The following is a 72,089-nucleotide window of genomic DNA, read 5'->3' on the forward strand; positions in this document are numbered from 1 at the left end:
CATTCTCATTCTTTTTGTTGTTGTTGTTTACTTGTATTTTGTTTTCTTTCTCATTTTTTTCCTTTTTGACCTGATTTTTCTTGTGCAACATGATATTTGTGGAAATATTATAAAGGAATTGCACATGTTTAACATATATTCACTTGCCAACTGGAGAAGGGGGTGGGAGGAAGGGAGGGGGAAAATTAGAACACAGGGTTTTTTAGGGGTGAATGTTGAAAATTATCCATGTACATATTTTGAAAATAAAAATTTATAATTTAAAATTTAATTAATTAATTTTTTTACAAAGAAAAAAAAAAGGCTTTACTATCTATAGAGGGAATTACCAGACTGTTAAGGAACTCATGGAACAAAAAATGTTTTTAAAAACTTCTTATATAATGGAAACTTACTATGTAGGTTAAATTTGTGAATCCTTTGTAAAAACAAATAATCAGCTCTAATTTATTATTTTTGTAGATGTGTATACATTGTGGTTTTCTTAAAATTGAGTGTACCCTGACATCTCTATCCGTATAAATACACACACACACACACACACACACACACAAGTGCATATATGAGCTTCTCCCCATGTGGCAGATTGCTCTCATTATCCACAGTAGTTAAATTGAAGAAAACATTAAGAATGTGCTGGGCAAAAAAGAAACCTTCGGATGGAAGTCAGCATTCTTAGCAAAAGGGGCACCTGGACCTGACTGCCTGGTTCTGAGAGGCAATGACCAAGACATTTGAAATGTTATTTCCTCAACTGACACTTCACCCCCTCTGAACTACAATGTTTGCATCAATAAAGACACTTCCTTGCTATTCTGAAGCACTTTGGTCCTGAATTAATTTATAAATATAAGCTGATGTGCAAGATTCTTCCTCATGTATGGTTTAAAAAAAAAAAAAGAGGTGGGATGCTGCTTATTAAGAGAGCTGTTCAGGTGGATCAGTAGAATAGGTTATATACACATGACACAATAATTAATGACTACAGTAATCGAGTATTTGATAAGCCCCAAAACTCCAGCTTCTGGGATAAGAATTCATTATTTCACAAAAATTGTTGGGAAAACTGGAAAATAATATGTCAGAAGAAGAGCCACTCAAAAGGGAAAATATAGTATTATTATCGCTGAGTTAGAAAAGCACACAAGGAATGAATAATGGCAAATTAATCTCAAGAGTTTAAAATCCCCACTGCTTCAAAACAATGAGTGTAGTCTCAGTAAGGACATAGAAAAAAACTGGAACACTATTTCAATTCAGTAATCATCATTATTAAGGCTACCTTGTGTAATTCAATGTCCTTCAGACTCATATTTAGGTACAGAATTTCTACCCAGAAAGTTACTACCAAGATTTACTGCAATGTGTGAATTGCATGATGATGACCTAGCACATAAAGTTTCAATAGGAATTTTTTCCCTCAATGAGAATTTTATTTTTCCAATTACAATATTGTTTTCAATATTTATTTTCGTAAGACTCTGTTGCAAATTTTTTCTCCTCTTTCCCTTCCCTCCCTCTTCCCCAAGACAGCAAGCAGTCTGATGTAGGTTAAAGATGTACAATCATTCCATAGGAATATAACAATTAAGCGATTATTTATGAGGTGACTATTATGTGCTGAGCATCATGATCAGTGTTGAGCAGAAAAAATTTTAGTTTATGCTACGTAATTAACCACTTACTGGTAGAAATAGAGAAAACTACCAGCAGGTGATAAATTATTTTAGAGATGACCTCTAAAAGATTCTCATAACTAGTCTCCCTGACTACACTGGCTCATTTCCACAATTTGTCCTCCAAACAGCTGACAGATTGATATTCCTAAAGAAAAGATCCAACCATGTCATATTACCATACTCGAGGTGTCATTATCTCCTTATTACCTCTGGAATGTATACAACCTCCTCCATTTGCTTATTCTTTGTTCTTTATAATTTGGCTTCAGCTTTTCTTTCCAGATTTATTTTATCCTACTCCCATTCATTTTTTTTTGTTCCTGTCAAATTGGAATACTTTCTGTTCACAGCAATCCACTTTCTGACTTTAACCTTTTGTAGAAACAACCAACTAATTCCATACTCGGAATGCTTTTCCTCCCCATCTTTACCTCTGGCAATACTTGGCTCCTTTCAAAGTCCAGCTCAAGTGCCACCATGATGATGCATGTACCAATCACTCCTAGTTGTGAGTACTCTTCACTTACCCAACTCCTTTTTTCCTTAGTTCTGTAAATATCATATTGGTCCAGTGGAATATAAGCTCTCAGAAAACTTTCATTTTTGTCTTTGTTTATCCACAGGTTAGCACAGTGTCTAACACTTAGTAAGTTTTTAATGAATAAATCCGTATTAAAATGAATTCAGTTGAAGAAATAAGCATGGATCCTAATAGCTAGCTAGAACTTGATAGATGAATAAGAGAGATACAAACAAACTAATAGCAAAGTTCTGTGAAAAGAAAGATTATTTTTGATTGGGAGAATCAATGAACACTTAATGGATTCAGTCAAATTTGGGTTGAAACTTGCAGGCCAAAAAAAAGATATATATATATATATATATATATATATATATGTGTGTGTGTGTGTGTGTATATATATATATACATATATATGTGTGTGTGTGTATATGTATATATATATATATGGAGAACATTCAATTTAATTTAATGCATAACAGGTTCTAGGAATATAAAGTCAAATTTGTCCCTCGCCACCAAGGAGTTCTTGGTCTATAAGCATACAGATAAATATCATACAGTCTGTAATTATAGAAGCAAGAGACAGATAAAAACTTCCCTGGAGAGATTTGTAGACAAAATTAACACTATCAACTGGCCAGAGCAGGGAAGGTTCTACTAAGAAAGCAGCACCTGATCTGAACCTAAAAGGAAGATAAGGATTCTAGGCATGGGGAATGATTCAGTATAAATATAAAGAGATTAGATAGAAAATGTCAAGTTTGTGGACAGCTAAGTGACACAATGGATAGAGCACCAGCCCCAAATTCAGGAGGACCTGAGTTCAAATCTGGTCTCAGACACTTAACACTTCCTTACTGTGTGACCCTGGGCAAGTCACTTAACCCAATTGCCTCAGCAATTAAATGAATGAATGAATGAATAGATAGATAAAAAAATGAATGAATAAGTAAATAAAAAAGAAAATGTCAAGTTTTGCCAATCAAAAAGCACATTTTTGCTATCAAAAAAAGGCAGAGTACAGAGTACAGGAAAGAAGAAGGTAACAAGCATTTATTAAATACCTACTATCTTCCAGGCACAATGCTAAGCATTTTACAAATAGTATCTCATTTGATTCTCACAACCTTAGGAAGTAGGTGCTATTATCACCCCCTTCTTATAGATGAGGAAACTGAGGCAGATAGAGGTACCCAAAGTGATGAAGCTAATACATGTCTAAGCCATTTGATTCTCATAAAACCCCTGCAAGTACTGTTATTATCCCCATTTAACAGATGCAGAAACTGAAGCAGATAGAGGTACCCAAGGTAATGCAGCCAGTATATGTCTGAAGTCAGATGTGAGCTCAGATCCAGCACTCTATCTACTGCTGTATCTAACTGCCTGTACAATAACATGACACAGGACTGGAGGGTTGAGTTGGAGGTAGATCATGAAGAGCTTTAACTTTGAATCTAAGGAGTTTTTTTATTTTATCCTAATAACAAAAAGGAGTCACTGAAGGCTTTTGAGCAGGGGATTTGACTTAGTGAGACTTGTTCCTTAACTTTTGGGAGCTATAGGTAGAATGGATAAACATCAGTGATTGAGGACAGGAAACACTGATGAGGTGGCTATTGCAATACTCCAAGCAAATGGCAACAAGGGGCTGACCTGAGGTGGTACTCATGGGAGGGAAGGGAAGATATGAATGTAAAAAATAGCCAGGAGGTAGAATTGACTGGACTTTGCAAGTGATTAGGTTGAGAAAGGAAAAGGAGAGTAAGGGACTAGTTAGGGAAGAATCAAACTGGACTTCCAACCTCCGGAAGAGAGACTGGGAGTAGTATGATGCCATCAACAGAAAAAGGAAAGTTTAAAGGAATGGTAGAGTGAGTAAAGATGATGGGTTTGGTTCTGATGGTAATGACTTGGAGGTGCCTTTCAGTACCTAGCAGGCAGGTGATGATAGATGTCTGCCATATAGGAGAAAGATTAGGGCTATATATAGTTCTGAGAATCACCTGCATAGAAATAATTGAATATCTATATTTTGAGTAAGGTTTAGGATTCCAAAGTACAGCACAAGAAAGGGTGGGACATCACAAGATAGAGTGTGGATTCAGCAGAAAGTAAACCAAGTCAACTTTACTAAGGGAAGATACAAAGAAAGGACATTCAGAGAGCACAGGTCAAGTTTGGCTAGTTTCCAATAAAAGGGAGGAGTCACTAATACCAGTAAAATCCTCCAGGTTTCTAGAAGAATTCGATCAAGTTCTATAAGGAATATTGTAGCCTCCCTAGCTCATAAACAAGCCTCAGAAAAGTTCAAAACCCTTCAGTTATCCTCTTAGAATAAGATCAACAGTAATGGTTGAAAGCCCCTTTCCAATTCAGGTGAGGAGGTTGAGTATCATCTAGCTGCCAATTCCCCTGTTCCAGTCCCAAACCTTGACCCAGATCTCCACTGTCTGTCTTCATTGCCTGGTCCTGATTGAAGCAGATAAGAACACTATCAAAAACTTAGCCCATTTTTGGTACCCAACTACTTCCAGGATCTTAGTAGACTGCCCTGTGTATCCCAGACATCCTATTGTATTATGCGTATCAACTACTCTCTCCACCACCAAAAAGAAGAAACTTTTCTTACTTCATTTTCTTTCTGACCATTTCAATTTGTGCTACATTTTTTCTGCTTTCTATATCTCCTAGACATGGCACCTTTCTCCTTGGAAGTATCAGCCATCACCCAGATGTATGACATATCTCAGCAGCCATCCCTAGTTCCCAAGTCTCAGCTTAGAATTATGTGGGATGCAAGAAGTGGATCAGGAGACACGTGCCACATCAGCAGGGCCATCCCCCCATCTTTTTCACAAACAAGGATTGTGCCTTGCCTCAAACTTTGTGCCCCTTAAACTTTTCCTTTGGTAACATAAAGGTAGATAAAAGAGATTTGCTGTCTTGTACTGTCATTTGGAATACCCCAAATCTTTCTAAATTTATATCGAGACAGTTTTTTATCTAAGTCAAATAGGAGCAGGCATTGCAGGGAAAATACAAACTTGCTGTGGATCTATTGTGCAGATCAAGGTTCTGGAATTGAACTCTGTGAAATAAGAGAGTAAATTGAAAATTACTAGACAGAGTGATCAAAGAAGATGGAATGAACTTTCAAAGGTCTAGAAGTGATAGTAAGCAGCAAGAAATATGCTAAATCCACTTTCTGGCATAGGATACAACAGAATCAGGAGTTAGTATGAGCAGAAAGTACAAGAAGATGGAAAGAATATGAAAAGATGGGAGAGAGAATGAGAGTTCCCAAGGGCACATGCAGTACAAGAGAAGGACAGAAGAAAACAAGAGCCAGGAAAAAGCAGTAATGAGGTAGATAAGGGGGAGAGAGGTCATTAATGGTTCAATGTCCACTTGGAAGGAGTTATATAGTGGAGTGCCCTTAGGAATATACCCTTTACTTTATATTGTTTGGCATTTTTAATCAATAACTTAAATAGAGGCACAGATGGCATGGTAAGCAAATTTTCAGATAACCCAAAGCTAGGAGGATTAGCTAACAGATTGGATGATAAAATCAAAATTAATATGCTAAGATCCAAAAAATGTATCAGCAGGTTAGACTATTGTACTGCATTTGATAAAAATTATTTTAATCTAACCTAATAAAATGAAAATGAAGTTCCTTATCACTACTATTTTATATTTCTGTTCCAATTTTCTTATCTATTTCCTGAATGCCTTAGATATGTCCTCCATCTGCCCAGGTGTCCTATCTTATACTTTGATAACAAAATTGGTTCTGTCTTTGCCTCAGTTGATCCTGCTTAAAATGCTCTCCATAATGCTTCTTCCCTTTGCTTTCTGGATTTATATGTCATAAGATGATGGATTTTCTGCTGAAAGGGAGTTTATTTTCCCTTTTCTTCTTCAAAACCCCTCCCTGGAACTCTTCTGTCTTTATTCGTGAACGTCTCAGATAGTCTGCTATTTTATGTCAAGCCTACTCAGCCATGCCTTTCTTTACTCCCTGGGAATTTCCTCACCAGACAATGCCCTTCCTGATGCATTTTTACCCCTACCCTACTTTCCATTTATGAAATCAATACTGCTTCTGGAAAGAGTGTGTCAATCTGCCCCTATAGCTTAATTCACTTTCTAGGAAACTCCCCCAACTATCATACCCTACCCTGACCACCAATCCCCTTTACATGTTGTCCCCTCCTATTAGAATATAATCTGATGCAAATTAAAGCAACTCTCAGATACCACCTTACACCTCTCAGATTGGCTAAAATGACAGGAAAAGATAATAAATGTTGGAGGGGATGTGGGAAAATTGGGACACTAATGCATTGTTGGTAGAATTGGGAAATGATCCAACAATTCAAAGCACTTCATAAATGTTTTTCATTCATTCATTCATCAGTTCCGATTTTTTCATTTTATGGATAAGGACAATAAAGTCCAGGGAAATTAATTATTTTATCCAAGGTCACACAGAAAGTGGATTATAGAAACAAGTTTTAAGCCCAAATCTTCTTCTTTTTTTATTATTAAAGCTTTTAATTTTCAAGACATATACATGGATAATTTTTCAACATTGACCCTTGCAAAACCTTGTGTTTCAAATTTTCTCCCCTTCTCTCCACCCCTTCCCCTGGATGGCAAATAATCCAATATATGTTAAATGTTAAAATATATATATATGCATATATATATATGTTAAATCCAATATATGTATACATATTTACACAATTACCATGCTACACAAGAACAATCAGATCAAAAAAAGAAAAAAAATGAGAAAGAAAACAAAATGCAAGCAAGCAACAACAAAAAGAGTGAAAATGCTATCTTGTGATCCACATTCAGTTCCCATAGTCCTCTCTCTGGGTGTAGATGGCTCTCTTCATCATAAGATCATTGGGACTGGCCTCAATCTCATTGTTGAAAGGAGCCATTTCTATTAGAATTGATCATCATTATTGCGATGCTTGATTCTGCTCACTTCCCTTAGCATCAATTCATGTAAGTCTCTCCAGGCCTTTCTGAAATCATCCTGCTGGTCGTTTCTTACAGAACAATAATATTCCATAAATCCATATACTAGGAGGTGCAGGGACACTAGCCAGGGTCACTTCTGGGTGGGAGACAAGGAGATGAGGTTGCAGAGATCTTACCCGTCTACTCTCTTCACTTCTATTGCTAAAGACCAAGAATAAAGACTTTTGCTTATCCCAACTCCGGGTGATTCTAAGGCATCCAGGGTCCTAACACAGTCACCACATTTGGCGGTTGGTGCCCAACAAGGAACCAACGACCCTAATTTCACTGAAGAAGCCTTTGGGGACCAGGAAATAGTGTGAGTATTTTAATAGACAATCAGGGAACTTATTTTATTAAGGGCTAAACTAGTAACCTTTTCTAGCTGAAATGGGGCAGATATTAGGAAAACATTTTCCCTCAGGCCCACCCCCCCACCTTGAGGGGGTGCTATAGAAAACATGCTTAAGATGATCAAGGGACAGGGCTTAATTATAACTTGGTTGTAGATCGCTAGACTCTTGAGTACATTAGAACACACCTCCCCTTGGTTCTTAAAGGAAGAAGAAATAGGGCTAGATAATTGGAAGCTGGTAGGAGAACAACTATGTGAATACTACAATGATAAAGGTCCTCATTCAATTTCCAAGGAAACATTCTATATATACAACATAATATAATTGGCCTTAAAGAATCCTGCAAGTTATCGGGAAAAAAATTTTTTTTTCAGAACAGCCAGATGAGGAAATGTGAGGAAAAAGAGGAAGACAATGAACTGATTTGATTAATAGCAATATCCCTAGAAAGCATGTGGAGCTAAGTAAGGATGAAGGGCGTGGTGATTCTTGCTCTGACCAGGCAGCTTCATCCCCACCTAAACTGGAACTAGTTCTTGACTCTCCCCCATCAACTCCACCTTCCTGGATGGAGGGAGGAGGAGTAGTGGCAGGGGCAGTGATACCACTAGCACCTCCCCCCCAGCAATCACCCCCTTCTATGACTAGATTGCAAAAGGCACTACTGAAAGCCACAGAAGAAGGGCAGGATTTAGCTGATTTGAAAATCAATATGTATCCCGTGATTCAATAGTTTAACTCTTCAGGTGAAGAAAGTAGAAGATACACTCCTTTTGATATAGAAATCCTCAAAGACCTGAAAAAGGTTTGCACTCTTTATGGGGCTACATCAGCTCATGTTAAGATGTTATTACAGAATTTGGCTTATGAAGTCTTAACCCCTAGGGACTAGAAATCTATAGCAAGGACATGCTTAGAACCTGGACAAAACTTGTTGTGGTTTTCTGAATATAGTGAGCTCTGTAGGATACACGCCCAACAAAATAGTCAAAGTGGAGTTAATCCTCTAACACCAGCTACCTACACCAACTAACAGGTGTAGGTTCTTATGCAGACATTTCAGTACAGATTAATTATCCCCTAGCAGTATATGAGCAAATTGCTGTTGCTGCTATCAAAGCATGGGCTTCTCTCCCTGGTTAAAATGACAAGGGAGAGGCCTTCACAAAAATTGCACAAGGGCCAAATGAACCCTTTGCTGATTTTATGGGATGTTTGCAGACAGCTGTCATTTGGACTAATGGTGAAAATACAGTAACAGACATGATGATAAGGCAACTTGCTAAAGAAAATGCTAATGAGGTTTGTAGAAACACAAGGATGTTTCTTTAGAGGAGACCATAAGACCCTGTGCCACAGTGGGCACAAATACTTTTTTATATCCTGGCTATGATGCAGACTTCCCAAGATCCCAACGTGGGAAGACAGGGTCCCTTTTGGCAAGGGACTTCCTGAGAGACTCGTCAATGCTTTCAATGTGGTAAAGTAGGGCATCTGAAAGCTCAATGTTGGCATAAAGACAGAGTGAGAAAACAGGGTGGAAGAACAAGACCCAATACCCCACGTCCAAAATGGAACAGAAACTTCCATTGGGCATCAGAATGTAGACTGATTCAGGGAAATGGGATGAGGGGCCCAGCCCCAGGGCCCAAGGCAAAAAACATGATGGGGCATGATGGCAGCCGATGCCACACCCAGAGAGTGCCTATAAGTCCAATACCCTGACATGACCAATCAGCCAGGAAGCCATCTGATGGGAGAAAGGGATTACACAATCAGTCAGCCAGGAAGCAACATGATGGGAGAAAGTGACTACAATTAGGGAGGATAGAGTTGTATGCAGCTGGGACAACTGAGATACCCCCTGGAGAGGTGAAATCTGTTCCTCTCCAGCCTATGGATCCCTTGCCTCCAGGCACAGTAGGCTTGATTATTTCACCTCCTGAGAACACTTACAAAACAATGTCCATCCATACACTGATGTGGGAAACTGGGGAATGTGTAGATAATATCCCAGTCACTAATACAGGTAGACAATATGTCACTTATGAACCAGGAGAAGTAGTAGCATCAGACTCCTACTAAGCAATCTGGTGATAGTTGCCCAGATTCTGACTCCAAGAAACAAAATCCAGGAATATTCTGCACTGCAGCAGTTACAGCTGACCATCCTATGCTCACTATCTATATAAATGGCATACCATTAGAAGGATTGGTAGATACTGGTGCAGATCATACAGTCATTAGAGGTGCCAGTTGGCCCAGTCACTGGTCAAAGATTAAGGCAGACACCAAATGTTTGCCGTATGAGAATCAATAGCAACTGAAGTTAGTGCTACCCCTTTGAGATAGATATTTGAAGGTGAAACAGGAGTTTTTACTGCTTTTATACTTGAAAAAATCCCCATCAATCTGTGGGGAAGAGACATTTTACAACAATTAGGGTTAAAAATGAGTACTTCGGTTTTTTAGGCAGGGCTGCTGTTGAAGGCCTGCCAACACTTTCACCTGTTCCTATCCAATGGAAAACTGATACACCAGTGTGGATAGAACAGTGGCCCTTAGATAACAATAAAATTCAGGCCTTACTAGACATAGTACAGGAACAACTTGGCCAAGGACACTTACAACCTTCTCTAAGTCCTTGGCATTCCCCAGTATTTGTTGTAAGAAAGAAATCTGGAAAATGGAGGATGTTGACTGATTTAAGAAAGGCAAATGAACAGATGGAAACTATGGGAACTCTTCAACCTGGACTTCCATCTCCTACTCAGATGCCTAGAGAATGGCTTCTTTAGGTTATAGACATTAAGGATTGTTTCTATTATACCCCTCTAGATAAGGAGGATATGAAAAGATTTGCCTTTTCAGTGCCCAGAGTTAACTTAGCTGAGCCTTATAAAAGACGTGAATGCACAGTTTTGCCACAGGGAATGAAAAACAGCCCTACTATGTGTCAAATGTATGTTGCTGGTGCTCTTACTCCAGTAAGAAAAACATTTCCTGACCAGCAGAATGATTTCAGAAAGGCCTGGAAAGACTTACATGAATTGATGCTGAATGAAATGAGCAGGACCAAGAAATCATTATATACTTCAACAACAATGCTATATGATGATCAATTCTGATGGACGAGGCCCTCTTCAACTATGAGATGAACCAAATCAGTTCAAATAGAGTAGTAATGGATTGAACCAGTTATACCCAGCAAAAGAACTCTGGGAGATGACTATGAACCACTACATAGAATTCCCAATTCCTCTATTTTTGTCCACCTGCATTTTTTATTTCCTTCACAGGCATTGTGCACTATTTCAAGTCCGATTCTTTTTGTACAGCAAAACAACTGTTTGGACATGTATACATATATTGTATTTAATTTATACTTTAACATATTTAACATGTATTGGTCAACCTGCCATCTGGGGGAGGGGGGGAAGGAGGGGAAAAATTGGAACAAAGGTTTCGGCAATTGTCAATGCTATAAAATTACCCATGCATATATCTGGTAAATAAAAACTATAATTTACAAAAAAAAAAAAAAAAAGAAAGAAAAAAAGAAAAGAAAAGAAAAGAAAGGAAAGGAAAGAAAAAAGAAAAATATTTCCAAAAGTAATGTTATTACATTACATGGATGATATATTGGGATGTGTACCTGAGGACCTACAAAAGACCATAGAAACACTAAGGAACTACAAAAAATTCAAAGACATGCTCCTTTTCAATATTTAGAATATGAAGTATACCCTAAAGTGCTTACAGTACAAAAACTTTCTTTAAGAACAGAGAAGCTAAATATCTTAAATGACTTTCAGAAATTGATAGGAGATATCCAATGGATGCATCCAGTGTTAGGCTTGACTACTTATCAATTGCAACCATTATATGACATTTTAAGGGCAGACAGTGCTTTAAACTTTAAACCCACCACTCCAGCTTACAAAAGAAGCTCAAGAGACTTTGAGAGAAGTTGAACTGGCTTTATCCAATGTGGTTGAAAGAGTCACTCAAAAACCCTTGGAAATATTAGTTTTTGCTACACAAGAGGCACCCACAGCAGTCCTTCATCAAGGAGACAGTGTGTTAGAATGGGTGAACCTCCCAGCACAACCAGAACAAAGCCTTACTTCTTATCCAGTACTTGTGGGTAGAATTTTATTAAAGTCCATTAAGCAAGCAGTACAATTACCTGGGATAAGACCTGACAATATATACACCTTTTATACTAATGCACAAATTAATGTATGCTGTGAAACTATCCCAGAGTGGCAAATTTTATTAGCCATGGCTCCAAATTTTTCACGGGTCTCCATTAAAGATAACCAGACTATTACATAATTGGCGATGGATTCTTGAAGAAAAGGTTTCTAAAATTCCTCTTAAAGGAATCTTTACAGATGCATCCAAACATAATATTTGCACTGTATACTCTTATGTCTTAACTATAAAGAGAGTAGTCAGAACTCCTTTTTCAGTCCACTCAGCAGAAAGAATTGTATGCAATCATTCTAACTTTTTTTAAAATTTTTATTAATTTTATTATTAAAGCTTTTTTCAAAACATACATGGTTAATTTTTCCAACATCAACCCTTGCAAAATCTTTTTTTTTAATTTCATATAAAAATTTTATTAAAATAGGTTTTATATATATATATAAAGTAGGTTATCATTTACAATTTTTAAATATAATTTAATTTTTATTTTATTTTATAATTATAACTTTTTTTTTGACAGTACATATGCATGGGTAATTTTTTACAACATTATCCCTTGCACTTACTTCTATTCAGATTTTTTCCCTTCCTCCCCCAACCCCCTCCCCCAGATGGCAGGCAGTCTTATACATGTTAAATATATTACAGTATATTCTAGATACAATATATGTGTGTAGAACCGAATTTTTTGTTGCACAGGAAGAATTGGATTCAGAAGGTAAAAATAACAGTTTACACTCATTTCCCAGTGTTCCTTTTCTGGATGTAGCTGATTCTGTCCATCATTAATCAATTGGAATTGGATTAGCTCTTCTCTATGTTGAAGATATCCACTTCCATCAGCATACATCCTCGTACAGTATCATTGTTGAAGTGTATAATGATCTTCTGGTTCTGCTCGTTTCACTTAGCATCAGTTGATGTAAGTTTCTCCAAGCCTCTCTGTATTTCTCCTGTTGGTCATTTCTTACAGAACAATAATATTCCATAACATTCATATACCATAATTTACCCAACCATTCTCCAATTGATGGACATCCATTCATCTTCCAGCTTCTAGCCACTATGAAAAGGGCTGCCACAAACATTTTGGCACATACAGGTCCCTTTCCCTTCTTTAGTATTTAATTTGCATTTCTCTGATCAATAGTGATTTGGAACACTTTAGTGATTTGGAATAGTTTTAATTTCATCATCTGAAAATTGTCTGTTCATATCCTTTGACCATTTATCAATTGGAGAATGGCTTGATTTCTTATAAATTAAAGTCAATTCTCTGTATATTTTGGAGATGAGGCCTTTATCAGAACCTTTAACTGTAAAAATGTTTTCCCAATTTGTTACTTCCTTTCTAATATTGTTTGCATTAGTTTTGTTTGTGCAGAAACTTTATAATTTGGTGTAATCAAAATTTTCTATTTTGTGATCAATAATGGTCTCCAGTTCTCCCTTGGACACAAACTCCTTCCTCCTCCACAAGTCTGAGAGGTAAACCATCCCATGTTCCTCCAATTTATTTATGATTTCGTTCTTTATGCCTAAATCTTGGACCCATTTTGATCTAATCTTAGTATGTGGTGTTAAATGTGGGTCCATGCCTAGTTTCTGCCATACTAATTTCCAGTTTTCCCAGCAGTTTTTGTCAAATAATGAATTCTTATCCCAAAATTTGGGATCTTTGGGTTTGTCAAAGATTAGATTGCTATTTTTATTCACTATCTTGCCCTGTGAACCTAACCTATGCCACTGATCAACTAGTCTATTTCTTAGCCAATACCAAATAGTTTTGGTGACTGTTGCTTTATAATATAGCTTTAAATCAGGTACACTTAGACCACCTTCCTCTGACTTTTTTTTCATTAGTTCCCTTGCAATTCTCGACCTTTTATTCTTCCATATGAATTTTGTTGTTATTTTTTCTAGGTCATTAAAATAGTTTCTTGGGAGTCTGATTGGTATAGCACTAAATAAATAGATTAGTTTGGGGAGTATTGTCATCTTTATTATATTTGCTCGGCCTATCCAAGAGCACTGAATGTCTTTCCAATTATTTAAATCTGACTTTATTTTTGTGGCAAGTGTTTTGTAATTTTGCTCATATAATTCCTGACTCTCCTTTGGTAGATATATTCCCAAATATTTTATACTATTGACTGTTATTTTGAATGGAATTTCTCTTTGTATCTCTTGCTGTTGGATTGTATTGGTAATGTACAAAAATGCTGAGGATTTATGTGGATTTATTTTGTATCCTGCGACTTTGCTAAAATTCTGAATTATTTCTAATAGCTTTTTAGCAGAGTCTTTGGGGTTCTCTAAGTATACCATCATGTCATCTGCGAAAAGTGATAATTTGATTTCCTCATTTCCTACTCTAATTCCTTGAATCTCTTTCTCGGCTCTTATTGCCGAGGCTAGAGTTTCTAGTACTATATTGAATAGTAATGGTGATAGTGGGCAACCTTGTTTCACTCCTGATCTTACAGGGAAAGGTTCTAGTTTATCACCATTACATATGATGTTTACTGAAGGTTTTAAATATATGCTCCTTATTATTTTAAGGAATAGTCCATTTATTCCTATACTCTCAAGCGTTTTTAGTAGGAATGGATGTTGGATTTTATCAAATGCTTTTTCTGCACAATCATTCTAACTCTTACTTATTATCCAGAAGATATAAATAAATATCTGATTTGGCCTATTCGGTAGGTATGGTACAAAGAATTGCCACAGTCCCAAATAAAATTTGTAGCCTCTAATATCTATCAGCTCTTTAAGGAACTTCAAAAGCAAATGAGAAAGCATCCAGGTAAGATTTCTATCTTGCATGTCCACTCTCATAGTGGATTTCCAGGTCCTATTTTTCACAGAAATTCAAAGGTAGATTGCCTTCTAACCACGTTAGCCAATATTCCTTTATTTCAGGCAGCCCAAGAATCTCAATCTAAATATCATCAGGCTGCTCGAGTTTTACATTTCCTAGGAAGCTAGGAGCATAGTAACAGCCTGTCCAACTTTCCTTCCTTTCCACACTCCTACACTCTCTCCAGGGAAAAACTCTTATGGTTTGAGACCTAATGAAATTTAGCAAATGGATGTGACCCATTATAAATCTTTTCCTGTCTTTTATCCATGTTGTGGTAGACACTTTTTCAGGATTCACTTTTGCAATACCAACAGCAAAAGAGACAGCCTGAGTGGTCACTGAATTCCTTATACAAGCATTTGCAATTATGGGTATGTCACAAGCAATAAAAATAGACAATGGACCTGCATCTACTTCTAAACACTTTGCACACTTTTGTACACAATATAAGATTTTACACACCACTGTCAAACCTTTTAATCCTCAAGGACAGGTAATAGTAAAGAGGAGAAACAGAGACATTAAGATGGTCCTCCAAAAACAAAAGAAAGGGGGAGCCACAGGTAACCCTAGAAAATTTCAAAATCTAGCTCTTTATACTATTAATTTCTTGATTTTTGACAAAGATAAACTGGCTCCAGCAGACAGGTTTTATAACCCACTGGAAGGGCAGTGTCCAGTACAAGCAGCTCCACTATCTTTAGATACTCACCAGGTGATGTGGAGAGACCCAGAAAGTGGTGAATGGAAGGAACCAGATAGGTTAACTGCTTGGGGGAGAGAGTTTGCTTGTATCTCTACAGATGGAGAAGGAATCAGATGGGTGCCTACGAGCCATATTCTCCTTGTCCATCAAAAGAGATGGAGCAGACCCTTGAAATGAAGGAGAAGACCCAAGAAACATCAGGTGATTCTGTCGCTGACTGTGCCCACCACTGAAAGAGCATGGCAGTTATGGCATTTGATTCATGGACATCAAGAATTGTTGGGACTTAAAAATCCTCAGGAATCATTGGAATCCTTGAGACATGAAAAGATTGTTGTAGGACTTCAAAGCCCTTAAGAATCATTGGATTCTTTGAAACATGATAAGACTATAGTAGGACTTCTAAACCCTCAGGAATCATTGGATTCTCTGAAACATGATAAGACTATAGTAGGACTTCTAAACCCTCAGGAATCATTGGATCCTCTGAGAAATGATAAGACTGTTGTAGGACTTGAAAACCCTCAGGAATCATTGGATTTTCTGAGAAATGATAAAACTGTTGCAGGACTTCAAAATCTGCAGGAATCATTGGATTCCCTAATACATAAAAGACTGTTGCAGAACTTTAAAAACTTGTGGGGATCATTGGATTCCCTGACACATGAAGCAATGGACAACAGATTGGTTTTGGATTATCTCTTAGCTGCTGAAGGAGGTGTATGTATGACTGATGTTTACATACCCTCCTTCTAGGACTTCTAGAAAAATTTTACAAGACCATATTGATGTATATTGTTTTATATCACTACTTGCATGTACAATTCACGTTTGTTACACCACATTGAGCCTGCACCGGCTGTGGGGAGAGTCATCACTAATAGCCTGTGCATTATTGCTATGTGCTTGTGTAATACTTCCCATGCTGATGGGTTTGTGCATACCTGTCTCTAGGAAGACCCTTCAGCCCAGAAACCCGCCAGCAATCCCTACTTCCCTTTGGTGCTTTTCATCTCCCTTCCTGAGATGTCAGGGAAGGCGTGATCATCTCCTTTTTTAGTGCTTTCATCTCCCTTTCTGACCGGGAGAAGGAGGGGAAGGGGGAGAGGAGAGAGGGGTGATCACCTCCTATTCAATGTTTTCACCTCCTTTCCTGAGAAGTCAGGGGGGGGTGGTGATCACCTCCTTTTTGAGGTTCTCACCTCCCTGAGAAGTCAGGGATGGAGTGATTACCTGTGTTCTAAAACAAAAGAAAGCGAGAAATGTAAAGGGCTAAAACTCTTGAGTCAATGCACTGAGGTGGGACAATCGAGCACTTGAGGCTAATTACCTATTGGATAATACTCTACAAGAATATGCTTGGAAAATGGCCTTTCCCCAATCCTGTGCTGGCCCAATTGTTTGGTGTATACAGAGAATTGTGGGAGAGACTAGGAGGTACAGGGAGACTAGCCAGGGTTGTGTCTGTGAGAGAGAGGAGACAATGAGGTTGAGGAGATCCTATGTGTCCACTCTCTTCACTTCTACTGCTAAAGACCAAGAATAAAGGTTTTTGCTTATCCTGACTTCAGCTGATTCTAAGGTATCCAGGGTGCTAACACGGTCACCACAGGGAAGCAGAAATACTCTTCCTAAATTCAAATCTGGCCTCAGATATTAGTATAAAACCTTATTCTGTTTGCCTCAGTTTCCTCATCTGTCAAATGATCTGAAGAAGGAAACAGCAAATCCCTCCGGTATCTCTGCCAGGAAAACTTCAAATGGGATAGAATATGGGGAACATGGGATAGAAAGGGTAGAACATGACTGAAAAACAACTGAACAATAACAAATTAAGTTTTTTAATTCACCTTGCTTGGTAACTAAATTTTATGAATTTGTTTATATTTAAGATCATGGATTGTAATGTGTATATGTGTGCATATATATGCATATATATCCATATAATTATTATCATTATTATTATCAACAGGAACTGGGCAGGTTTTAATGGAAAGAGATTAAGATTAACTGTGAATATGTTGAATTTGAGAAACAAGCAACATATTACCTAAACACAGGATCTAAAGATAAGTTATTTCAGCCAGAACAATACATATGCTCATTACTTAATAAAGGAAACTCAGGATCATTCCTAATCCATTTTATTTATAATTTGCCAACAGGCTAAAGTAGAAATGTGGTGGTATCGGACTGTGCTTAGAATATAGCCCTAAAAAAATATACTTATTCAAAAGGAATAGTCCATATAAGGAGAGGACCACAGGGCACCATTATTACAGAGTAAGGAAGAAAAGCATTTATTGAATGGAAGACATGGACTGTAGGCAGGAGCATGGTAGAATGAAGAATGATGGGTTTAGAATAAGAGGACTTGAATCTTGACTCTGTAATTGACTTCTGTGTGACTTTGGATAAGATATTTAACCTCTCTGTATCAGCATCTTTATCTATAAAATGAAAGAATTTGAACAGATGAATGAAAGAAAAATGTCATAAAAGCTTATGATGCTGGTGCACTGGTTAGCAATTAAGCAATCAACAATTCTATTTTCTAGATTATAGTTGCTTTGAACAGATCTAAAGGTCTAATTCAGATTTCCCCTCGTTTGGCTCATTTCAAGCCTGATCTTCATTTATCCAAAGTCTATTGTGTTATTTCAACAATTAAACTTCAAATTTTATAGTACGTACCAAGCCTAGATGAATGAATACAATGCAGCATACAGGTATTGTTATTGTTTAAATATATATATATATAAAAGTTATAAGCTGAAAAGCATTGTCCTTAGCTTGACTTTCTGAATTTAAATGGCCATTTTGTTTAATTACAATTGAAAAGGGAGAGGTGGGGGGTGGCTAGGTGGTGCAGTGGATAGAGCACCAGCCTTGAATTCAGGAGGACCCAAGTTCAAATCTGGTCTCAGACACTTAACACTTCCTAGCTGTGTGACCCTGGGCAAGTCACTTAACCCCAGCCTCAAAAAAAAAAAAAAAAAAAAGAAAGAAAAGAAAAGGGAGAGGTGGCCATGTCATAAATAATTAAAATAGGAATGGACTTAGACATTTTTTAAAAAATTAAACAATAACAAAAATAAATCAACCTTAGGGAAGGGCCAAATCCTTAATGTAGGAGTTAGATATGTCCTTGCTCATTAAAATTGCTTCTTTCCAGGAAGGAATAATACAAAGATGACATTTATCTGTTCATTCATCCACTCACACATTCAATAGTTACTGAATGCATACCACTATGCTAATAGGAGATTTAATAATAATAATAATAATTTTATATAGCACCTACTATGTACCAGACTGCTAAGTGCTTTTTAGCAAATATTATTCATTTGATCTTTATAGCAACCCTGCAAGGTAGTACTATGATTATCCCCATTTTTATAATGAAGAAACTGAGACAAATAGGTTAAGTGATTTACCCAGGGTAACAAAGCTAATTGGGGGCAACTGTGGATAGAGCAGGTTTGGAGTCAAGAAGACTCATCTTTATGAGTTCAAATTTATCCTCAGATACTTATCAGCTGGGTGACCCCGCTAAACTCACTTAATCCTATTTGTTCACCTCTAAAATAAGTTGAAAAAGGAGATGGCAAACCACTTCAGTATCTTTGCCAAGAAAACCCCAAATGGGATCAGGAAGAGTCAGATATGCCTGAAAAAAATGTCTAAACAACAACAGCAACCACAAAACTAGTTAGTGTCTAAGGCTGAAATTGAATATGGAATATGAGCTTTTCTGACTCCCAGGCCTAGCACTCTATCTACTGTACCACCTGCTTTAAAGTTTTATAAATATTTTATAAATGTAAATACTATTAACTGACATTTATATAATACTTAAATCATGAAAGGGCTTTATATACATCATCTCATTGATTCTCACAGCAACCCAGTAAACAAGTGCTACAGATATTATGACAGTCATTTGACAGATGAGGTAACAGAGAAACAGTAAGGTTTCTAAACCATGGTAATATGGCTAATAAATATATATAATGTAATAATGTAATAAATAAAAAAGTATGTAATAAACATACTTGACAGTTTACTTTCCAGGGATGTCCACACTGATGATGAGACTGACACACACATTGCCAGAGCTAGCTCAATGTTTGAGAGGCTCTGAAGGAAAGTGTGGGAGAAGAGACATATTAGACTAACTACTAAACTAAAGGTCTACAGAGCCATTGCTGACCTCATTGTTGTATGCCTGTGAAACCTGCCATTCTCTTCTCCAGCTCATTTTACAAAGACAGCATTGTGCCAGGAAATAGAATCATTTCCATTTGAATTGTCTTAGGAAGATTCTGAAGATTACCTGGGATAAAATACCAGACACTGATGTCCCTTTCTTAAAGTAAACTGCCAAGCATTCCACCTCTCCTGCAGAGAACACAATTCTGTTGGACTGATCATACTGCTCAAATGCCAAATGGACACTTGACAAAAAAATTTATTTTATGGAGGATTCACACAAAGCAAGCACGGACAAGGTGGTCAGAAAAAGTGATACAAGGACATTCCCAGGATATTCTTAAGAACTTCAGAATTGATTGTCTGACATGGGAGACATGACAAGGACCACCCAGCATAATACGCTCTTATCAGAGAAGATGCTACACTTTATGAGCAAAGCAGAATTGAATCATCTCAGAAGAAATGTGAGATGTGCAAAACTAGAGTCCATCCCAAACGTTCATAGGGACAATTTTGTCTGACCTGTGGCAGAGCATTTTGAGCTCATATTGGTCTGATCAGCTCCATTCGGATACAACTCAATTCTTACATAGTATTGTCATTTTTGGTCCTCTTTGAGAACAATTAACCAACTATTAGAAGTCAGGATTTGAGTGGAGAGGGAAAAGAACAATTCTAGCTGGGATTATCAGTGAAAGTGTCACAGAATGAGTAGAGTTTGAGCTGCTTCTGAAGGGTGGTGGGTAGGAATTTAGCAAGCAGAAAAGGTTGGGGGGGAGGGGGAGTGCATTCCACATAGATGAAATGCCATGATTAAAGATAAAAGAGTACAAGAAATTGGAATGATTAGTCCAATAGGAGATAAAGTATTATGAAAGTGAGTAGTGAAAAAGTTTAAAGAATACCTTGGAGGGCCTTGAATACCAGATTAAATTTTATTCAATAGACACTAAGGAATCACTGAAGGTTCTGATGGGTCATTTGTTGAGCAAATATTGTGCAAAATACTGTATTAGGCACCAAGGCATAGAAATTAATAAAATATTCAGAGAATTTACAGTTACATTCCATACAGATCAAACTCCACCCAAGTGCAATTTTTTTTTCCCCCAAGGCTGGGGTTAAGTGACTTGCCCAGGGTCACACAGCTAAGAAATGTTAAGTGTCTGAAACCAGATTTGAACTCGGGTCCTCCTGAATTCAGGGCTGGTGCTCTATCCACTGCGCCACCTAGCTGCTCCCTGAAGTGCAATTTAAATAGGAAATTGTAGTTGTTGGGTTGTTTCAGTCATGTCCAAATTTTTGTGACCTTATTTGAAGTTTCCTTGGCAAAGATACTGAAGTGGTTTGCCATTTTCTTCTCCAGCTCATTTTATAGATGGAGAAACAAAGGTAAACAAGGTTAAATGAATGCCCAAAGGATAATAAAACTAATTTGATCCAACAGTTTCTCTACTGGGTCTGTCCCAAAATGATCACAAAAAAGGGAAAAGGACCCACATATACAAAAATGTTTGTAGTAGCCCTTTTAGTAGTGATAAGGAACTGGAAATTGAGTGGCTATTCATCACTTGGAGAAAGGCTGAATAATCTTTAATATATGAATGTTATGGAATATTATTGTTCTGTAAGAAACAATCAGCAGGATGATTTCAGAGAGTGCTGGAGAGACTTACATGAACTGATGCTGAGTGAAGTGAATAGAACCAGGAGATCATTGTACATAGCAACAATAAGATTATGTGATGATTAGCTGTTATGGATATGGCTCTTTTCAACAATGAGATGATTCAGAACAATTCCAACAGAGTTAAGTGATTTGGTTAGAGTAACACAGCTACTACATAAATGAGGCCAGAATTGTATTCTCGTCTTCCTAACTCCAAGCCTGATGTTCTCTCCAATGTGCCACCCAGCTGCCCCTCCTCTGTAGTAAAATAAGAGTGTGGATGAGAAGATCTCTAAGATCCATTCCTAAGAGCATAGATTTAGAACTAGAAGAGACTTTAGAAGTCTTCTAGTCCAGCATTCTCATTGTAAAAACAGAAAACTAAGGCTCCAGAGATGAGAATAATTTGCTCAAGTTCATATAAACAACAAATAAAAGAGTTAGGGTCTGATCCAGAATCCCCGATTACAAATCTAGCAGTGTTCTCCAGCAGCCCACTATCTCCTAAAATCTTAATCTATTAAAAAAATTTTAATTAAAAAAGGAGCTAGGCTTGAAATGTAAACTGAACCAGCAGAATGTAAACATATAAGCAGGCTTCACAGAATATAAGCTTCTTGCGGGAGGATGTTGCATTTTTATATTTACATACATACACTTTAGCTTGCACATAGAAAATGGCTTACTAAAAATGCACTGAACTAAATAAAATATCATTAATCCATCTATGTAGAAATTAAAATTTTAAATCATTTTAATTAATCATTTTAATTATCCTATGTGTGATGCATACAGTTATTATGTTTTATTAAAATTTTACAACCAAAATTTATTTTTAAACAGTTGAGCTTAGAGAGTTTGAAAAGGATAAACTATGGTAAGAGTTACACTTATGTTGAGGTGAAGAAAACTTATATTTAGAAAGAATAAAAAATAAATTATTAAAATGGAAATATACCAAAACAGTACAAAGAAATAAGGATAGAATTTATAAGTGCTTAAAATTTTTAAATATTTATTTGCATGTCACTCTAAAAATAACATTTGCAATAAAAATGTATAAAGACAAAATGATTTCTTATATAAATTAAATGAGTTAGTCTAGATAATTTCTAAAGTCTCTTTCAACTCCAGCATTATAAAGGTCTTTTTGAAAGTCTTCAGAAATACCAAGTTTGATTTAATTATTCAATTTTTACATACTGTAATTTTTAAAATAATTGCCACCAATTGCTATCACAGCAAGAGTTGAGTTTGTTTTTTCACCTCACTATGTAGTGGTAAATGGGATATGAATTCAGATTAATAAAATGATGAGAATCCAGGACATCTGATCATTAAAACCCTTCTTTATGATGCTCTGTGTTTATAGGATTTTGTTTGCATAGAAGAACTGCAGGAGCTCTGGATGGTAGTAGCTCTGAAAAGAAGCAGTGATAGATATGAGTAAGGAGATGCAATAAAGCTAGTGCTCCCTTTGCAGAAACTATTAACACAAAAATTACTGTACATCTGTCAAATGTTGAATATGTCACCAAGTCAGGTAGGCAGCAAACCTGCATCAAATTTTCATTAAAAACTTAAACTTGGAAAATGTATGGGATTGCCTGTCATCAAGGGGAGGGAGTAGAGGGAGGGAAGGGATAATTTGGAAAAATGAATACAAGGGATAATGTTATTTTTTTTAAAAATTACTCATGCATATATAATGTCAAAAAATTATAAATAAAACTTTAAAAAATTGTTTTAAATAAATAAATAAATAAATGAACTTAAACTTGGGGCAGAGTTATTAGATACGACAGATCTCTAGAGAATTGTGCTGAGGAGGTAGAGGTGAAATTTACATAAGAATATGTTCCTGGACAATTTGAAACCATTACCTGCTTTTCCAAAATAATAATGCAAGCTGGTACTACAGGGGGGAAAATGTTTTTAAAAATTCCTATTTTGGAAGTCATTTTAATCCATATTAAAAAAATACAATAAAATAAAATAACTTGGGGACTCTCCTACTTCCTTTTGAAGTAAGACATACTTGCATGAAATCTCCTGTCCTTATGCCATTTGCACAGTATTTTGGGACAAATGCAGATTGTCCAGGATAGTCTGCATCCTCCTTAAGTTTTCTTCTTACTCTTTCCCTCTCATTTTTGCCTCTCTCACATTCTACCTTAAATTTTCATCACTTGTACCATTGGATAATAAATTTCACAAGACCTAGCTGCTTCTACTCTAAAAGATCACAGGTCTTAGAACATTATATTTCAAAGAGCAAAAAAGCTGGGATTGTATCTAAGAATAACTTACCCAGCAAAGTTGAATATAATCCTAAATGAAAAAAAAAAGGATATTTGACAAAATGAAAGACTTTCAGGCATTTGAAATAAAAAAGACCACAACTCATTGGAAAATTCTATATAAAAGTTCCAGAAGAAATATAAGGAAAATATTAAAGACTAAGTATAAGTTATTCATTAAGGTCATACTATTTACTTGTGAAAATGTTATCAATATTCTTAAAACTACCTATATTACTAAGGTAGTTTGAAAGAAAGTTTGGGTATGGATATGTATACATATATTGTATTTAACATATATTTTAACATGTATGGGACTACCTGTCATCTAGAGGAGAGGGTAGAGGGAAGGAGGGGAAAATTTGGAACAGAAGGTTTTGCAAGAGTCAATGTTGAAAAATTACCTATGCATATGTTTTGTAAATAAAAAGCTATAATTTTAAAAAAATAAAGTTAAAAAAAAAAGAAATTCCAACAGCTACAAAAAAAGAAAGAAAGTTTGTGGCTGAATTTTATATGATGGGGTGATTCTAAAAAACAAAATTGGGTAGGAGAAGGTAAAATGAAACAATATGGAATGTAAAAATGAAAAGAATCTCAATCAGTGTTCAGTTTGCAATTCTATATAATTGAATAGACAACATTTACATTGTGATTTTCCAGTGGAGTGAATAGGCCTTTTGTCTAAACAGGACATAGAAGAAGGGTCTCCACCATTAGAATGTATTAACCTTTTGTGTCCCTCCTCTTAACATAGCAGTATCTGAAACATTATAAATGTTTAATGCTTAATTGTAGATTGATTAAGATAATAGAAAAGTCTTCTCACCAGCTGTCGGTAGAGTTTCGGATTCCTTTGCTCCTCCTGGGCAAGGATAGTATATTCCAGGGATTCCTTCTTTAATCTTAGGAAAGGGGAACAAGCATGAACAGCTGTTCTGCAAGCCTAGGAAAAAGAAAGTGGTCATCTTGTTATGATCAGGGAGTCCGTGGATTTGGTGAGTCCTTCATCAGGGGCTATTTTAGTACAAGTCTGAGGAGCCCCAGTGGGCCTGCAAAAGGGTTGCCGCAAAGTGCAAATTGAGGGGAACTAAAGATTGCCTCTGCTTATCAAATGACCATATCAAAACTATAGCTTCATATGCGAATTTATTGCAAACGAATTTTCTCCCTTTGTGATATCTCAGCAAAAACAGGACTATACTTCTGGTGAGGAAGGGGTATGAGTTTTATCTGTGCTTTTTGCAAGACTAAGGGAGAGGGGAACAAACTACAGAAAGAATGGCCCTTGAGTCTTTTGTCTTAGGGGTTAGGGATAGGGCCTACATCTGTGATTTCACTGTTAAAGGGAACTTCCCCATAGGGCTTTCTCAAACAATGCAAGTCAGTACCTTTCCTACAAGCCACAATCTTAGATATCAAGCACCTTGCCCAGGGTCACATAGTTGGTATATATCAGAGGCAGAGCCAGGACCCAAGGATTCCTAACTCGGGGGAGGGGGGCGGGGAGAGCTCTCTAACCACCCATTCTGATTGATAGATTAAAAAAAAAAAGAAAAGAATTCTATACTCCTATACCTAGTTTAGTACTCCATTAATACACAGAACACCTTGCCTCTGGAACAGACATATTCACCCCCTGAGGGTGACATGACCAAAGAGAGAGGTTGAAATCAGGTTCAGGACAAGGTACATTTCCAGTACTCTCCCAGGTAGAATTTTGCTATATTTGCTGTATGAGATTGAATCATAAGTCAGAGGCACTCGGCCACTGATAAATTTTTATCATTTAACCATACTGCACAGCCCTCCCTCACTTAAATCCAATTCATTTGCATGTCATGACATTACCTCCCTAATATCGTGGTCCTCTTCAAGAACGAAGGACAAACAACTGGAACTGTTAATATTTAATATTCTCTGTTCAGAAGTTGTCCTGATATAGCATTCTAATGACTAATATATAAAAATCTGTAAATCTTTTAGTGGTATAGTACATATTACCTAATAATGCAAATAATTTAAACCTCATATAGGAACTCCTTTTTCCATGACTTTTAAAAACTGTGTATCATGGAAATGGAGCAGGTAGAAGGATGGAAGAGCAGAAATGTATAATAGTAACAGTGGTTCAAGTTAAGGAAAGCATTCAAGTCTCTTCATTACACAGATATTAAATAAACTCCATTAACACTGGCTTGTGTAGGATTATCTGGTGTTAGTCTTAGACTGGCATGGGTCAAGAGAAAATGGGAATTCACAAGAACTTAGAGATTAAAGGCTAAAGAATCAGAGGGATTTTGCTGCTATGGAAATGGAGTCCTCATAACTGAGCCACCAGGAGAGCAGTAACTTAAGTGCAAGTGAGGATTACACTATAATGTTCTTTCTGGAGAAAGCAGAAGTTTCATTTTGTAGATTATTTCTTTAGAGTCTTACCGTGGCAACATGAGGATTTCCATCCTTTAAGTGGACCAGGAGAGAGTCCCTTGTCCTCTTAACCTGGCTGGTGAAAAATTTCTTCCATTTCCACCCAGCAAAGGCAGCCAGTTGCCCAAATAAGATAAATGCTGAATATCTCAGGCTGTCATTTTCCTGTACAGAACCAGGAGCCACCCCCCCCCAACAAAAACAAAAATGTATATTAATTCATCCATTCATTTATTCATGATTAAATAAGAAACCAGTGATCTTCTTATAATCCACCATTGTAATATATGAATGCAAAATAAATGCTCAGATCCAGCCAGCAAAAACTCATTTTCAAAAAAAAAACAAAAAACTGAGAAGTCACTAAAACCACTCCCAGCTCTTTAACATTGCTGTTCACCCGTGATGTCAGGTCTGCTTTTCCATACTTAAAATAGGGATAATTATGATGCAACTCTGTTCCCTCTCCTTCCCAATCCAACCTTATTAATTTGGTTGTCTAATTTATCCTTTCCTCCGAAGACAAGGGATATAAAGAACTAAGGAGGTTCTTGGTTCTTTCCTTCCTCTCAAAGATTAAAAAAAAATACTCATGGCAGAAAGTGAACTCAGCCCAGAGCTATCATCTCCTAAAGGCACAACAGCAACTTTCATTGAGAAAGCTAAGGCTCAGGGAAATAAAGTATCTTGCCTACCCATAGTCTGGGTCAAAGAGAGAGCATGAATTCAGGTTCAGGGCATTTTTCTCATTTGTAAAGTGGGAATCATATAAAATTCATTGTATCCAAAGTGAAATCAGGCACATGTACCCCAAAAACCTGCTCTTTTTGATATCTCTATTCCTACTAATGATACTCACTCTTCTGGTCCACCTAATCAGAAACTTATGCATTATTTTTGACCCTTACATCTTCCTCTCACAGAAAAATCCTGAAAGTCTGTGAAAATTTGATCCCCCCCTCAAGCCTCAGTTCAAATGCCACATAATTCTTTGAACTTGCATCCCTGGCACCAAGGACAGTGTCTAGCACATAGCAGGCACTTAAAAATGTGTTGTTTAATCCTTCACATCTGATTCTTCATGACCCTCTGATAATATATCATACTATCCATGGAATTTTCTTGGCAAAGATACTGGAGTGGTTTGCAATTTCCTTTTCTAGTGGATTAAGAAAAGCAGAGGTCAAATGATTTGACCAGGGTCATATAGCTAGGATCTGAGACTGTATTTGAACCTGTTTTTCCACTAAGCCACCACCTGTCTCAATAAATACTTGATTGATTGATCAATCACTCTTTAGTGAAGACTTCCCTGGCTTCCTCAGTCAGAAGTGATCTCCCCTCCATCTGAATTCTCACATTGTAGTTGTACCTTTCTTAAAATATTTATCATATTCGACCTTGGATTATAGTCATTTGTGCTTAAATCTTGCTCCCCTTAATAGATTGAAAACTTCCTGGCAAAATGAAATACGCCCTATTCATCTTCATGTCTTCAGAGTACCTACCATGATCACAAGCCCTCAATCAATAGTTAGTGAGTCATTCCTTATATTCTGATCAACACACTCAGAAACCATGAGTCTTTGCCCTCTCCCACCACTAAGAATTTAATCATTTTAACTTCTTGAGCCACTTACATCATCCAATAAAGTCCTGGTCTGAAGGGTAATATCAATGAAGAAGGAGCCCAAACCTTTCCCCTTGATCTTGCCCAGGATAATGGTAAGTGCCTTCACACTTTCATATATGATCTCAGAACTCACAGGGTCATACAATCCATGCACCAGTGAGTCTAGCAAAATCTTCTTATACTTTTTCACCTGTAAGCAAGCAAGTTATTTAGAACATTAATAGGGCAGGAACTTTTGTTTCCAAGTTAACGAGAAATAGGCTGCCCCACCTTCCAGGTGCCTGTAAAGAAAATCACTATAACATACTACTCATCCTCTACTGGGCTTCTTTGATCACATCAGGAACACTGGGAAGATTAAAGCATCCTCAATAGCTCAGGGTATCTTTGATCTGATTTTTCTTGTGCAGCATGATAAATGTGGAAATATGTATAGAAGAGTTGGATGTGTTTAACATAATATTGGATTACTTGCTGACTAGGGGAGGGAGGTGAGGAGAAAGGAGAGAGAAAATTTTGGAATACAAGGTTGTGAATGTTGAGAACTATCTTTGCATGTATTTTGAAAATAAAAAGCTATTTTTAATAAATTTCAGTTTTAAAAAATAGCTCAGCAATTTGGAACTTTAATCAAGAAGTTATAGAATCATGCATACTCTCTGACCAAGCAATAGCCTTATTAAGAATGTATCCAAAAGAGACAAAAACAAAAACAAAAAGGACCTATGTGTAAAAAAAAATTATAGCAGCTTTTAGTGGTGGCAACAAATTAGAAATTGAGGGAATGTCTATCAACTGGGGAATGACTGAATAAAGTTGTATATGATTATGATGAAATACTATTATGCTTAAGAAATGATGAGCAGTATGCTCTCAAAAATATTAAAAAAAACTTACATCAACAGATCTAAAATGAAATGAGCAGAACTGGAGCACTTTATACTTGAGCAGCAATATTGTATGATGCTCTACCATGAATGACTTTAGGTATTCTCAGCATACAATGATCCAGTTATAATGACTTATAATACAAGGTGCTGTCCCTCTCAAAGGGTAAGAGAAAGAACTGATAGTGTCTAAATTTATATTAAATATACTTTTTTTTTTCACTTTCAAAAAAATAGCTCAGGGTATAATCCTTAGGAGGTGCTTTACAAAGTGCCAGCTGACTGAGGACAAGCCCAAGACTTAGAGGTGGTAAGTTTTTTTTTTGTTTGTTTGTTTTTATAGCTTTTTATTTACAAGATATATGCATGAGTAATTTTACAACACTAACAATTGCCACCAACTTTTCCCCTCCTTCCCCCCACTCCCCTCCCCTAGATAGCAGGTAGACCAACACATGTTACATATGTTAAAGTATAAATTAAATACAATATATGTATACATGTCCAAACAGTTTTTTTGCTGTGCAAAAAGAGTCGGACTTTGAAATAGTGTATAGAGGTGGTAAGTTTTAAAGTACACAGAGAGAGGAGGGAGTCCAGAGCCCAGCCTGGGGAAGCACTAAAATGGTGCCCAAAAGGGCATAGGAGAGTTCATAGAAAGCAGAAGTGCTAAGCTGTAACACCTTACTTTTTCAAATAGGCTGCTAGAGGGAGAGAGAAGAATGCTAGATCCATTAATCAGATATTCAGCCTAGCATGTATCTGAATTATATCATTCTAATAAGCTAAAACCCCTTCCTCCACTTCCATTTCTTTTCTTATTCTCATGCTCATATGCCCCACCCTACCACATCCCTACAGATACGCTGAGGAAGGTCCCAAACACAACCATGATGTAGTCCCTTGGAGGGATAAAAAAAAAGGGCAGACACAGACACATTACAACTGTACCTCTGCCACTGTTAAGAGCACATAGAACACTCGTGGGAAAGACATTCTCCAGGTTCCCTACAGAGCTTCAGCTGGGCCTGTCCTAGGTTGTCTGGCATCCCTGAAAATTCCTCTTCAACTACCAGTACAGATCAGCCCTCTAATCATCCTCCTTCTCTTTAAATAGTTTGACTGAATGCCAATTCTCTATATTAGGAGTGGTAGAACTATTACTTACATGGCTGCTCTACCAGCTCCCCCTTTTATTCCTGCTTTCCCTAGGTTTCTCATAGGCTATCCAAAAGGATCACAAGATCATAAATAACAGGTAATCTTTATGTGGACACCCCTCCACTCTGCAGGGTCCCATTCTCCCTGCTATATAAATAGGACTTTCTTTTAAATCTATTATATTTGTAAAGTGTTTAGCACAGTGCTTGGCACAGAATAGGCATTTAATAAATACTTGTTTCCTCCCCTCCCCATTTTTTTTCTCCAAGAGGAAACGTTTTTCCCCCACATACACCAAAGAAAAAAAACAACCAAGACCTGCAAAGATCTGTCCTTGCTTAGCATGCTGGGCCATACTTTGGTAATCTATGATTTTTCTGCTAGGTTATCAATTGCATTACCTCTTAAAAGATCCCCTTGTCCAACACACTATACACTATATATGTTCTTTCAATTGATTTTCCTTCCTGCCCTGCTCTCTTCAGAGGCCTGATTAACCCTAAAAACCAACTCTTCTGTTTAACATCTCTTTTGTTCTCACTGTGCCTTTAGAATACCTTGTAGCATCAAGGCCCACCATATTTAGCAAGCCCTAGACTACTAAACTAGCCATGCTTCGTACCCCATCCAGCTATTCACCCCATCCATCTTGCCAACTTCCCTGCTTCTATCTACCAGAAGAACACTTCCACAAGCAAGTGACTACTTTCTTGGTTTCAGAAGCTAAAAATTAAGAATTAATATGCTTTTTAAAGTAACACAAGAAGGATGGGTCAGTTAATACTTCCAACATCCTTGCTCCCCAAGAAGAATTATTTCGAAATTTCCTTGTGCCTGGGATTGGGCCATGTGAGTGACCCCTGGTTGAGTAAGTAGAAGAAATGACTGAGAATCTCCTAATTCTTACCTTGTCAGGTGCTTCACAAGCCATATTTCCTAAGCCCTTAATTGCCATGTGACGTCTTTTGGTATTGGAATCCCGAGCTCTTTCTGCCAAAAGGTAAAACACATTCTTCAGGGCTCCCGGTTACGGAGCCTGAGCTTCCATGATATCTGTAATCAAAAACTCATTAGGTCTCAGCTGAGATTGAATCAATCATTCATCAGTTTCAATGACAGAATATAAAATAAGAAATGTTATTGATGGGAGGCAGTTTGATGTAATAGAAGGCATTCTGAACTGAAAGGAGTCAAGATGGTCCTGGTTTTATCATTTTACTGAGTAAGCCAGAGCAAGTCATTGACCCTCCCTATATGTAAAATTGGCCTTAATTAGCTTGATCGTTTTTGGTTTTTTTAACTCTAGCACTCACTTCACCAATTTAGCCAACATTTGTTGAGTGAGAACCTGTGTGGATTCAAGGATGTCATTGTTGATTTTGTTAGAAAAGTCACCAAGGATGATTATGTGACATGAGAAAAGAGTTGATATTCTTGATTGAGGGAGACTAGAAGGATCACCAACTCCAAGATGGTAAAGCAGAGATTGGGGTATGAGAATACAACTTACTTTTACTATTCAGAGGTAACACTGGGTAAAATTATGAAGTTGACAGAGTGTGTCTTCAACATCATTTCTCCACTCCTTTCAGGCTTCCCTGAATTCAAAGCAACTTCCCTCTGACACAAAGTCATACATGCTAAGTCTACATACCCTGATTGCTGTGTCCCTTTAAGTGAGGACTTCCGAGCCTATTTTAGGCTATGCTTAGAATACTAGGATCACAGATTTAAAGCTAGAAAGAGCCTTAGAGATTTTACAATCCACCCCCTTTATTTTATAGGTAAGTTTCTCTCACAAAGACCGGCCCTGAACAACATTTGAAAACTTGTCTTTGCCCCACCCAATCCCACTCCAAACTTTTCTCCCAGCTTCTGTACTTTTCCCTCAAAGATAATTCTTCCCGAAGTGAATGTAAATTGTTAGCACTACTGTCTATCTACCCAGGTTACTTATACCTTCGGAAGCTAATAATTAATGTGCAACAAGAAAATGGTATTTACACACATATATTGTATCTAGGTTATATTGTAACACATGTAAAATGTATGGGATTACCTGCCATCGGGGGGAGGGAGTGAAGGAAGGGAGGGGATAATTTGGAAAAATGAATTAAAAAAAAATAAAAAAAAAGATAATTCTTCCCTACTCCTGAGGTGCTCAGCTTTCTACACACACACACACACACACACACACACACACACACACACACACACACACCTTCCTCCCCATCAGTTCTACTAAAGAAATTCCACTCAAGGGATTACTTTTTATATTTTAACAGAAAAAGGATAAAAATAATAAAGCCTTATATCAAAAGTAATAGATTCTTTGTATCTCTAGGACCTAATAACATGTTCTAGAAATACATTAATGTGCTAGGTGATACATAGGCCTGGAGTTAGGAAAATCTAAGTTCAAATACAGCCTCAGACATTTCCTAACTGTGTGACCCTGATCAAAACACTTAATTGACGTTGTATTCAGAATCTCCAAAGATAAAATGGGAATAATAACAGCACCTATTTTGCAGTGTTGCTGTGAGGATCAAATCAAATAATATTTGTAAAGCATTTAACACTGCCTGAAACATAGTAAGTATTATATAAAAGTCAATTCCTTCCTTCTCCAATCACCCCCGATACCTAACATAAGTAGTTGCTTCATAAGTGTTTACTGAATTAAAGTGAATTAAGTTTGGACTTTCAAACACTTGCCAACAAGTAAGAAGAGATTTGGGGGGTTAGTTAGGATATTGCCTTCCCAACACCAAAAGCATACCAAAGCTAAAATAAGCCTTATCTCTAAAAATTGTCCAAATAAAAAAACTAAAAAAATTGGACCAACATTCCTTAAGGCTTATAGTGACATTCTATCAGAAGAAAATATTAAGCTGAAGGGAAGTGATAAGATAATATCTTTGTAAGCTTTGAAAAGTAAAATTGTGATGACTGTTGGCATGAAAAGTTTGGATTTATGAGACTAATAGCTCACAGGCTATTTCTTCTTAATGTCCAAAATCCAGAGTTACCATGTTGATCCAACCCTGTGGTGTGAACTATGGAAAAAAGTGGATTATGTATATAAGGTATTATTGCTCTCTGATTTATATCCCCAATTAGGCTGTTGGGAAGTGGGGTTCAGTTTACTCAAGTGACATAAAAGAGCTGTGCTTCCTTCCACACGGGGAAGCACTAAGCATAGGAAGAAACACCAAAGAGCAAATCAAAACTGCTCTCCTATGCCTATTCTCCATTTCTGACTTGAACCTTGGAAAAGAGAGACTTTCGGAATATCCTTTGCTTCTTGGTTTGAGAACTGGGTTCAGGCAGATGAGCACTTGGGATTTTTCTTAGTGGTTGATCCCTAGAGCTGGAAAAGAAAAATACTATATGAATCTCGGAATATATGCTTTTTTTCAAATCCTATACAATTATTTATTGGTACAGTGTCCCATGGGGTCCAAAGTACAAAAGAAAATTATATACTCCAAGAAACTTAAGAATCCAGATAGAGAGAATGAATGTTTATATAACATACACAAAGCTTGGTTCTCCTCCACCACCACTGTTCCATACTTAGCCAAAATGAGTCCTTCAGCATAATGTAGTTGAGCAGGTCCGGGAAGAGCCCAGTTGTTTTTCTCCTCCAGCTGAAAAGACATTTTCTTTCTTGTAACCTGGTCTGGCTTGCCCCTGGGCATCTCGAAAGGGAAACTAAAATTAAAAAATACAAAGTCACACTTGCTATCAGCATGGAAAAGAGTCATTGATAAGCAAAACTATAACATGATATTTATCACATTGTCTTACCCAATTTGAGATTCCAACTATCAATAAACATTTAAGAATGTACCATTTGCCAGGCAGCAGAGCCAGAGTCCCTGCACTCAAAGAAGCTCACAACCAATTTCCTCCTTAGTCTAACAGTTAGCCAACAATAGTGACCATAAGAAAAGCAGAACATCTCTTATCACTAAAACCGAAGTCCACACGATAAATAGTTTGTTTTCACTCTTACCAAGGTGAGACATGTCTCTATTGAACTCTTTCTGAACTGCCAGCCCTTGCCCCCCTGAAACCTCTCCTTGGTTATCAGGATGAAAGGTCTGGGTCAGTCCTGACAAGGTACCTGACAAATAGCATGGGCTTGCTTAGAAGAGCAGCAACAATTCCTTCCAACTGTTGATATTCCAACAAGGAGATGGCATTGCTCAGGATAACAAAACTCAGTTTTTTCTGGTCCATGTCAAGGAGATGCAGGAAAATTCTCCCTGTCGCTGCTGTCAGCTGGGAAAGGAAACAAACACATGTTACCAGTGATTTTTTTCATCCTTTTGGCTTCCTGCATAGTTCAATCAGAGGCTAGCAGACTGGCCACAAGCAAGTGACTGCATTCCTGGGTTTCAGAGGCTGAAAATTCAGACAAATGACACTTCTAAATTCTATCTTGGGGCAGCTAGGTGGCGCAGTGGATAGAGCACCAGCTCTGAATTCAGGAGGACCTGAGTTCAAATTTGGTCTCAGACACTTAACACTTCCTAGCTGTGTGACCCTGGGCAAGTCACTTAACCCCAGCCTCAGGGGGAAAAAAATAAATAAATAAATAAATTCTATCTTGAGGCCTGATGACAAGCATGAGCACCAGAAATGTGTGATGGGAATGACAGAGGAGCTCAACAGTGGAAAAGATTCAATTAGGGCAAGAAAAATATGAGGTCCTCACCTCTTTCCCATGATTGACGCCCGCAGCTTCCTTGGGCCATGTGACACCAGATCTGAGACTGTCTAAATCCTGGCAGAATCTTAGGACTGACCTCAATCCTCCGTGCAGGAAGCTCTAGAAGTAACATAAGTTCAAGGTGATAGGAGTATCTGCTACCTGAGCTCACAGCCAGTCAGTCTAAATCCTTGCCCCTAAAGTCCAGTTTAATGAACTGATGCTAAGTAAAGTGAGCAGAAAACATTAACAACAATATTGCATGATGATCAAACATGATAGACTTAGCAATGTAATGATCTAAGACAATTCCAAAAGACTCATGATCCACATCCAGAAAAAAAAACTATGGAGTCTGAATGAAGAGCAAAGCATATTATTTTCACTTTTTGTTATTTTTTGTTTTTTCCCCCATGGTTTTTCCCTTTTGTCCTGATTCTTCTTTTACAATGAGACTAAGATGGAAATATGTTCAAATGATTGTTCATGTGTAGTCTATATCATATTGCTTACATTCTTGGAGAAGGGGGGGGGGAAGAAAGGAAAGAGAAAAATATGGAGCTCAAAAATCTTACAAAGATGAATACTGAAAGTAATTTAGGAAAAATAGAATGCTATTTTTAAAAAAAGTTGCTAATAACTATCTAATCAATAAAACTAATTACTTTTTCTCTTTAAAAAAAAAAAGGCTTACCCAAATTTTGAAAAGGAAGAGACTTTAAAGACCATATAGTCTAACTCCCTCATTTTGCAGGTAAGGAAATTGAGCCAAGAAAGTGAAGTGACTAGGCTATGGTCACACAAGTAGTAAGTCCAGAATCAGGATTCAAATCCAAATCTTCTGATTCCAAATGCAGCATTCTTTCTACTTGTGCTGAGTTTAATTGGGAGGTAAAGGAGGGTCACCGAAAGGGGAATAGAGAGGGCTGAGTAACAAGGAGAGAAAGGGAACAAGCATTTACTAAGTGCTTCTTTCTTATGTGCCAGGTACTGTGCTAAGCAATACACACACACACACACACACACACACACACACACACACACATATATATACATGCTATATATACATATATATTATATATATATGTGTGTGTAATCTCATTTGTCATTTGATCTATATAACCTTGTGAAGTAGGTGGTAATATTATCCCCATTTTTATAGCTGAGGAAACTGAGGCAGACAGAGGTGAAGTACTTTGCCCAGAGTTACACAGCTGAGTCTGAGGTAGGATTTGAACTCATGTCTCCCTGATTCAGGTACTCTTATCTACTGTATAAGAGCTTGATATTCTAACTTTCTAATAATTCTAATAAATTCTACATTCAAATAAAATCAAGTCTTCTGGGGAGGGTCCTGCCCAGGGACTCTATCTCTTAAAGTGCCTTAATGGAATAATGAATTGTCCATTAAAAAGCACTATCCATTAACACTACCTCCCTGTTTTTCATACCCCTTACCTCTCAGCTCCTGCTAAATTAGTACTTCCCATACACAGTACTCAATTTGTCTTAATACTCACTATTCCTCCTGGTTGCCAGCCTCCTCCTCTCTCCAACCAACATTCTTCTCTTATTTCTTCTAAACCCTTCCTTCCCAGGCTAATGGCCCAAATATTGCAAACAGCCTAGGGCCCAAATGCGCATCTGAATGCCTATCAGTGGTTGTATAGATACATGTATATACCCCTATGGTCAATATCCATGTGTATTTTCATGAGCATCACTCCTGAATCTGCCTTTAAATGGTACCTTCCTTTTGACACTTGACTATATCTCTATCTATCAAGTGACCTTGGCCCAGACATTAACCTTTTTCCTCATGAGAAAAAGATCAGCTGATTTCTAAGGTCCCTTCCAGGCGTATAAATCTTTAATTCTAATAACTCTGCCTATATCCCTTAGTATAGGACTCTAAATAGGAGACAATCACAAAATATTTTTTGAATGGCAAGTTAGAAATATGGTGAAAGTGAGCTCCCTGTCCACTCTAGCTGTATATGTTGATTCTATATAATAATGAGTATTTATGTAACTAATTGGAAAAGAGTAAGGGATATAAGATTTATAGGTCAGTTTTTCTTTGATTGCATCAAAGAGAACATGAGATTAGTATTTTGCCATAACCCTACCAGGATCTGGAAAGGGAAATACCTGAAGGGAAGTATTCTGTTCCCTCACATACTATCAGTTTTTGACAACTGTGTCAAACTGTATTCAACAAACTAATTCCTGGTTCTTACCTCCAACTCCCAATCCCTGGACTGGCTGGTTATGATGTGATGAGTTCCTACTGGAATCCCCATGGAGCATTGCCTCATCGTAATTCTTGAGATGATTCGGTGCACTCCACTTGGATAAGTAAATGTGATGACTCCATACAATTTCCCCATCCCTGCATTTAAAACACAGAAATCAGAATAGTTTTGAGAAGGGAGCTTTGATAACTGTATTAATATTCCCCAACAAGTAGACCAAGAAATCAAAAGTCCAGTTGTGTCCAGGGTTGTTCTGGAGTAGTCTCAGGCAATTGAAGCTTCAAAAGCAGTGCTAAGATGCTCCTTCCTTTCCCGTTGGCTCCACCATCCTTTTCTTGGAGTCTTACCAATGTTTTCCAAGCCAAGGAACACTGTGAACTTGACATTTTCTGCAGCAAAATATATTTTACATAACTTTCCTCATGAAAGCACCAGATGGCAGCAGCATCCTATTAAACCACATCAGGGATGCTGGAAACTCCTAAAGTTTGTCCTAGAACTCCCTTCTCATAACCTCATTGGAGGAGCCTTTACTCTTCAAAACAGGACACCAAGTACCCTGATAGTTACTTAGTGTAACTAATCACTGTTAAAAAAATTAAATAACAGCTTTAAAATCTGAATCCCTTCCACTCTGTCCCACGAATTTTACAAGATAGATTGAAAAAGATTAGAGGGAAGGAAAAAAAATTAAAGGCATTTACAGTAATTTGGATCTTATGAGGGCCTGAATGGAGAGGGGGAAAGTCCATAGTTGGAGAGAAGAGTTGGAAGAAGGAATGGAATTGATTACTGAGGTATAAGAAGGAGGAAGAGTTAATGATGATTCCAAAGCTTGGGAAACTAAAAAAAATATACTTTTTTTTAATTTAAAAATTAGGAAGGGGAATCCAGTTGGGAGACAGAGGAAAATAAAGTTCTTCTTGTGGTATGAATCTATGATTTCCTTTGTGTAAAGAATTTCAGTGAGGAAATTCTCCTTACTAATTCAGACTAACAATAGTTCAGTAATTTATAGATTCCAAGAGCTACTTAGAGCACTGAGAAGTTAAGTGACTTGCCTGAGGTCATGTAGCCAGTGGGTGTCAGAGACCCAGTTGGACCCAGGACTTCTTGACTGTCTATCTATCCACTACCCAATTCTGGCTGCTTCTCATGAGTTTGGTTCTAGATATTTAAACACATGTCACATTTAGAAAAATCTCAAGATCCAATTTTATAAATGAGACCAGAGTGTTTAAGAACTATACCCAATCCAATTTTTCTTGTGCAGCAAGATAACTGTATAAATATATATACATATATTATATTTAACGTATACTTTAACATATTTAACATGTATGGGGCTACCTGCTATCTAGGGGAGGAAGTGGAGGGAAGGAGGGGAAAAGTTGGAACAGAAGTTTTTGCCAGGTTCAAAGTTGAAAAGTTACTCATGCACATGTTTTGTCAATAAAAAGCTGTAATAAAAATTTTTTTTAAAGAATTATGCCCAAATTCACAATTTTAATTTGAAATAATGATGGTATATACTACTTAAAATATCAGGTTGAGACTAAAGATGTGGATTTGTGAGTTAACAGCATGAGCCTCATTGAAGCCCTAAGTGAAGATGATAACTTTTAAGGAAGACAGGAAAAGATGAAGAATTAACCTAAGCTTTGGTTGTCATCCACAGTTGAGGTAAAAGGAGTAAGAATCACAAAACCTGAGAAATCAAAGAAGTAGAACTATTGCAGAAGAAATGGTTACCAAGAGATAAGACAAGGCAAGAGATGGGTGTCACTGAAATGCTGCTGACAAAACGCTGCTGTCAAAGAGGAGAATAACATGATGTGACTTTTATAGAAATGCTTTACATAACTTCACATGTGACTTCTTAATTGTGGGTGGGAATAAGGGAGAGAACTTAGAACTCAAAAATTTTAATTTTTTAATAATAGTTTTTTATTTTCAAAATACATGCAAAGCTAGTTTCACCCTTGTTCCAAATTTTTCTCCCTTCTTTTCCCCCATCCTTCTCCCCTAGACAGCAAGAAATCTGATATATGTTAAACATGTGCAATTCTTCTATACATATTTCCACATCTATCATGCTGCACAAGAAAAATCAGAACAAAAAGAAAAATGGAATTCGTTTTTTAAAACAAATGTAAAAAAATGTTTTTTTACTGTAACTGGGGGAAAATATTAAATAAATAGAATAAATACAAAAAGAAAAAAGATAACCCTAAATGAGGTCATGAAGAGTTGTATATGACTCAAAATGATTAAACAATAACAACTTGAATCATTATCCACTATTTAATTAATAAAAATATAGTGAGGGGAATGTGGAGAAAAAAGAGAAGAATAAACTTCAAGATTCATTTAGAAGGGGCTTTTAAGAGTATTATTTCAGTATGATAGTGATGAAGGACACTAGCTTTAAAAATTTAAAATAGCTGGTCATGATTGTCAACTACTTACTTGGTAAGTCTACCAATAAAAAGATTCAATAGCAACAATTCAAGAAATATGTATTCAGTGGGTACTATTTGAAAGGCATCATTTTTATTTAGCAGACTCTGGTGCTAGGGGATAGATCAGATACCAAGATGGAATCAGTACCTGTTCTCAAAGAATTGAAACTACCATGGTAGAAAAATAGAAAGTTAGAAGCAGACAGAGAAGTCTCTCTATATCTCTCTCTCTCTGACTCTGTGTTTACTGCTCTATGTCTCTCTTTCTCTCCATTTCTGTATATGTCTCTGTCACTGTTTCTGTCTCTTTGTCTCTGTTTCTCTCTGTCTCTGTCTCAGTCTCTGAATGTCTCTGTTTCTCTCTGTCTCTGTCTCTGTTTTGCTACATCTATCTCTCTTTGACTCTGTGAGTTTACCTCTCTAAAAAGACAGAGCCTCTCTCTGGCTCTATTTCTCTCTGTCTCTGTATGTCTGTCTGTCTCAGTCTCTCTGTGTTTCTATCTCTGTCTCTGTCTCTCTATGTTTCTGTGTCTCTTTCTCTCATTAAGACACAAAGAGACTTGAGCATGTTTAAAAAAAAAAAAAAGAGGAGGAGGAATCAGAAACTGAAAACTGAAGATAATCAGGAGGTGGGAAGGAAGAACACTAGTGGAGGAGTCCAATTGGAAGGTGAAAAAGAATGATATCTCTTCATCTGAGATTAGTGGAGAAAATGAGAGGATACCTATAAAGTCAGAAATATCTAGATATTTTGACATCCACTGACTGAGGGCATTGGACTGCCCCAGAGGGAAATGAGAGTTTTAATAGAAAGACTAAAATAATCCAAGTGAGGAATTAGATGTGGAATGAGCTTTAGTATATATAAGAAAATACTATGGGGGCAGCTAGTGGCGCAGTGGATAGAGCACCAGCTCTGAATTCAGGAGGACCGGAGTTCAAATCTGGTCTCAGACACTTAACACTTCCTAGCTGTGTGACCCTAGGCAAGTCACTTAACCCCAACCTCAGGGGAAAAAAGAAAGAGAAAGAAAGAAAGAAAGAAAGAAAGAAAGAAAGAAAGAAAGAAAGAAAGAAAGAAAGAAAGAAAGAAAGAACGAAAGAAACTATGTAAATAGGAGTTAAGAGATTAAGGGATGCCCTCCAGGAAGCAGAGACAAAAAAAGAATATTTTAGTAGGGACATTTAGTAACAAAGATATTGCTTGTGAACCAGAATTAAAAACCCATTGGATTCCAAAATGATAGTTACTAAAATAATAACTAAGGGACAGCTGGATGGCATAGTTGATAGAGTACTGAGCATTGAGGAAGACTCCAGAGGAACTATGCTATCTAACTCTCCATGTCTTAGCTTTATAAGAGATTCATTGACATCAATCTGTAAGGACAAATGTAAAGCCCTACTCTCAGGCTCAGAAAAATCAACTTTATTTTATTGAAATTTGTGTTCAAATAATAAACTTCACAAGTATTTTGGGGAGAAACATGGCCAGATTCACCAAAGAAATATCTAGGAGTTATAATGCAAGTTTAACGTTAGTTAATCCTGTGGAAAAACAGCCAAAATAAGATTCTATCAAAAGAAGGTTCAGGACTAAGAAGTGATAATCCAGCTAAATTCTGCCCTAATTAGTTCACATCCTTAACACTGTTTGGGCACTACAGTTTAGAAAGGTAGAGGGAATAAACATTTATTAAGTACCTACTATGTATCAGGTATTGATCCTCACTTTTAATCCTATAAAATGGGTTCTATTATTATTTCCATTTTACAATTGAGGAAACTGATTAAGTGACTTGGCAGGGGTCACAAAAAGTAGTATCTGAAGTTAGATTTGAATTCTGGTCTTCCTAAATCCAGGGCCAGTGCTCCATCCACCGTCCCATCTAGCTGCCCCAATGGCCTTTAGGAAGGACCTTGGTAAACTGGAGAGTGCACAGAGAAATTATCAATTGAAGAAACAGGGACTGTAATCTGGAGAAGACTTGATAGCATGACTGTTTTCAAGTGTTTGAAAGATTGTCATACAGAAAGAAGACGGGACTTTTTCTACTTGCTCCCAGAGGAAGAACTAAGAGCCACAAGTAGAAATTTCAGATCCATGTAATTAAAAAAAAACGAAAACTTTCCCAATAATTAGAACTATTCGCAAGATGGAATAAGATGGAGACCCTCCCTCACTAGGGATGAGTAAAGGTTGGATGATAACTCACTAGTGATGAATGGTGTAGAATGGGCTCTCTATCTTGTATGGCCAATGGTGTAGAATGGGCTCTCTATCTTGTATGGCCACTGAGGTCCCTTTGCACACTGAGTCTATGATTTAAGACTCAACTCAGATGTTGTCTCTTCCTTGAAGCCCTCCCTCTCTTCTCTCATCCCCATGTGAGAATTATCTCTCTTTCCCTCCTCCCATTCTCACATATTTGCCCACTTCTTTTTTGTATTTCTCTCAATCTCTCTTATACTTAAAGTTTCTCAGGCACTTCTCCTTGTCCTTGTTATTTTCACTTCCCACTTTTAATTAAGCAGTAAACTCCTTGACAGCAGGATCTGTGCTATAGCTCTCCTCTGTGCTTAGAACTTCATAAATGTGAGAGGAATTATATTAACTTGAAGAAAGAAGTGTCTCCCTCCTCCCACTCCACCCCGACTTAATCTATGGGGAAATAAGAACGGATAGCCATCTGTCTCCTTTTGTGGCCCCAAAGAAGTCCAGAGTCAGCTCCTGGATTAGTACCAGGATGTCCTTCTGATCCCTGCTATGGGCATTACTATTTTGGACACTGCAGATATATTCAAGATTTCTTTGAGCTAAAAGGGAGGTAGCTATTGGCCTCAGATAAGATGTAGACACAATATCAGCACAGGAAGAACCAAAATGAACATTTAAGACACAAGGAAATCTATGATTTTTATTTTCTCCTAGCTCTTTAAACTACTTTTTTTTCCTATTCTATTTTGAGTATGAGGTCAGATGCACCTCTGCCTGGGGAGGAAAAAGCTTTCTTTGATCACTTTACAGCATTATTTTATTTTATTTTTGAGACAATTGGGATTTGCCCAGTGTCACATAATTAGGAAGTGTTAGTGTCTGAGTTTGGCTTTGAACTCAGGTCCTCCTGAACTCTATCCACTGCACCACCTAGCTCTCCTCTTTATAGCATTATATACATTTCATAATGGTATTATGAATGCCTTAGTATTAGGTACTGACATTTTCTGTCTTTATTTTTTTATCATTTATTAATAATGATCACCAACAACATTCAGTCCATTAGGAGAAAAGCATGTGTATAGTTGTAACCCATTTTCTTACAGAGTTACTATTAGTAGTGAAAAGAATAAACCATTATATTTACACATAATTCTTTCACAGTCACACACAACTTAGCCCTTCCTTCACACACACATTCTTCCCTATTCTCCCTCTCTCTCACATAAGCATTCTGTCTCTCTTTGTGTCTGTCATTGTCTTTCTATCTCTGTCTCTGTCTCTCTGCCTCTCTCTACTACTCTCTCAGATTTTCTCTCTTGAATTTGTCTTTGTCTTTCTGTCTCTTTGCCTCTCTGTTCTACATTTCTCTGTGTATCTTTGTTTCTGTCTCTATCCCCTTCTTAGTCTCTCTCACACATACACATTTTTTCTGTCTGTCTCTAGCTCTCTCTCATTCTGTCTCTGTCTCTCTCTTCCCCTACTTTCTCTCATATATATTCTTTATGTATCTGTCTCTCTGAGTCTGTCTTTATCTCTCTCTCGCACATACCCTTTCTTTCCCATCCCCCTCTTATGTACACCCCTCCCATGCCACTCCCTCCCTTCCTTCCCCTCTCTCCCCTACATCTAAGACTTAGTGACAAATCATTAGGACAGAGACTGTGAAATACTTTCATAACAACCTCTCTACAGATGTGTTTGTGTATAATTAGCTAGGGGACTTGTCTCAAAGAGGCTTCTGTTCTTTACCCTTCAAAATATAGGAAAATCTGCCATTTCTCCTTCACAGACCTTCACAGTATTCATTTCTCTCTCTGATAACCTTAGCTTTCCTGCTCAGATTCATACCAGCTAAAAATAAAAAATAAAATGTCCTTGCAAGATGTCCCTTGCTTACCACTGGTACCTCGTGATTCCTTCCCATTCCTTCCTTCCTTCCTGTCCCCATCCCCTTCCACCTTCAATTCAAATTCTTTATTCTATTTCAAGGCCTTGGACAGCTACAAATCTATTTGTGCCTAGATGTGGCTGATTTTTCCTTCACTTTTTCTTTTCCACTGCCCTAAGTGGGTTAAGTAATGGTCTCATTTCTATCATGCTGAGGGTGTGCTGGCCATGGCACTTGTTGTGGTGAGACCACAGAGCCTTTGAAGCTTCTCCCACAACCACTTCTTTACAGCCTCAGAGTTCTGTGCCTTGGAGTAGGCACAGGGAGGGAGAAGGGAGGAAGAAGAAATGAGGGAGGGAGAAAGAGAGAGAGGGAGTGGCATGGGAGGAGTATATGTAAAAGGGAAATGGGAAAGAAAGTGTGTGTGAAAGAGAGGCAGACAGACTCAGAAAGACAGATACAAGAAGAATGTGTAGATATGAGAGAAAGAAGGAGAGACAAACGGACAAGGATATAAACAGAGGGACAAAAAGACACAGAGACACAGATACAGAAAAAAGAATGTGTATTGTGAGAGAAAGAGGGAGGAGAGAGAAAGACAGAGAGTGACAGAGAGACAGAGACACAGATACAGAAAAAAAATGTGTGTGAGAGAAAGGAGAAAGACAGAGAGACAGAGATGTAAACAGATAGGAAAAATGACAGAAATAGAAAGACAAAGACAGATATACAGAGACAGACTCAGACATAGATACAGAAAGAAGATATGTGAGAGAAAAAGGGAGGAAAGAGAGAGAGAGAGATTCAGAGAGAGAGAGAGAGAGAGACAAAGAGACAGATATAGAAAGATAAAGTCATAGAGAGACAGAGACAGAATGTTTGTGTAAGAGAAGAATGTGTGTGTGTAAAGGAAGAGGAAAGTTAAAAAAAAAAAGGAAGAGGAAAGTTGTGTACGACTGTGTGGAGAGAGATAGAAACAGACAGAGAATGTATATGTGAGAGAAAGAAAGAAAGGAGAGCAGAGTGTGTGTGTGTGTGTGTATATGTATATGTGTGAGAGACAGAGACAGAGTAGAGGGTAGATGCACAGATACCCTGGAGGCACAAGGAGGAGAGGTCTAAGAACAATGCTGGACTCACAGAGAAGAATCCTTAACCTGATTCTGCAAAAATTAACATTCTACTTTCTTGTTTTCATTTTCTAATTTTCTCCCTTATTTTAAATGTCTCCTATAACTTCATAACTTATCTTCTTTTAAATCATCACTTAAATAATGGATAAAAGTGAAATTTATTGATTTCAAATTGCCAAACTTGTTTATTCTCTTCTCTTCTCCTACCCATGTACCACCTACCCACTTTCCCTCAAACCCCTACCTATTCTGTTTCCTAGGTTTGCAATGCCCTACTTCCACCTGTTCAGATTCTAATTCCTATCCAACTTTCTAAGTCCAAATCAAATGTCACCTCTTTCAGGAAGCCTTCCCTGATCTCACTCTCCTCAATATTCTATGCATTCCTCCACAGAATTCACTCTCCCAAAGCACTTTGTCTTGCGACTCTCCATTGTGCTTATCATATAATATTGTGTAAAATAACAGTCTTTTGTGTCATCCCCCCAGTGACTGTTACCTGTATAAGGAAATGGGCCATATCTTATGTAATTTTTAAATGTGCTCCAGTATAAGATTCTGAGCATAGAAGATTATATTTGTTGAATGAATGCATTTTAAATGACTATTTGAACCATTTGGCTTACATATTGTAGGATTTTCAGTATCTATGGGATATCACCTACTTATATAGTATGCGGTTATGTAAGCAGAGCTAGAATTTTATTGGTGTGATTAGAATAACTAACAGGTACCTAGTGCTTTTCATATTTCGACTCTTTTGACCATCACAAACAACCTTATGAGACAGAGATTGTTTATTTTTGAATCAATTTTCTAGATGAGCAAACTGAAGCTCAGGGCAGTTAAGCGATTAGCAAATGCCAAAAGTAGAATCTGAAACCACATCTTTCTGGCCCCAATTTGAACGAGCACAGAAGCCATTAAATGAAGGTACCTCTCAGTATTTTTTCCATCCATGAAAACTACAACACTTTTGAACCTTTCAGAAGTTCTTCCTGGAACAGTGCTTCTTTAACCTTAGCTGAGATCTCCCTTTGATCACAGACATACAATCTTTTGTCAACAATTTGTTAGTGAAGGATAGAAATACAACTAGAAATCATAGATGTAGAGGATAGATAGGATACTTCCCTTTTAAGCAAAGTCTTCTACCTGCTACTTTTGAAATCTAAAAAAGAAAAAGAAAAAAAATCCCAAATATGTACAGTCATTTTATCCAACAAAACTGTCTCCTAAAAACCTCCACTCAGCAGATGACTTGTACCTGGAGTGGGTTTTAGGACAACACAAAGTCTTTGTTTCCCATTCTGTTTTGTTTCTCCAAATCTTCATCCAATTTGAAAATGCTTTTAAGTCCCTTACAAGAGAATTCCACTTTTAAAAATAGCTTAGAAAAACTTCATTAGTTGATTCTAACTTGTAGAGGTCATTCTGAATAAGTAAGTATGAATTATTTTAGTAATTCTAGAACATTAGAATTGAGTACAATGTAGAGATCATTGAGTATTTTAAATGAGATTTCAAAAACTCTTTCCAATTCTCAATTCCTACACATACTTCTGGGGGATAGCTACGTAGTAAAGTGGATAGAGTACCAAGCCTACAGTTAGGAAGTCTCATCTTCCCCAGTTTAAATATGCCCTAGCTGGGCAAGACACTTAACCCTATCTGCCTCAGTTTCCTCATCTATAAAATGAGCTGGAATAAGAAATGGCAATCCAGTAGTTTTGCCTCCCCCCAAAAAAATGAGGTCATGAAGAGTCAGACACAATTTAACCACAAAAGTGCTTATTTCTTTAAAAATTTAAACTTGTTATTTTTAGATATATTCAGTAACTGGCTAATGGGTTGATTTAGTGAATAAATGATGATTTATTTTGATTAACATTTAATTGTTGATAAATTAGTTTGTCTAAAGATATTGGGGCATTTTGAATTCAGTTTATTGTCTTGTCTTAAGCATTTCCTCTGCATTATTGCTTCTACTAGTACTGCTATTATTATTTATAAATAAGGAATAAATTTCATTCCATTTACTACCAAAATAATTACAAATTCTAAATTCATGAGACACTGATGAATGAAGTTTGTCTCTGTGTACTCTAAGTTATGAGGATTTCAAACTGAAGTATATATATAGTCAGTCAAGAGACCTGAATTAAAGTTTTATCTTTAGTACTTACATATATGAACTCAAGTTAATTGCTTTACTTCTCTGGGCCTCAGTTTTCCCTCAGCCAAACAAAATCGCATTAGATGATTTCTAAAGTCTATTCCACCTTTAAGATGTTATAATTCCATAAATTGGTAAACCTAATCTACACCATAGCAGAGCAGTGCCAAATTCCCTTTGGATTAGTCAGGATCCCTTGATCTTTATTGCTGACTAATTTTTCATCCAGGAAGTATGGTAGACATAAGAGAACACCTGCCTGGGAGCCAAGAGATCAGGCTTCTAGCTATGATTCTATTACTTTGTGACTGTATTTGTCCCTTAATGTTCTTCAATCTTACTTTTCTTTATAGATAAAATGACTGACTTAGACTTCTTGACCTCCACTCTACAATTCTATGATCAGAAAAGAATTCCAAATTCTGGGCCCTTCACCTAACATTCTGGCATTTTTCTTTTTTGCTTCTTCAACTCTATTATTCCTGTAGCATTTATTTAAACATTTAAAATGAATTTTAGCTCATGAGTACAAAGGGAAAAATACTTCAACACCATTTTTATTTGCAAGGATAATCATCTCAAAACAAACATATGATTATCAGCTCAACTGCTGAAATCTATAGAAAACAATCAACAAATGCTAATATCAACATAATCTTTTAAATCAAGAAATGCTTATGGCTCTTCCTATTTTCCAAGATTCCCAGAATGCTTACCTTAGGGAGTCCTCAATATCCAAGTGTAGGTTGCAACTGTTTCTGTCTCAGTGCTTACTCTGATGAGTACTGGATGGAATGAGAACCACAAAGATCTTTGTTCTTGAAGCAAGCTTGGACAGACCACTGGGCTACAGCTGTCCTTGAAAAAGAAACAAATAGATTAGTTTTATCACAATAGAAAAAAAATGCCTCAGGAAAACTTTGCAGGCTGTTTGACACAGCTATTTGTTAGAAATCATTTGTTTACAGGCATTGGGATATCATAATATTTAAATAATTGTTTTAATTGCCTATGACTGGAGGTGACCAGTAGATGAGAGTACTAGGTGTTCTCTGATGAGAAAGAATTGGATGGCTACTTGGGTTACACAGAGCCAGAGACACAAACACCAGTTTTGTGACATAGTATAAGTTTACCTAAGTAAATTCTGAGAATTCAAGTGGATAAAAAGAACATACAAAAACTTCTCATGTTGTAGTTATGGTACCATGTTCCAAAACAATGGCAAAGCTGATATCCCATTTCATCCTTGAAATAATCCTGGAATAAGTAACATCCTCTCTGTCTCTCATACGACTGAGTGACTTGTCTATGGATTACCTAGTTAGTTAAAGACAGAACTGAGACTAGAATCTGACTTCTGATCCTGTACAGATAATTCTCAAAATTTCCATTTCTGAGTGTCAAGTAACCTGTGACCCTAAGTCATTCATTCATACCTCAAATGAATGATAGTACTCTATTATTCAGTCATACTCAATGCAATTTTTCTTATCTCCTTTTCTTTCCTCTTCCAATTTCATAGTCCCTTTCTTTTTCTTCACCCTCACTTTTTTCCTTCCCAGCAAAACTGTTGAGTTCCTGTAAACAACTCTAGATTCCTTACCTGACTCTCTTGATAATGCACAGAGCTAATGAGTTAGCAGCCAGCCCTCCATCCTTCTTGAGGTAATCATTGCCTCATTGATAACAATAACTCAACAGAATAAGATTCCCCCATCCCTTAACTACTCCCCACTCTTCCTCTTCCAATCCCTCACTTTCAAGCTTTCTTTTGTATCTGTATTTTCCCATTAAGCCTCTTGAGGAGAGGGACTGTCTTTCTTTCTTTCTTTCTTTTTTTTTTTTTTTATTTGTATTCCTAGCACTTAGCACAGTGCCTGGCATAAAGTAGGTGCTTAAGAAATGTTTATTGATTGGAACTATGCCCAAAGAGCTATCAAACTGTGCAAACTCTTTGATACAGCAGTGTCTCTACTGGCTCTTTATCAAAAGATCACAAACAAGAGAAAAAGGACTCCCATGTGCAAAAATGTTTGTAGCAGCCCTTTTTGTAGTGTCAAGGAATTGCACCCATCAGTGAGGGAATGGTTGCATAAGTTATGGTATATGAATGTTATAGAATATTATTATTCTATAAAAAACAATCAGCAAGAGTGAGATGAGCAGAACAAGGAGATCATTATACATTTCAACAATGATACTGTATGAGGATGTATTCTGATGGAAGTGGATATCTTTGACAAAGAGAAGATCTAATTCAGTTCCAATTGTCAATGATGGACAGAATCAGCTACATCCAGAGAAGGAACACTGGGAATTGAGTATAAACTGTTTGCACTATTGTTTTTCTATCCAGGTTACTTATACCTTCTGAATCCAATTCTTCCTGTGCAACAAGAAATTCATTTCTGCACACATATATTGTATCTGGGATATACTGTAATACATTTAACATGTATGGAATTGCCTGTCATGTAGAGGAGGAGGTAAAGGGAGGCAGGGGAAAATTCGGAAAACAAGTGAGTACAAGTGATAATGTAAAAAAAAAAAAAAAAAAAAACTACCCATGCATATGTACTGTCAAAAAATATATAATTATAAAATTAATAAAAAATAAAAACAATCAGCAGGATGATTTCTGAGAAGCCTGGAGAGATGTGTATGAACTGATGCTAAGTGAAATGAACTGAATCAAGAGATTATGCACAGCAACAAGATTATGTGATGATCAACTGTGATGGACTTGGTTCTTTTCATCAACAAGGTAATTCAGTCCAATTTCAATAGAATTGTAATGGAGAGAGCCATCTGCATCCATAAAGAGGACTATAGGAACTGAATGTGGATCACAATATAGTATTTTCACCTTTTTTACTTTTTATCTGATTTTTCTTGTTCAACATAATAAATATGGGAATATGTTTAGAAGAATTACACACGTTCAACATAGTTGAATTGCTTGCTTTCCAGGGGAGGAAGTTGGGGAGAAGAGAGGGAGAAAAATCTGTAATACAAGGTTTTACAAGTCAAAGCTGAAAGTTATCTTTGAAAATAAAAAGCTATTATTTTAAAAATGCTCTTTGAATGAAAATTTGCTAGCACTCTAAATTAAGTTTCAAGACAGGAAAAATTTCTTTCTGCCTGTGGCAAAGGAAAATTTTTCTTTCACTTTTTAAAATTTACATCTCCTGCCTTTCAGTATAATTGTGGTAAATGCTATATACATTTAAATACTGTTATAGTAACTTTTTAGATGTAAGGAGCTTGGCTAATTGAGCTGATGATCTAGCAATTCGGACTCAAGCAAATGCTACTGGCAAAAAAATAATAATAATAATAATAATAAAGATCAGTGAAAATGAAGAAGAGAATTGTATAGTCAGACCAGATGAAAAGCTTGGAAGACTCGGACTGGAGCCTTGGCACTAGCTATATCTCAGGTTTGAAATACTCGTCCTAAAATGTTAGATTTCATGAAGACGTCTAGCTACAGATTATAAGACACTTTTTCACAATAGGTATAAAATGTGAAAAGAATTTGTACATGTGACTTTTCTCAAGGCATTTGACCCCTCTACTTTCAGTTTCTTCACCTTCAAAATGAGGGATAAATGAGACATAGACTGCCTAACTCTCAGGATACTTGTAAAAGAAGAGATTCCTGGGCCTGGAGGCAGGAGGACCTGAGTTCAAATGTGACCTCAAGGGGCAGCTAGGTGGCGCAGTGGATAGAGCACCAGCCCTGAATTCAGGAGGACCTGAGTTCAAATCTGATCTCAAACACTTAACACTTCCTAGCTGTGTGACCCTGTCCAAGTCACTTAACCCAGCCTGGGGGGGGGGGGGAATGTGACCTCAGCAACTTAACACTTCCTAGTTGTGTGACACTGGGCAAGTCACTTAACCCCAATTGCCTCAAAAAACAAAAAGAAAAAAAGAATCAAAAGAAGAAAAATATGTGACGTACTTAGTAATAAAATTATCATTGTCAGATCCTAAGTGTTGCTTATACAAGAGCAAATCTATTCTGGAGCCTCCTTCTTGTTCCTGGTATGATATTCCATCTCCTTACTAGGCTTTTTCACTGACTTAGAATTCTCTCCTTCTTCGTCTCTGTCCTTCAAGCCCCAAGGTCCCATCTTGTTTGGAAGGCCTTTCCTGCTCCCTCTTAGTGCTAGCATCTTCTCTCTCTTGACTATCTCTAGTTTGTCCTGTATGTATCATGCTTGCATGTTGTTATAACAAGTCTGTTGTGGCTCCTCAAGAGCAGTTGTTTTGGGGGGTTTGTTTTTTACCTTTCTTCATATGCCCAACTCTTAGCAGAGTACCTAGAACATAGTAAGAGCTTACTAAATGCTTGTTGATAACACTATAGGACAGTGAAAACCAAGAAAGTAGTTTATAAAAACATTTTCATCTGTTACTATATAGGAAATAGTTAATCTTTAACTAAAATCATACCTACAAGAAGTTTATTGTTATCCTGTTTGTTGCTAGTTTTCCCCATTAGAATATCACATGTTTATCCTATTTTTTAATGTAATTGTTTGCATATTGTCCTCCCTGTTAAACTGTGAGCTCCTAGAAAATGAGGACTGTCTTTTGTCTGTCTTTATATTCCCAGCTTTCAGCACAGCACCTGGCACATAGAGGGTATTTAATAAGTGCTTATTGAATGGACTTGGAGTATGCGGGGTGTACAAGAAGGAGACTAGCACTTCTAGTGTGAGGATTTGCCCAGTCCATTTCAGGGTTGCTCATCCTTCATCTTTCACCCAACTATCACTTGGAGCTCCAAGAAGCTGCAGCATGCACAGTAGGCACACCTTAGTAAAACCACCTCTTCAGATGGGCTAAACCAGGACATAGAGTTCCTGGGTTTGTCTCGGCAAGTAGACTCCCAAATAGTTTATATTGTTTGCAATTATTTTAAAATAGAATTTCTCTTTCTATATCAGTGAATTTTTACAGAATGATGGAAATACCCAGATCCTGTAGTTCAACTGAACTTCTAATAAGTTTGGTATAACTGAGAATAAAAATGTAAGTTTCATGATTAAAAAAAAAAATCCTTATTTTAATCTTCAGTAAGCCAGTCTTTGTATTGTCTTACTGATGACATGTGCTTCTTGGTTTGTTTGTTCATTTGTCTTAATAATGTTACTAGCTCTAATTATTTTTTTAACTGGTCTTCTTGCTGTTCTTCCAACTTCAAGCCACTTATACTGTTTTGCCAAGATTAACAAAGCTTTTTCACAGCAACAGTCAGCGGTTGACATTATTTCTCATTCTCAGCTGCACATTCCTTTGTTCTTTGGTGAGACTGATCTTTTTTCATTGTAGGTTCAAATGTTTCCTTACATACTTGACTTTCATATACACACATACACATACACATAGAGAAATGTGTTTTTTAAGAGCTACAATTTTTGCACATTTCCTTGAAAACCATGGAATTTGAAAAACAACAAAAGAGAGCAATAAAGCACAAGTATATGATTCATTATCCCATCAATGTCAGATGCGCTGAGGAAGCCTAGTGTCAGTGGAGTCACACCCAAAAATAACTACCCAGTGAAAAAAAAAAAAAAGTCAAAATTATTGCTCATCCCAAGTAATTTACATATCATTTTATAGCTGGATCCTTTCTACTAAATTCTTGCTATGATATCTCATTATCTTATAAAGATAACTCAGTTTTTCTGAAATTTTTTTCCAACAAAAATTCTAGTAAGTTCTACCAAATTAAGAAGACTTCAAAAATCATTCTGAGGGTCTTTCACCTACTTAAATAAAGGAAACTCATAAGAAAAAGTTGGATTACTTGGTAATGAATTTTTTTGTTTCTGCAGTTGTGAAACTTATCTTTCAGAGTGAAAAGTGATTTCAATCTGTATCCTTGGAGAGAGTACCTTTTCAAGTAAAATTAGGAATCTTTGAAATAAACAAACACAGTACAACTTTTTGGCTCCAAGCAATCAGATACCATGCTTAACAAAAGTCCTGGAACTAGAGCTGTCAGCCCTTAGAGATTTTGATAAGAAAGCTCAAAAGCAGATATTGTTTGTTTCTTTTTCTGTCCTTGTACTCCCATTCTAGCACAACATGGAATTTTAATTCATTTTAAATGGATTATAAAGGAGCCACTTAATTGATGCCCAGAAGTAAAGATATTCACCTTGACTTTATTCAACCTTTTCTTCCTACTCCTTCCTTCCTACTCCCCACCTTCAATACTACTTCTGGAAAAAAACAGCAAACCAAATGTAAATTGTTATGTGATGGATTTATTTAATCATCTGCATACCTTTCAACCCTACTTTCTCTTGACTGATACACTTCTGGCTAAGTTGTTAAACCAGTAGTATGTGAGATCACTATCAAAGACAAACTTGAGGAGTTTACAAAGTTGTTTGTTTGTTTTTTTTCTCCCTAAGAGTAAAAAATATCAGAGATGAAATAGAATAGGATTTCTTCTTTTTCCTTTTTCTTCTCCTCCTCCTTTCTCCTCTAATTTTCCACTGGTCCTAAAATTTGAGGTATAGTTTTAAGGCTTCTATGCATATGCCTATGCATTAAAAATAGAATTCTCTTAGATTTTTAGGCCTAGCACTTCATAAAGAACTTCTTTAGGCATGCTTAGGATTGGATTCTACAAGTGAGACATTAATATCTGATGAGATTACAATTTTCATCCCTAGGATGAACCTACTTATATGTCCATCAGAAAGGGGAAAAAACAAAGGTCATTATTTCGTGATTACAAGTTACTTCTAATTTCATGACTAAAGAAAAGCAGACTTTATAATCATAATTCATATTATGAAGAAAGAAATCTGATGAAGTATTTAAATCACATGAATACTTGTACAAGAGTCTTCAGAATAAAAAAGTAGGAAGGAGGCATTCTGTCCACCAAAAAAAAAAAAAAAAGAACAATGAATTGGATTATTTTGTTTTCTTACTTCCTTGGCTTTTTGCAGTTTAAATAGTTTCTTTTGTTCCTTTTATCTATGTCCTGGGATAGGAATGAAACATTTTGGTAACAAGTAATATACATTCCTTTCTTTACTCAGAGGAAATGAAGTTCTAAATATTGTTTCAATATCTCTCTTTCCTGGACAAGGTCTTTTTGTGACGCAGATGCTGCCTCAGTGCTGCCTTGCTAAACTTCTTTTATTTAGACACAATATTTACCTAACACATTTACATTGGTCAGACTCATGTATACCTGCCAAAATTCCAAAAGTGATAGTTGTGCTTTCACTTTTGTGAAATATGCAAGGTTTCACTCTTTGCAGATGATATGCAGATGATATAGAGAACTCCAAAGATTCAACTAAAAAGCTATTAGAAATAATCCACACCTTTAGCAAAGTTGCAGGATACAAAATAAATCCATATAAATCATCAGCATTCTTATATGTCACTAACAAAGTCCAATAGTTAGAGTTACAGAGAGAAATTACATTTCAAGTAACTACTGATAGTATAACATATTTGGGAATCTATCTGCCAAGGGAAAATCAGGAACTATATGAGCAAAACTACAAAACACTTTCCATACAAATTAAGTCAGATCTAACCAATTGGAAAAATATTAAATGCTCTTGGATAGGACGAGCAAATATAATAAAGATGACAATACTACCTAAACTAATCTATTTATTTAGCGCTATACCAATCAGACTCCCAAAAAACTATTTTAATGACCTAGAAAAAATAACAACAAAGCTCATATGGAAAAACAAAAGGTCAAGAATTTCAAGGGAACTAATGAAAAAAAAATCAAATGAAGGTGGCCTAGCTGTACCAGATCTAAAATTATATTATAAAGCAGCAGTCATCAAAACCATTTGGTATTGGCTAAGAAATAGACTAGTTCATCAGTGGAATAGGTTAGGTCCAAAGGACAAAATAATTAATAACTCTAACAACCTAGTGTTTGACAAACCCAAGGACCCCAGCCTTTGGGATAAGAACTCAATGTTTGACAAAAATTGCTAGGAAAATTGGAAATTAATATGGCAGAAACTAAGCATTGATCCACACTTAACACCATACACTAAGGTCAGGTCAAAATGGGTTCATGACCTAGGAATAAAGAATGAGATTATAAATAAATTAGAAGAGCATAGGATAGTTTACCTCTCAGACCTGTGGAAGAGGAATGAATTCATGACCAAAGAGGAACTAGAGATCATTATTGATCACAAAATAGAAAGCTCTGATTATATCAAATTGAAAAGTTTTGTACAAACAAAATCAATACAGATAAGATTAGAAGGGAAACAATAAACTGGGAAAACATTTTTACAGTCAAAGATTCAGATAAAGGCCTCATTTCCAAAATATATAGAGAATTGACTCTAATATATAAGAAATCAAGCCAATGGAGAGACTTATATCAACTGATGCTGAGTGAAACAAGTAGAACTAGGGGATCATTATACACTTCAACAATGATACTGTATGAGGATGTATTCTGATGAAAGTAGATATCTTCAACATAGAGAAGAGCTAATCCAGTTCCAATTGATCGATGATGTACAGAATCAGCTACATCCAGAAAAGGAACACTGGGAAAAGAGTGTAAACTGAAAGCATTGGGGTTTTGTTTTGTTTTGTTTTGTTTTGTTTTGTTTTGTTTCTCTTCCCAGATTATTTTTATCTTGAGAATACAATCCTTCCTTTGCAACAACAACAACAACAAAATGCGGTTCTGCACATATATATTGTACCTAGGATATACTATAAGACATTTAATATGTATGGGAATGCCTGCCATCTAGGGGAGGGGGTGGAGGGAAGGAGGGGAAAAACTCGGAACAGAAGGGAGTACAAGGGATAATGTTGTAAAAAAAAAATTTTTTTTTTTACCTATGCATATGTACTGTCAAAGAAAATGTTATAATTATAAAAATTAAAAAAAAAAAAAAGAAAGAAATCAAGCCAATCTCCAACTGATAAATGGTCAAAGGATATGAACAGACAATTCTCAGATAAAGAAATTGAAACTATTACTAGTCATATGAAAAGACGTTCCAAATCATTATTAATCAGAGAAATGCAAATTAAGACAACTGTGAGATACCACTACACACCTGTCAGATTGGCTAGAATGACAGGGAAAGATAATACGCAATCTTGGAGGTGATGTGGGAAAACTGGGACACTGATATATTGTTGGTGGAATTGTAAATACATCCAGCCATTCTGGAGAGCAATTTGGAACTATGCTCAAAAAGTTATCAAACTGTTCATCCCCTTTGACCCAGCAGTGTTACTACTGGGTTTGTATCCCAAAGAGATCTTAAAGACGGGAAAGGGACCTGTATGTGTAAGAATGTTTGTGGCAGCCCTCTTTGTAGTGGCCAGAAACTGGAAACTGAGTGGATGTCCATCAATTGGAGATTGGCTGAATAAATTGTGGTATATGAATATTATGGAATATTATTGTTCTGTAAGAAATGACCAACAGGATGATTTCAGAAAGGCCTGGAGAGGCCTATATGAACTGACACTGAGTGAAATGAGCAGAACCAGGAGATCATTATATACTTCAACAACAATATTGTATGATGATCAATTCTGATGGGCGTGGCCCTCTCCAACAATGAGATGAACCAAATCAGTTCCAATAGAGCAATAATGAATTGAACCAGCTACACACAGCGAAAGAACTCTGGGAGATGACTATTAACCACTGCATGGAATTTCCTATCCCTCTAATTTTGTCTGCCTGCATTTTGGATTTCCTTCACAGGCTAAATGTACACTATTTTAAAGTCTGATTCTTTTTGTTCAGCAAAACAACTGTTTGGTCATGTATACATATATTGTATTTAATTTATATTCTAACATATTTAGCATGTATTGGTCAGCCTACCATCTGGGGAGGGGGGAAAAGAGGGGAAAAATTGGAACAAATGGTTTGGCAATTGTCAATGTTGTAAAATTATCCATGCAAATATCTGGTAAATAAAAACTATTAAAAAAAAAAAAAGAAAGAAATATGCAAGGTTTCATATATGCAAGAACTACATTTGTGTATATTTAAGAACTTTACCTCAGTTTGTGAAATAAGATAGCACCAGTTATCTCAAGTGCTTTGTAGATCTTATTTGTTTCTTACTATTCTTACTATTCTTCTCTAACTATTCTTCATTTTCCCATAGTCGACATAGATATTTAGTTCAATATCTAGTTCAGTAACAAGTTCAATATACATTCCCCATGGCTACCCCACATACAATTATATCAACATAAATGAGCTAGCCATTCAATTTTATATCAACCTGGACAATAGGCATCTATTTATATTTTCCCATGTGGAATGTTAGGTCAAACTCTTGTGTAGTTGAAGAATCTCAGCATCTCAAAGTATTCTGGGATATGATACAATCTATACAATGTCATAGCCAAACAAAAACTTATAGAGAATCTTAGGGACCCCTTTTTCTCCAAGAGTCCATATCAACTCTATACTAGACTTTCAGTGAGAGAAGTAAATACTGTTGGTGAGCACGTGTCTTTTTTGTTTTATACTTTATGTTATATAACTAATTAAATAACTCAGTAAAAGAAAGAGTGGTAATTGTATTTGGGAAATTATGTAGTACTTTTGACAATTCCCCTAAATCTCCCTGAAACTAAAACTTCTTTGTAACATCAATATTCTCTAAATGGGAAGAGAAAATTTGGCAGTTTATAAACTCATGGTGTTATGGTACAGTTTCCTTTAATTGCTCTGCCTCAGTTTCCCTAGTTTGTTCAACTTCAGTTTCCCTGAATTGTTCTGCCTCAATAACAACTCCCCTTTCTGACCATAAGAACTGATATAAATTAGGTCAGAGATAACTAGCCCTGGCTACTAACATTCCATAAAGCCATAAAATGCAGATGGTGGGACTCTCTAAAGCAGACATGGCTCCTAGCCTTCCAACTTACCATGATTTATGACACCCCCAACGTGTCAGAACCAAATTATGAACCATTCCTAGAAGTTCCTGCTCCCCAGAACTCTAACCTGCTTTGTTACCCTGATTGCTGGAGCCCTATAAGAATCCCTGGAATTCTTCACTTGCTGTTGGATGCTTTGAGACATGAGTCCAATCAAGCCCTGGGGACAATATGGATACTGTTTTGCTCCCAGCACAACCCCTCCCTCTCAAATAAAATATTAAAAACTCTCTAATCTCTATCTTGCCTCACTTTCTCTGGCATTACAATGGATTCATAGATTTTGAGGCAGAAGGGACTTTAGAAGTCACCTCATCTAAGCCCCTCATTTTACAGAGGAGGAAACAAGTACAGAGGGAAAATTGCTGCAAGTCAGTAAGATTTGGGTTGAAACCTCCTATAGGCAACAAGGAGGCATAGTAGACAGAATTCTGGGCCTCAAGTCAGAAAGACTTGACTCAGGTTCAAATCCTGATTCAGAATACTAGTTGTTGACTGGGCAAGTACTTAATGTGTCTTCCTTAGTTTCCTCAACTATAAAATGGAGATAATAATAGCACATTCCTTCCAGGGATTTTGTGGAGATCAAATGAGATCATAGTTGTGAATTGCTTAGCATAGCATCTGGCCCATAGTAAGCTCTAAATAAATGTTATTTATTATAATAAATTAAATGCTTATTACTTCCTTCTGATATTTACAAGCTATTTGATCATGTTAATTTATCTTCACTGAGCCTCAGATAATTATATAAGATTTTAAGTTATTTGTGTGGGTAGAGGATGGTACTATATTGATGAAATCACAGGTCTTTTGTTAAAGAATTCTAGTTCTACTGGGAAGTGAATGTAAATTGTTAGCACTACTGTCTATCTACCCAGGTTACTTATACCTTCGGAATCTAATACTTAATGTGCAACAAGAAAATGGTTATTTACACACATATATTGTATTTAGGTTATATTGTAACGTATGTAAAATGTGTGGGATTGTCATCAAGGGGAGGGAGTAGAGAGAGGGAGGGGATAATTTGGAAAAATGAATATAAGGGATAATGTTAAAAAAAATTACTCATGCATATATACTGTGAAAAAAAATTATTAAAAAAAAATAGTCCCTGCTCTCAAGGGTAACAGTTTGATGGGGAGATAAGCAAACAAAGTGCAAAGTGCATGTGTCTATATATATATGTGTTCATGTGTATACTCACATTTCTATATATATATACACATACTTGATTATAAAAACTATATATGTATGTGCATGCATATACATATAAAGTCATTATACTTAGATGATAGATGGATACATAAATGGATGATATATATATGCATATATGCGTATATAAATACATACATATATATTTATTTTAAAAAAAAAATAAAGAATTCTAGTTCTGCTCTGTGGCCAGGAATCATGAAACAACATAATCACTAAAGAATCAGAATTATAGGTGATCCATAGAGCCATTGAGAGACCTTTGATAGACAGAAGTAAGTTATCATGAAAGAATAACTAGCATGAAAGAAGTAGTACTAAAGATATGAGACACATGAATGAAAGGAGGTTGATTGGTCATAGAACAAGAGCAAGGAAATCCAAGTATTGTTCAAATTCAAAAATCTGGTGAAGGTTCCCCAGCATTTTGAGTGGATCTCCTACAGAAGACTACTGGAAAGATATGGCTAAAATTAGCAAAGAAAGTGAGAAGGCATGGGCAGGTTTCAACTAGCATTATTGGAAGGAATATTCAGACTGATGAGATCATAGCTCTACTGAAGTATTAAAGCAGAAAGCATATATATTTACTCTTGTGAGCATATATTAAAAGTCCATTTTTGCTCATTAAAAAATAAAACACTGTTATTTAATTCAAGCTTAATTCTGCATAAGAGGATTATGAATAATAATTAGTTGAGATTGCCAGAAAATGTAATTTTTGATTTCACAGCAGTTTTCTAATTGAAGGACTGAGCTCAGCAAATAGGCACATTTTCAATGCTGTTTTCTATGATCTTTGGAATTTTAACTATTTATGAGGAGAGGAAATAGGGCCCAGACCTGTAATTTCCCTGTTGCAAGAAATGTCAGCACTTTCTGTGCAACTTAAAGTCTTAAAAAGCTGCCTAGATATATACAACATAAAATACTTAGGAATCTGCATGCCAAGCAATATGGCATAAGAACACAATATGAACAAAATTACAAAACACTTATCACACAAAATCAGATGTAAAAAAACTGAAAAAATATTAATAACTCTAACTAAATTAATCTATTCAGTGTCCTGCCAATAAAACTAACAAAAAAAATTGTCTTACAGAGCTAGAAAAAAATAACAAAATTCATCTGGAAGAACAAAAAAGTCAAGAGTATCAAGGAAATCAATGAGAAAAAGTGTGAAGAAGGTGACCTAAAGAAACCAAATCTCAAACTACAGTATAAAGCAATAATCATCAAAACTACCTGGTACTGCCTAAGAAATAGAGTGGTAGATTAGTAGAACAGATTAGGCACCCAATACATTGTAATAAATGATCATAGTAATCTAGTGTTTGATAAACTCAAAGATTTAAGCTTTGGGGGCAAAACTTCATTATTTGATAAAAATTGCTGGAAAAACTGGAAAACAGTATGGCAGAAATTAGATATAGACCAACATTTCACATCACATACCCAAGATAAGGACACTCATAAAGGTGATACTGTGAGCAAATTAGGAGCACATGGAATAGTTTACTTCTGAGATCTAAGGATAAGGAAAGAATTTAGAATCTAACAAGCTATAGAGAGCATTACAAAATATAAAATGGATCATCTTGATTGGATCAAATTAAAAGTTTCTGCACAAACAAAACCAATATAACAATAATTAAAAGAAAACCAGAAAACTGGAGGGGGGGCACTGGAGGAAGGGACAGAAACATTTTACAAAAAGTATCTGTGATGCAGGCCTTGTTTTTCTAATATATAGAGAACTGAGTCAAATTTATAAAAATACATTCCCCAATTGACAAAGTCAAAGGTTATGTATGAATAGGCAGTTTTCAGATAAAGAAATCCAAAGTCATATTTTAAAAATGTTCTAAATCAATGCAAATGCAAATGTTCTAAATCAATGCAAAATGCAAATGAAAACAACTTTGAGATATGGCTTATCAGATTACTAACAATAAAGAAAAATGATAAATGTTGGAGAGGATGTGAAGAAACTGGGACACTAATGCATTTTTGGTAAAGTCCTGATCTGATTTAGCCATTCTAGAAAAAAGTTTGGAACCATGCCTAAGGGGCTATTAATTTTTTTTTAATTTTATTTATTTATAAATTTTTTGACAGTATATATGCATGAGTAATTTTTTTAAACATTATCCCTTGTATTCATTTTTCCAAATTATCCCCTCCCTCCCTCTACTCCCTCCCCTTGAGGACAGGCAATCCCATACATTTTACATGTGTTACAATATAACCTAGATACAATATATATGTGTAAATACCATTTTCTTGTTGCACATTAAGTATTAGATTCCAAAGGTATAAGTAACCTGGGTAGATAGACAGTAGTGCTAACAATTTACATTCACTTCCCATTGTTCCTTCTCTGGGTGTAGTTGTTTCTGTCCATCATTGATCAACTGGAAGTGAGTTGAATCTTCCATCAGAATACATCTTCATACAACATTGAAGTGTACAGCGATCTTCTGATTCTTTTCATTTCACTCAGCATCAGTTGATGTAAGTCTCTCCAGGCCTCTCTATATTCCTCCTGCTGGTCATTTCTTACAGAGCAATAATATTCCATAACCTTCATATACCATAATTTATCCAACCATTCTCCAATTGATGGACATCCATTCATCTTCCAGTTTCTAGAAGGGGCTATTAAATTGTGTGTATCTTTGATCCAACTATTCTTTAGTAAATCTTAAGATCTACTCTTTAGATATGTATCCCAAAAAAATTAAAGAAAAAGGGAGAGGAGGACCTATTTGTATAAAAACATTTATAGCAGCTCTTTTTGTGGTGGCTAAGAACTGGAAATTGAGAGGAGGACCCTCATTTGGGGAATAATTGCACAAATTGAACCAGAAAAAATTATGCACAGTAACAGCAAAATTATGTGATAATCAACTATGATAGACTTAGCTTTCCCCATCAATACAAAAATCCAAGACAATTCTAAAGGACTCATGATTTTTAAAAATGTTATCTGTCTCCAGAGAAAGAACAAATCCAAAACTATTCTGATTCTCATGAATTGGCCACCAATAGGTTCCAGGACAAGCTTCATTTGGTCATTGTTTGGGTCCTGATTGACTCAGATTAATTGTAAATAGCAATCATTTCTGCTTTGGCCAGAAATCCTGAGGATCTTCCCCTTCCAGATTTATTTCAGTTTAGTTAAGTTCTGTTTTGTTTTGTTTTGTTTCCTTTCCGGGGAGGCAGGTAGGTGAAAGGAGATTTTTTTGTTTCAATTGCCACCTACCTTTAATCACTGAATGGGGTATGGTCTGAGTCAAACAGAGACCTGTTAAAAACCTTAGTTTAAAAAGGCAATTGCATCCAAGGTCATTTCCAATTCTCCTGATCTTTATCTCTGTATCTGGCCACTGGATCCAGATGACTCTGAAGGGAAAAATAAGATAGGTGGCCTTGCATAACCCTTCCTCACTTAAATCCAATTCATTGACATATGGCATCATATTCCTGATGTCATGATCCTCTTGGAGAATGAAGGACAAAACAACAATCTCTATGAGAATGAAACAAATTATTTTCTCTTCCTTTCTGTTTGAGTCTTCTTCATGAAATAATGATTATGTAAATGTTTTATGTGATCGCTCAAGTATTATCAATATCTGCTTTATAGGATTTGGAACTCAAAACCTTAAAAAAAAAAAGCAATCGATAAGAATAAGAGGGCAATTAGAAGCTTGTATTAGAATTAACAGGAGTCTGTGGGGCAATACTGGTGACAACCTCAAGAAAAACGACAGCAACAAATGTTAAAAATTTGTTTTAACATATGATTGGGAGGGAAAATAAAAAATTATTTAAAAAACATTAAAAGCTGCCTAGTTCACTGAGATAGTAAATGACTTATCCAGAGTCACATAACCAGTATATGTCAAGGCAGGACTTCATTGAACCTAGATTTGGGACTTGCCATAGCTCTCAAGGTCAGCTCTTCCTCTACTATACCATGATGCTGTGTGGGATAGAAAGCTACCAGAATTCAAAATTCTAAGTCTATGTCGGAGATCAGAAAAAGTCTTTATTCTTTCTCATGAGAAAGGGCATAGAATCCTTCTCTCAAACAGCTTTAGCTAGGGATTGTGTGTAAGGGGGGAGGGGAGGAACTGAACAAAGAACAAAGCTTTTACAGCCCCCCTTTCCTCTCCCATCTTACTTTTTACTGATATGAGAACTCACAACTTTTTTTATTTAATTGATGCAAGGCAATATTAATACTTCATTATCCTAATTATTCATAGCTATCTGTGGCTATCAGAACACTATTTTCTACAATTCCTTATTATACATTTCCCTTTCACTAAATTTAGAAGCATTCCATCAAAAGAGGGCTAGTATAATTCCCCTTTTGTATTTACCTCTTCTTGAGTTGCAAAGCTGAGCCTGAAGGTAAAGATAAAGACTATAGTATTGAGGAAACTTCACTGGAGATCATATCTCACGATGTTTCTCTACTTTTAAGGAGTTTCCTTTAAATATGTAAGAAATACCCAGGGGAAGGATGTATCTCCAAATATCCAGTAAGATCACTCTATTATACCATATTCTATTGCTAGCCTTCCAATCAGAGAAGCAAGAGGTAGCATAGTAGATAAAGTGCTAGGATTGGAGTCAGAAAGACTTTTCTTCTTGAGTTCATATCTGACTCTAGACATTTATTACCTTTATGATCCTAGGAAAGTTGATTAGCCTTGTTTCCTGATCTGTAAAATAAGCTACAGAAGTAAATGCCAAACCACTCCAGCATCTTTGCCAAGAAATCCCCAAAAGGGGTCAGGACTGTAGAATCAGACAGGACTGTAAGAACTGAATAACAACATCCTTGTAAGCAATTAGGTTTCTACTTGATATTAGATTATCTAAACTAATTTGCCATAAAGTAGTGTGGGGCCTCAGATATTTTGATGGGTACCCCAAATATTGACCCAGTGGACCATAGGCTAAGGATGCAACCTGAAACAATAAAAAGAAGAGATGGTTTGAAGTCTAATAACCCAGGTTAAATCCTGCATTTGTCATTTACTACTGGAATGCCTTCAACCAAGATTTGATCTCATTGGACCTCAGTTTTCTTATCTATAAAATATTCCTTTCTCTATCAAAAGAAATCTGGTGAAATTCAATAAACCCAGAAGTCCTTGTCAGCTCAAGTAGAATTATCGTGTGAAATCCACTCCACTATACTGTACATGTGTACTGTAGGTACCCCCTCCATCTGTGCTTTCCCAGCCTCTGGTACAGTACAAAGAAGACTAATTGGGGAATCAGCGGATCTGAGTGTAAATTTTTCTTCTATTGCTTATTGTAGTGAGTTATAACTTCTTTAAGATACAGTATTTCTTGGCTAAGATGATAGGAAAAGATAATGATAAATGTTGGAGGGGATGTGGGAAAACTGGGACACTGATACATTGTTGGTGGAATTGTGAACTGATCCAACTATTTTGGAGAGTGATTTGGAACTATGCCCAAAGGGTTATAAAGCTGTGCAATTTTATAGAAATGGGGAAGTAGATATATGGACATGTACTTCTTGCCTTTTTTATAATAATAATTTCTGAAATTTATTTTTCAGGTAAATATTTGGTGTTCTTCCCTCTTTCTAATATCTTAAGAAAAGATCCTTAAACATTCAAAATTATATCATCTATAATATGAATTTAATCTGTGTATATTTAATCTATTCTCGTTCTATTTTTTAACTATCTTTGTTTTCTTGAGTGCCATTTCTACTTCCTTATAGATCACATCAAGAACTATGATATTAAATATCTATGATATCAGGTGTTAAATTCCTTAAAATTGATCTTTCATGTTAATTCTTATATGCTAAATTTTCTGTTAAGTTTCACTTTGGTTGGTAGAAAGTCCTGAAAATCTGCAAGTTCATCAAATGTCCATTTTTATCATTTAATATTATAAATAATTTTGGGCTAGATATATTTTTGGCCACAGGCCTACTTCTTTTGACTGTCAATAGATATGATTCTAGAACTTGTGGTCTTTTATTGTAGCTGCTATTGTCTTGACAATTTGAATTATACCTCCAGCATAGTTGAATTATTTTTTTTTCATTTCTTACAAAATTTTCTCTTTGATCTGGGGTTTCAAAATTTGGTAATAATATTGCTGTGTGTTTTCCACAAAGGATCTCTTTGAAGTAGTGATCAGTGGATTTTTTTTTTTTAATTTCTACTTTCCCCTCATGTTCTATCACTCCAGGACAATTTTCTTGAATTACTTAATGTTCTCTTTTTGTCACAACTTTCTATTTTTAGTTTTCTCTTCTTGATCTGTTCTCCAGATCTGTCATTTTTCTTATAAGATATTTCACATTCTATTTAATTTTCTCATTCTTTATAATTTGTTTTATTATTTCTTGGTCTCACATAGCTTCAGTGGCTTCTCTGTGCCCAATTCTAATTTTTAAATTTTTAATATTAACTTAATTAATGTTAAATGTTTGTTATATTTATATTATAGGTATTATATCATATAAAAATAAATAAAAATAAAATATTTTTAAAATAATTATTTTTATGTTTGAGATTCTGCACCTCCTTTTCTAGTTGGTTAATTTTTTTTCTTTTTTTGCTAAGGCTATTGGGGTTAAGTTACTTGCCCAAGGTCACACAGTCAGGAAGTGTTAAGTGTCTGAGACCACAATTGAACTCAGGTCCTCCTGACTTCAGGGCTGGTACTTTTTTTTTTTTTTTTTTATAAACTTGTTTTTCTTGGGTGGCTTTTATTTTTATTTTTTTAATTTTTCCTCAATGTCTCTCATTAGATTTTTGAATTCTTTTTTGAGTACTTATATAAAATCTCTCTGAACAGGGAGCTATTTCACATTACTCTTTGGGGAAGAAGCTTTTTTTTTTTACTAAAGTGTCCTCCTCTGAAGGTGAATCCTGGTCTTCTCTGTTCCCATAATATGTTTCAATGATAGAGTTCTTTCTTCTTTGCTGATTTATTATTATTATTTTTTTTAATAAGAAGTATTATTAGTGTAAACACCTCTAATCATGAGGTGGGAGATAGTGCCTCAAGGTTCCCTTCAGCTCTCCACTCTGACCAGAAACCTCAAACCAAGAGCTCTAGCCCCTTGCAAGTGCCCATAGCTAGCAGTGCCGCTGCCCCACAACCTCTGCACTTACCAGGGCTGGTCCCTTCTCACCCAGAGCCATGAGTCAGCAGCATAGATGGGACTGGTGTTCCTAATCAGCCAAGGTTCACTCAGTGTTCCTGGACTCAAATCTCAACTGAACAAACAGTCCAGGAAGATGAAAGTCCTTGTGGTTCCTGCTGAGACTCCAGACACACCTAACTAGCCCAAGGGATCCCCACTTACTGTTTATGTGGAACTAGTCCAAGGTCTCTGCACTTCGAACAGGCTTATCCCCAGCCCAGCAGTCTTTCAGATTTTTTGGGTTGTATCAGGAAGACCCCAGTTCTGCCCCAAATCTTGATTTCTCACCTGTCTATGCTTGCTCTGGGGTGCAAATTTGTTCTTTTTGTGAGGGAAATCTGGAGAACCTGAAATTTATCAACCTCTCTGCATCTTCCCAGAATACTGGTACCAGATTTATTTTGTTGCATTTTTATCTTTTTGTTATCCTCTTTCAAGTTTCATTTTTAAATGCCTTCCATGAGAATCATGTACCACAATTTGCCACATTGTTTAATCTTTTTCAGTCAATGAATTATAGAAAGCTGGATTTCAGCTTAAAATTGGAAGAAGCTAGGGAAACCAGGAGGCAGAGAGAAAAGCGAGAGTTCCAGGCATGAGGAATAGTCAGTGAAAATGCCTGGAGTTGGAAGATGGAGTTTATTGTGCAAGAAACAGCAAGAATATCAGTCACCAAATTATAGGGTATATGGAAGAAATTAAGATATAAGACTGGAAAGGAAAGAAAGGTCCCAAAGAAGCCCTAAGGTTACCTGGCATTGGGAGTACTACAAACAATGCTGGCTAATATATAATATGATCTGTAAACTGTAGAATTTATGTTGGGAACTATCCCACCCTTACCACTCCTCTATTGTACCTCTAAGACCTAATATTAGCATATCAACCTAATCTTTATTTTCCTTTCCAATAAAATTATATCCTTGATTTCTGACTCTGTTAAATTTCTTTGGAAACCAGCCCACTGAAAAATGGGATCCTGATAGATTATTGGTGGAATTATGAACAAATCCAGCCATTCTGGAGAGCAGTTTGGAATTATGTTCAAAAAGTTATCAAACTGTACATATCCTTTTTTTATAATTTTATTTATAAATTTTTTGACATTATATATGCATGAGTAATTTTTTATAACATTATCCCTTGTATTCATTTTTCCAAATTATCCCCTCCCTCCCTCCCTCCCTCTGCTCCCTCCCCTTGATGACAGGCAATCCCATATATTTTACATGTGTTACAATATAACCTAGATACAATATATGTGTGTAAATACCATTTTCTTGTTGCACATTAAGTATTAGATTCCGAAGGTATAAGTAACTTGGGTAGATAGACAGTAGTGCTAACAATTTACATTCACTTCCCAGTGTTCCTTCTCTGGGTGTAGTTGTTTCTGTTCGTTATTGATCAACTGGAAGTGAGTTGGATCTTCTTTATGTTGAAGATATCCACTTCCATCAGAATACATCTTCATACAACATTGAAGTTAACTGTACATATCCTTTGAGCCAGCAGTGTTACTATTGGTCTTATATCCCAAAAAGATCTTAAAGAAGGGAAAGGGACCTGTATGTGCAAAAATGTTTGTAGCAGCCCTTTTAGTAGTGGCAAGAAACTGGAAACTGAGTGGATGCCCATCAGTTGGAGAAGGGCTGAATAAGTTATGGTATATGAATATTATGGAATATTATGTTCTATAAGAAATGATCAGCAGGATGATTTCAGAGAGACCTGGAAAGACTTACATGAACTGATGCTGAGTGAAATGAGCAGAACCAGGAGATCATTGAATACAACAACAGCAATATTATGCAATTATCAATTCTGATGGACATGGCTCTTTCCAACAATGAGATGATTGAGGCCAGTTCCAAAGATCTTGTGATGAAGAGAGCCATCTACACACAAAAAAAGAAACTAGCCCACTATTAAGTAGCATAATAAGTCTTTGCCCCTAAACTTGGAAATTGATTGTGTGAATTCTTTCACCAAACCCAGGACACTGACAAAGAGGGACCCTAATCTTGTTAAGGTGTGTTTCTTCTCAACAGGATTTTATATTTGATCCTGGAAGGTAATACGGGGCCTCTGGAATTTATTGAATTAGGGGTGGGATATGACATGGTCAGACCTGCACTTTAAGAAGATCATTTTGATATCTGACTAGAGGATGAACTGGAACAGGGAGAATTTGAATAGGAAGAACAACCAAAAAGTCTTTTATATATATATATATATATATATATATATATATATATATATATATATATATATATATATATATATATATATATATATATATATATATATATATATATGTATGTATGTATGTATGTATGTATATGTATGGTGATTATGAGGTGATTAGGGCCTTTACCAGTCTGGGTGACTGGAAAGATGGCAGTGCCCTTCATAATAATGAGAAAGTTTAAAAAAGATAAGTTTAGTTTGGGACATATTTCAAGTGTCTATTTAAAGGCATCCAGTTCAATATATCCAGTAGGCAGCTAGAGATGCAAGACTGGAAGTCAGGATAGAAGAATGAAAAAAAGTTTGCATATAATAAATATTTTTGGAAACTACATAATTTCAATAGCAGTGGCTAACATTTTTATACTGCTTTAAGTTTTACAAAACACTTTTCTCAGAACAAATCTCTGAAATAGGTAAATTATTTCTAACATCCAAATGTTCTCACTGAGCCCTTATTCATAAAATTTTGAATACCCAGGTTCATGGAACACAGGACAGCAAATATTGATATTTACTTTATTGAAGAGGGATCCAGGAATCTGCTTATGCCCTTCTGCTGTGCTGATAGAGCTTCTTCGAAAAGAAGAAGAGACCAGCTCTTTTCCAGGGTTTCTTCTACGTAACCAGACATAAATTGTCTTTTGCCTTATTATCACCTGAAAATAGTGGTTTTCTCTATCTCCAGATCTTATTTTAGGTGATTATAGAATTCCCTTTAAAGAATTTGGACTTGAATACCAATTGGGGCAGAAATATGGAATAATTTCTGGTTCAATTTCTCTAATTCCAATTGGAGATGATGAAGTGTGATAAAGTTGCAATTCCTGAGAAATCCTTAGGCTACCCATTATTGGGAGTGGCACAAATAGTACTGATCAATCTGTTGGTCAGTAAGCTGTAGAATTCAATGAAGGGAAGGATCCCTATTATCCTCAATTATACCTCTAAGCCATAATATTAGCATGTCAACCTAATATTTGTTTCCCTTACCTATAAAATAATCTTCTTGATTCTGCCTTTTTGCTAAATTCCTTTGAAACTTTAGTCCTCTGTCAAGCAGTGTAATAAATCTTGTTCCTTAACCTGGAGACTCACTGTGCGAATTTTTTTGCCCAACCCATGACACTAACCAGGGGACCTTAACATTATTGGAGTATCTTCTGCCTCAATAAGAAGAGTTACTTCTTGCTTCATTCTGAGCTTGAGAAACATTAAAACCTTTGTTCTAAATGTTAACTTTGTTTCTCAAGCTAGTAAACATGATAAAACTGTTGAATCAACAAAAATGAAAGTTATATGCTTTATCTTAGGAGGGAGTAGAATATCCTTTTCTGAGGCAAGAGACATCTTGTCTAGTTGGGTTCCACTGAGAGATCAGAAGTCATGCTTTAAAACCTTTAGGGCATCCCAATAAGATCAGGAGCGAAACACCATTACTATTCAATATTGTATTAGAAATGCTAGCTTCAGCAATAAGAGTTGAGAAAGAGATTAAAGGAATAAGAGTAGGTAATGAGGAAATCAAACGGTCACTCTTTGCAGATGATATGATGGTATACTTAGAAAACCCCAGAGATTCCAATAAAAAGTTATTAGAAATAATTTACAACTTTAGCAAAGTTGCTGGATACAAAATAAATCCACATAAATTCTCAGCATTTTTATACATCATCAACAAAAAGCAACAACAAGTGCTACAAAGAGAAATTCCATTCCAAACAAAGGTTGAGAGTATAAAGTATTTGGGAATCCATCTACCAAAGAAAAGTCAGGAATTATATGAGAAAAATTACAAAACACTTGCCACAAAAATAAAGTCAGATTTAAATAATTAGAAAGATATTAAGTGCTCTTGGATAGGCCGAGCGAATATAATAAAGATGACAATACTCCCCAAACTAATCTATTTATTTAGTGCTATACCAATCAGACTCTCAAGAAACTATTTTAATGACCTAGAAAAAATAACAAAATTCATATGGAAGAATAAAAGGTCGAGAATTTCAAGGGAAGTAATGAAAAAAAAGTCAGATGATGGTGGTCTAAGTGTACCTGATCTAAAGCTATATTATTAGCAGCAGTCACCAAAACCATTTGGTATTGGCTAAGAAATAGACCAGTCGATCAGTGGAACAGATTAGATACAAAGGACAAAAAAGGGTACGTCTATAGCAATCTAGTGTTTGACAAACCCAAAGATACCAACATTTGGGATAAAAATTCATTATTTGAAAAAAAACTGTTGGGAAAAACTGGAAATTAGTATGGCAGAAATTAGATATGGATCCACACTTAACACCATATACCAAGATAAGATCAAAATGGGTCCATGATTTAGGCATAAAGAATGAGATCATAAATAGATTAGAGAAACAGAAAATAGTCTACCTCTCAGACCTGTGGAGGAGGAAGGAATTTATGACCAGAGAAGAACTAGAGATCATTATTAATCACAAAATAGAAGATTTTGATTACATCAAACTAAAAAGTTTCTGTACAAACAATACTAATGCAAACAAGATTAGAAGGGAAGTAACAAATTGGGAAAATATTTTTACAGTTAAAGGTTCTGATAAAGGTCTCATTTCCAAAATATATAGAGAATTGACCCTAATTTATAAGAAATCAAACAATTCTCCAATTGATAAATGGTCAAAGGATATGAACAGACAATTCTCAGATGATGAAATTGAAACTATAGCCACTCATATGAGTGTTCCAAATCACTACTAATCAGAGAAATGCAAATTAAGACAACTCTGAGATACCACTACACACCTGTCAGATTGGCTAAAATGACAGGAACAAATAATGATGAATGTTGGAGGGGATGTGGGAAAACTGGGACACTAATGCATTGTTGGTGGAGTTGTGAAAGAATCCAGCCATTCTGGAGAGCAATCTGGAATTATGCCCAAAATGTTATCAAACTGTGCATACCCTTTGATCCAGCAGTGCTCCTACTGGGCTTATATTCCAAAGAAATACTAAAGAGGGGAAAGGGACCTGTATGTGCCAAAATGTTTGTGGCAGCTCTTTTTGTTGTAGCTAGAAACTGGAAGATGAATGGATGTCCATCAATTGGAGAATGGTTGGGTAAATTATGGTATATGAAGGTTATGGAATATTATTTCTCTGTAAGAAATGACCAATAGGATGAATACAGAGAGGTTTGGAGAGACTTACATCAACTGATGCTGAGTGAAATGAATAGAACCAGAAGATTGCTGTACACTTCAACAACAATACTGTATGAAGATATATTCTGATGGAAGTGGTTATCTTCAACATCAAGAAGATCAAACTCACTTCCAGTTGATCAATGATGGACAGAAACAACTACACCCAGAGAAGGAACACTGGGAATTGAATGTAAACTGTTAGCACTACTATCTACCCAGGTTACTTATACCTTCGGAATCTAATACTTAATGTGCAACAAGAAAATTGGATTTACACACATATATTGTATCTAGGTTATACTGTAACACATGTAAAATGTTTGAAATTGCCTGTCATCTAGGGGAGGGAGTAGAGGGAGGGTGGGGAAAATTTGGAAAAATGAATACAAGGGATAATGTTATATAAAAAAAAAAGTACTCATGCATATTTACTGTCAAAAAAATTTTATAATTATAAAATTAATTTAAAAAAAACAGAAAAAAAACCTTTAGGGCAAAATAAGGAAACTACTATTGAACTATTAAAAATCTGGCAAAGAATCTAGAATCCAGATTGCCTTAGAAATAAAAGCATGAGCTAGTAAGAATGCCAGACAACAAAAGGAGCAAAGTGCCTCTACCTTTGTCCTCTTTCCCTGGCAGTGATAATTTTTTTCATGTCCATCATTGAAAAGAGAGCCACATCCCCTTGAAAGATAAAAGACTTTGGAA

The 72,089-nt window shown here is 36.2% G+C and overlaps 1 protein-coding gene across 1 annotated transcript; it reads right to left on the reverse strand.

Annotated features, from left to right (window-relative positions):
* Nucleotides 1-22,267: 22,267 nt before the first annotated feature.
* On the reverse strand, nt 22,268-47,391 carry MRO (maestro). The gene is given in 12 exon segments (XM_074279380.1): nt 22,268-22,692; nt 24,402-24,518; nt 26,012-26,167; nt 27,643-27,825; nt 30,591-30,700; nt 30,703-30,736; nt 32,954-33,056; nt 33,263-33,400; nt 33,816-33,973; nt 34,410-34,523; nt 36,644-36,795; nt 47,255-47,391. Coding segments are annotated over 11 exon segments (1,317 nt in total). The 5' UTR covers nt 36,794-36,795; nt 47,255-47,391; the 3' UTR covers nt 22,268-22,638.
* Between the last annotated feature and the right edge of the window lie 24,698 nt (nt 47,392-72,089).

Source organism: Sminthopsis crassicaudata, chromosome 1 (assembly GCF_048593235.1).
Source record: "Sminthopsis crassicaudata isolate SCR6 chromosome 1, ASM4859323v1, whole genome shotgun sequence".
NCBI classification, from domain to species: domain Eukaryota; kingdom Metazoa; phylum Chordata; class Mammalia; order Dasyuromorphia; family Dasyuridae; genus Sminthopsis; species Sminthopsis crassicaudata.